The sequence below is a fragment of the Pelecanus crispus genome, chromosome 3 (assembly GCF_030463565.1).
Source record: "Pelecanus crispus isolate bPelCri1 chromosome 3, bPelCri1.pri, whole genome shotgun sequence".
Classification (NCBI taxonomy): domain Eukaryota; kingdom Metazoa; phylum Chordata; class Aves; order Pelecaniformes; family Pelecanidae; genus Pelecanus; species Pelecanus crispus.
This window is the reverse complement of record NC_134645.1, coordinates 23,943,952-24,016,040: the sequence shown is the minus strand read 5'-3', so window position 1 is coordinate 24,016,040 and position 72,089 is coordinate 23,943,952. Positions and strand designations below refer to the sequence as shown.

At 39.6% G+C, this 72,089-nt stretch overlaps 1 protein-coding gene across 1 annotated transcript; it reads left to right on the top strand.

Moving 5' to 3' along the window:
* The first annotated feature begins 31,389 nt into the window (after window positions 1-31,389).
* On the top strand, window positions 31,390-69,280 carry ADSS2 (adenylosuccinate synthase 2). Its single transcript, XM_075707273.1, has 13 exons — window positions 31,390-31,557; window positions 46,916-47,018; window positions 49,559-49,627; window positions 50,386-50,436; window positions 52,747-52,813; window positions 55,963-56,070; window positions 56,355-56,436; window positions 58,031-58,157; window positions 60,974-61,128; window positions 61,555-61,679; window positions 62,749-62,846; window positions 67,634-67,783; window positions 68,534-69,280. The coding sequence occupies exons 1-13, from the start codon at window positions 31,390-31,392 to the stop codon at window positions 68,584-68,586; spliced, it is 1,356 nt and encodes a 451-aa protein (XP_075563388.1). The 3' UTR covers window positions 68,587-69,280.
* The last annotated feature ends 2,809 nt before the right edge of the window (window positions 69,281-72,089 follow it).

The window sequence follows — 72,089 nt, the reverse complement described above, 5'->3', positions numbered from 1 at the left end:
CAAAGTAGTCTGCAAGAAGAAAAGCAGAAAGAATACACATTTGTGTAATTGAAATTTACAAAAGACTATGGCTGTATTTATTTCAAATTATTTTTTCTTACAGTTTTTATCTTTCTCATATGATATCTACATGTACTTCATTCAGATACATCCCCAAGTTAAAACCTCTTGACAAGCTATGCCTAGTGGCTGACAGGCGTATCTTTCGCCCTCTCAATTTCACTTCCACTTTAAAAAAAAAAAAAAAAAAAAGGAATGGAATTCTTTTGCTTAAGAATGGGGATAGAAGATGGGTCTTTGTGTAGATATAAGGAGCACATTTTGAAGAAGGAAGGGAAAATCCTTTATTTACTTTTAAGGACTGTATACATTTCCATTTACTGACTCTAGCAGTGTTACCATATATGATCTCATATGAGGAAGGGGGATACCAGCATCTTTAATAAAACAATGACTGAACAAACTAGTTCACCAAATGATCAACTAATCTAAAATACTAACCATACTACACAACGTTTTGTGAATTATGAAATGCCTGGTGGCACTTATATAAATTTCAGACACAGGAAAGTTTCTGAGAAAATAGGAAGTTACTCAGCACTAGCTAGAGTTTTTGAAGATATACTCCCCATAGGCACACTGCCACTATGGATGCATGTGCTGTTAGCACTTGAAGCCATATGGTTTGAGCAGCGTTCATGAAACCTGCTCATGCTTCATCTCTTTGCACATAGGGACATAAAGGAGACCACACCATGCATTCTGTAGGCCCCTCAACCTCATAATTCTAGATCTAAACAGCTCTATGAGGACCTCTTCCAGAGACAGAAGATGAATAGGCATATGGCATACATATCTCAAAACTTTCATTAACGGTAAGCAGCCCTTTAATTTTTCTTTTTCAGTATACATAAAAACCCCCATACTAATGGTGAAAACAAGCAGCATCCCCTTCACATCCAGAGCTAATACGGAGTTAGCGTATGTTAAGAAAAAGACTGCTCTAAGAAATGCTGTCATTCATAGATGCTTTTCCAATGGCATTGTAGGTGGAACTCCAGGTGGCTGCTTGTGGATGTCTGATGTTTTTCGGTTCTGATTAGTATACCTTAGTCTCTGGAAGCACTTTCACTTAATCCTGTAGAGGGGCTATTCAGCTGAATAGTCTTTTTAAGGATTTTTCTGTGCTTTTCATTCCTCTGGATACAGAAAGAATGAAAGAGGAGTTTGTCTAAATAATTTGGTCCCGTTCAGATTAAGATCCATCTGCTGTCCAACTCAGCCCTGAAACTACAGGGAGTTTAGAAAGAGCACAGATTTTAATTTCCTAATGCTAATGAAATTCAGATATGACTGATATTTTGAATGAGTTCCAGACCGCTCCACATGGAAGAAGACCAACCATTAGTGCCTTGATTGTCTTTTTTTTTTTTTTTTTACCTGGTTGAGGTGACCATCTTTATGCAGAGGTGAATGAGCAAACCAAATCACCATGAACTCAAATGTCCAGTTTACCAAAGCCGTGAGCACCAAGTGTAACTCCTACTGGAGAACAAGCTGTTCTGACAGAGGGAAGCTCTTAATCCAACTTTGAATGAACATCAGAGCTGTGAAGTTGAACAAGCCTTCTTCGACTCAAGTATTGAAGGCTGCACTTCTGTCAGTCAACCTCCTGAGACAATACTGCTCCGATATTTACTCTGAAGGCAACAGTTTCATTCTGCACGAGAATCAGATGTTGGCTACGTCTTTCCTTGAATACTCCAAAACTCTGTTGAGGGTATCTATCAGATCATCTTTTCTTGGAGAGACACCTCCGGTGAAGCCAATGACTGAGCAAGCAAAATAGAAAACGTAGCAGAAAATAATAGTGACAATCCTTTATTATTTTGATTCATGGTTGAATACAGCCTCATTTACCTTCTATCTTCTTGTCCCTAACCACATGGCTCAGACACTACTTCTCAAATCCGCTAATGGTGCATTTACTTGTGTTGACTGTGTTTCTAGCACAGATGTAGATGCATTTTGGGTACAGTATTGAGAATTTCTTTGGGAAGAATTCTTAGTTTCTTGCACACTCAGCATGTGTGTATGTATGCATCACATTGCCACTTACAGAGGCATTCCTAATGCAGATATTCTAAGCACTGAAAGCAGAAAATGTTAGTATGCTTGGTAAGCAACTAACTTAGAGAATCAGATAAAAAATAACATATTATGTAATTCTATATCCTTATGCTTCTACGCTTCACTTGCCCATGCTCAGTGTATTCCATAGAATTGTTAATTCTACTAAGCCATTCATTGATGGGTCCCTTACAGAGATCAAAAATCTGTGTAGTCCTCCCAGTTATAAGTACATAGCGTACTGTCACTTTATTAGGATATACATTGATATGAACACAGCTCTAGTAGCTCCAATACATCACCTCTGGAGTAAGTTTGAAACTTAAGAGGTTTTCTCGACGAACATTCCCAGGAAACAGAAAGTGTGGATAATGCAAGTTAATCAAGACAGAGAAATTATTTTTGGTACTTTTCAATTAACAGTAGCTGCACAGCTTTCCAATATTACTTCCCTAACTTCAGTTGGCATAATACGAGTCATTCATTAAATACATAGCATAATAATGGATCTGACGGGGTGCAAAAGGCCGGCATCTCTGAAGAAGATGACCTGCTCAAATATCAAGGCCCAAACAGTTCTGTTTCACTACATCAGGATACAGCAGGGCTGACAGAAACTTAAAAATCAAAAAATTCAGCTCACTATAAAGCAGACCTATAAAGGAGGAGTATAAGCTTTCTAGTTTTGGCCTCTGGAGAAAACATAATGCAGGACAGAACCTATTTCTATTCTTACAAACTGTTTTGAGTTTCCTGAGAAGCTGCTGCTGAGTTTCAGAGGAGACTGAAGAAGCCTAAGAGCCTCTCACTGGCTGTTTACCAAATACTGAGCAAAACTGTGAGTCTGTCCAAGGTTCCAAAAGCAAAAGAAGCTGGTAGCTCAGTCAAGATTGGTTTTGTTTCTTTTTCTCTCATTTCACTGGAAAATATGTCTCCTGAGAAACTGAGTTTGAAATTTCAGTTTTCATACCTTGCCTAGTGATAATCATCCTGTCCAGTCTGACTAGAATTTGAATTAGTCTGTGGGCTCAGTGCTCTCAAGAGGGATGCTAAAGAGACGCTTGCATATGATTATTGGATACAAATTGTTTCACCCCAAACTTACTTCAGTGTTTTTCTCTCAACAGATGTATTAACTTCCAGGCTTATCTCAGTAAATGAAATATTTGGAAAGGCAAAAATGATGCAAATTCTGTTCTTGTAGATGTGAACACAAGTGCCACTGGCTTCAATAAAAGGTGCTTCCACGAAACAACCGAGCATATGTGAGATGATTCAGATTAATCAATAGACTCTCTTCCTTTTTTGGAAGAAAAAAGACTGTTAATTTAGAAAGCAATTTTATTTTCTCTTAATTAGTTGTTCTGCACTTCAGTTGTCTACAAAAGCAGCAGTTAATAAGATATAAAAAAGTAATACCAGAACTCACACCATTAAGAAACGATTTCCTGAAATTACCAGAATGCATATGTTCCCATTTTGGGGGGCGGGGTGAATTATTTAAGCTCTGCTGTGAAAAATGCGATAGAGAAAGCCCATCTCTGGTTATAGCAACTTTTCATATGGAGTGTTGCTATGTTGCCATCTAGTGATAAAACAGAAACTTACAATAGATAACAACAGAGCAAACCAAACCTACATAAACACTACCACCTACCCCATTAAAAGTCATACTCGTTTCTTGCAGTATAACACACAGCATTAATTACATGCTGAGAGTAAACTAAAAAAGAAGGTGAAGTCACAAAATGATAGTGAACTTCTTATAATTGGCGTTAAGAGAGCGTGTAAAATGGGTAAGGGTCAGATGGCAAACGCTGCAGGAAAAGTCTGCAGTTGAGAACCCCTTGTAAAATGTAAACGCAGAGTCATTCTCACTACCCCATGACAAAATTTAGCTCTGATGTACTTGGATTAGCTTCACTGAAGGCCTACAGAGGATAAAATTTTACAGATCACGAAACTTGTGACAAATACCTTTCCTGCACGTAACTCCTGGTATGTTCACATCACTATTACTTACTGGTTTGTTCTATTTTCTCATGAACTCACAATCAAATGAAAATTGAATTTTTGTCACTGCTGACCTGTTTTCATGGCACACTGCTAAATACGGTGAATACTACATACTCTTGGAAAGGAAAAGAAGTAATTGCCCTCAAATACAGTAAGCAGTGATAAAAGTAGAGCAACTGACAGCAACTCTCAAGTCCTTAGATTAGTTCTAATATTTATGGGTCCAAAGTACTAGAAGTAACAGTGCAGAAGAGTTTCATCAGGGGCTCCAGCGCAGAAAAAATAGGAATTGAAGGGGATGGCACTGCCTCAGGAAGCTCTTCAAATGTCAGGTTTGTCTGAATTCATGAATTGCCTTTTTGCGACTGTCCAGACTCACTCACCAAAGTCTTACCACAAACCCTTTATTTATTTCTAAGAAAACTGACAATAGTTACTTGTGAAAAGAAAGAAATGCATTCATCCTTTGGAATCCTGTTAAGATGTTCCTAAGAAAAAAGCTCCTATGAACGCCACCTGATGGTGGATGCTGTAGCACAAGGAGGTTCTGGGATCCCTTTTGCTTTTCCCTCACCTCCAACTGCTTCCTTGCTATTCTATTTCCTATCCAGAATGTGCAAACACCCAGCCAAAGCATGACTGGAATATAAGCAAGCATTAGAAGAAGCATTAATATACTCTGGGTATTATTTTATCAAATATGTTTAGAACCGTACTACTACGGCCATTGCCCTACTAGTGCTCATCAAGGGTAGAGTTAACTTGATTCACAGAAAATGCTGAATTCTTCAGCAGCAGGTGAAAGAAAATGTCTAAGATGTGGTACTTTGCACTAGTACCCAAACTTTATCCTAAACAAGCCAGCAGAGATGCTGGAAACAGTTTAACTGAACCTGAATGATACTCTGCCTGAGCTACCTTACTTCTTTTTTGAAATTGTACCTGAAATATCAGCACATAAAGTAAAAATTCGCAACCCCCACTTAGAAGTCTAAAGAAGGGTGAAGAAGAGTATCTACCTGTCCAAGAGTTTTTTCTAAATGAAGATGAGGTGTTTGATACAATACCTCACACACGTTCGGAACTTCCAGGAATGGCATGCCTGAATGGAGGGATATGTTTAACTTCGAGCTGATACCTACAACTTGACAATTAAGACTCAAAGACCATTTATTACAGTAAAAAATGTTAAGTGGTTTTTGAGTCCAGTCTTACTTTCTACTCCACGAGCTTCTATACCTAGGAAGTGCAACAATTACATGCAGTGAGTTTTTTAGGACTGAGAAAAAGGCCTCCGTAAGTTTACGTATTACAGTGAATGAAACAAAGGGCAGCTAAACCTGCCTAGTAGATGACAATTTGTCTTCAAAGAAAAGAAAAAATGGCAAAATTATTACTGAAGCACAATTTTAAATAGCATTCCATTTAAAAAATATAAATAAAATACCATACTTTAATTTTGGATGCTCCTGAGAATAGTACTTTTCTTTTTTCAAATAGGTATGAACAACAGGTTCCTGTCCCAAATTCCAAACCAGCCTTCTGAGTATCTGAGAACTCTAAGTAAAACAAAGGTTAATATTAATTATAGTTTTGTCCAACTAGTATAAGGCTGTTTATGACAACATTTCTCTTTTGAAATTATGAAGTTGGAATAAGCTTTGATGTTATAAAATAAATTTTCAATGACATACCATTAAATTAATATTTACTCAATCTATTTGTTTCAGAAGACACAACACTCATAACCAAGTTCAGTTTTCTCTGCATTCTTTCTGTAGCAGCAGACAGAAAACAAAACCACTTTCCTAACGTCTAGTTATCTAATAACAAAAATGCCTTCACAATGCAATTAATATTGCTCCCTTTTTCTTCTATTTCACATTTTGATCTCGAAGATAGTAATGTCAATTATTAAATAAATGTTAAAAATTTAAAAGATGGCAACTTTATAACCCAAAAAAAAAAAAAGAAACAAACCTAAAATAAATTGTGGTGCCATGCATGCATACCTTGTGTCAAGTACTGTACCAATGACTAATGCCATTCGTTTAGATCAGAAACCCACTCCTAACAAAATTTATTGTACATATTAATCCCTACAACTGACCCATGTGGGATAATCTCTTAAGTGAATCTCCGTTCAGCTTATACAATAGGTTGTCACATTTTAGATCTAAATTAAACCAGCAAATTAACATCCTTCTTTATCACATATCATGACTTCCACAATGCTTTTGCTGAAACTTTTTTCCAACAGTTTGCTATGCAGGTGGCATGAGGAAATCTCAAAAGAGAATTCTGTTTAACTGTCTGTCACATGTTACTGCCACTTAAAATTTCTGAATATAATTTTCATAAAGACTAAAATTTGATGGAATCACTAAAACTTTCTAATTATTCTATCTCTATGAAATAGACAATAGGTTTCACCTCACTCATTATACCTGTTACTACTGCAGTATTGACAAGAAGAAAATCTTGCACATTTGTTTTTCCTAACACAGTAAAAGGAATTAAGTAAAGATGTATGCAGGCAGTATATTTCAATAAGACATTTCCACTTTCAGCTGGTAAATTTTCACAAGACATGCATTTCAGCTTTTTTCTTAAGTGGCATCATTTCAATGTACTTGTGATGGAATAATTGCAGTGTGGTTCAGTTAGGAAGCATCTGTACTTTCAGGATCATATATGTGGTGGTGCATTCCCCACCACCACCACCTTTTCTCCCTTCAACTGCTGTATGACCTCAGGAATTCCTGCCAGACCACGATCATTGTGTAGTGAGTTGGTCACTCAGGCGCCCCTTAATTGTACCAGAAACTCCTACATTGTTGAAGTGGGGAATGAGAACAACCAGTTACCTGGCAGCCTTGCAACAGAGCAGTATCACGGTTACTGGAATTCCAGTAATTACTGACCTGGATCGTGGCTCGGATGGATGACTAAAGCCAATCCTCTCACGATCCTATAACCAGCAGTCCTAAGTGAGGCCCTTTGAGCTCTCCTGGACTGCAGCAGGCTGCACCAGCATCTCCCTCTTGAGTGGGACGCCTCTCAGAGCTAGCAAACTCTTGGTTTGCTAAAATAGGAAGCCCATTGCCGAAGACCAACAGTGGAGCCTGGGCTGAAACCCTTTACTCCCTGAGGCTGAACCCTCGCCTGCTGAGAAATGCCAAGGCATTCAACGTGAATATTTCACTGAACTCAAGGGGAATTTTTAACAGTATGGTATACCATATATATATATATTCATGTCTGTGTGTATGTATGTGTAAATCAATTTCAGTAGTCTGTAGATGTATGATTTAATTATAAAGTGAGTCTTATACTGCTGCATTATCCTTATTCACATAAACTGTTGACCAAGTCTGAGACCAAGACTGGACCTAGCCACACCTAGACTCCTCTCTGAGAAGGAGTTTAGAAAGCAAGGGGGTCTATTCTGAACCTCGTGACTCAATGGGAGGGTCCTCCTTACCCCCTGTATATACAATCTCTCTGTGAATCATTCCAGTGCAGTGTAACTTAATTTCCCTTTTATGCACTTCCATGTAGTAACAGAGTGAACATTGCCATCTTCGGATCTGTAACTATGTCGCTTTTTGATCAATTTTGTCTAATCACTTTGTTAATCACTGATGATTGACTGCTATTAAAATATCACAGTCAAATCCTCCGATTTGTCACAAGTAAATTCTAAACTGCTACTAAATCAAACTTTGTAAAGTCACTCATTCACGATAAATTAACATGATCAGGATTCACAAACCTCCATTCGTGACAATATATCCACAAAATTAACTTCTAACAAGTAAAAAAGAGACACAAGTTGATAGTTTTTTAACAAACACTAATATTCTATCACTGCGATAGCATTTCTTCTTGTGACAACACATCAGATAATGTAATAATACTAACTTAGAGAATGCATATGCTGCAAGCTAGTCTTGTACTCTGTTTCTTTTTGATGTGAGCAGGCAACAACAACTGAGGGAAGCAGCACCTCCTTTTCTCAGAAATAAAGGGGGAAAGAGTATGAACTTACGCAGAATAATTTTTTGTCCTCTGATACCATCATACTTCCCTCAGAAGCCCTTCCTCAGTCTCTCTCCATTCTTGTGGGCTATGCAGCTATATACAGCCTGTTCTGCTGCAGCAAAGGAAGAGGGGTTACTCACTGTTAAAACAAAACTGAACTTGTTTCTCAGCAAGGAAATGTTACAAAGCTGTTATTTAAATGTACATCATGTATGCTTCCATGACTGGCACATCGCTGACATACTGCTCTTTTAGTCGGGAAGGTGGCAAATACCTGGTATTTCCATCTCACGGTACATGCAAGAGGAATAATCATTCAGCGAGGCAGACCCACCACCTTTACTGCAAAGTATAGTGGTACAAGTATGCGCACAGAGGCAGTTATCATAAAACAGCTGACATGCTGCAAGTTTACATCCTACAGTTTGCATCCTGTGGTTTCCTATTCATCTACTCAAATCAAAATGCCAAGTCTTGCAATCCATCCTTAGAATTGGGCAAGCTGAGTAATCATACAGCTGCTTGCTCAGAAGTGGCTGAGTAGGAGAACTTGCACAGGGAGAACATAAGCTTGCTTCCACAGCTGTGAAGTTCAATCATTTTTAGCAGACTGCAAACTACTTATGAATTCAGTTTGTTAGCAAGGACACTTTTTTAATTATTTAAAGTTCTCATATTTCCCCACATGATCACAGTCTCTCTCACAGTCAAAGAGGTGGTGAGGTAGGAAATAATTTATGCTATCATCTCTTTATATTAAATTTGGCAGATATTACAAAATAAGGAATTTTATAAACAAGATGATACTAGTTTACTGCACCAATGGAATGTTTAATGAGATTCATTGTATGCCACACACATTTTAAAAATCCCAAACAAGTACACAATTCAAAGAAATGAACAATAGGTTGGTCTGCCAAAGTCTGCCATTAATCAGCCTGAATTTGTGTCAAAATTGTATTCCATAAAAATGAGAAAAAAAAATTGGAGGAGAGAGAGATTAAGGTATAAGGGCAAAGAACACATTCAAACTTAAATTTACGTGGCTTTCACTTATGGACAGTGGATCTGTTCTACAAAACCAATACATTACATATTACTTTAAATTATCATTAAAAAGCTTGCTATGGAATAAAACTATTTTACATGATTAAATCAATCTGCTTGTATGAGATGTGTATACAGTGTCTAAAATAATGTTTTTAACATACTGGCTTTGGTTGTTCCACTGCATAAGTATTTTAATATTTAAAGAGGGATCCATATTTGCTGATGTTTCTCATTTGAGAACATACCCTAAGCATCTTTCATACGCTTTTTTATAATGTAGCTTCTCTCTTACCAAAAATATGTACTATTTAAATAAAGCACGTCTTCTGAAAAGTTCACCTTATTTACAGTTATCAGATGAAAAAGATCAGTTTGTAAATAAGTATACCTGCTGTATCAGAGGGCACAACGGAGACGTTGTATTGTGCCCCCTATGAAGAGAAGACTCCCCTCTCCAAAAAGGAAAACATGTCCCTCTCTGTAATGACATGACAGGGAGCAAAGTGCTGCTTGTGTTAGAATGAGGGCCTCCAAGTCTTCTGCACTCTTGCTGCAGCTGGCATGGGTAGGGTCCAAGGGCGAAGGAAAGGCAGGGAAACTGCTGCATCTTGGGTGTCAGAAAGACAACAGAATTAGGATTGCATGAAATCAAACCCCATTAAACATCCTGGATGAAATGTTAATTCTGATTAAGTCAACGCTAAAACGTCCACTGCCTTCAAAAGAGGTCAAGAATTCATCCATCAGTTTAAGCGAAAAAAAAAAGAACAAGGATCAAAGTTTATAATATGGAAATATGTTTTAATCACCATTCAAGTAAAATGTTAAAAATCTACCGATTATCTTCAAATTTGCTGAAAAAATTCCATAGGACTACAAAACTAAATTTGCAGTTTTCAGGCAAAGACACAAATAATCCTAACCAGTGGGACTGATATAGAAGAAAAAAGTCTGATCTACTGTTATTCTAGGATGAGAGAGTCTGCTGCTATTGAGGCTCTCTTTGGCTTCTTGTCAATCGCATTTTGTTTCAGTTTGGTAAACTGAACTCGGTGCATTCCTTCCAGCAAAACAAAATAAAAAAAGCAATTAAGCGCCCCTTTCTGCAGTAGTATCTGGGAAATGTAGGAAGACATTCTCAGGCAATATTAACACTAATCAAAACAGAAAACATGCAAGAAAGTTTACCCTGGGGTTGACAGAAAAAAAAAAAAATCCAAGCAAGTGGCTTACTAGCTTACTATACAAATAAACAGATAAAACAGTTACATGCTTTGAGGGCAAGCACACGATGCTTTGCATTACACAAGAGTTACCCGGGGGGTTCAAAAACGGTGAAAAAGAAAGCTACTGCTATTTATTTCTACTATGTTTAGAGAAACAGGACTTTGTATACATATTTCATAAGCAAAAGCATGCCATTAAAAATATTCCTGACTAGCATTATAGATGTTTTTCCTCCTAAGCAAAGCAAGCCAAAGACTGGCAAACTCCATGGATGACAGGAGAAGACAAGGTACTGCTTTTGCCTAAAAACTACTGGGTTTATTCAGGAAATCCACAGAACTTTTTCAGCAGTGTCACGTCCATCAGACTTTTTCTTTCCTTGTTCCTAGCGCTACCGAGTATAAGGCGATCCTAACTCCAGTGGGGCTTCCTAAGCTGACAAGCACCACGGTTCCCGTCAACCCACGTCTCGCCACTCACCGGCGGCAGGGGAAGGGTTTCCCTCGCCGCCGAGAGACCCGGCCCGGCACCGCGGCGAGCTTTTGCCGCGGGTCACACGAGACCTGCGGAGAGCGCCGGACCCCCGGGCTCGCCCCCCGCCGCCACAGGTGCGGGGCGGCGCTGCCTCCACCCGCCCCGGGCCGGGCCCGGCCGCCGCGGCGGGCCCCTGGCGCGGGCCGGGCGCTCACCATGTCGTAGACGTTGAGGATCACCAGCTGGTTCGCCATCGCCGGCGATGCTGTTGCTGCGGGGCGGGGGGGGGCGGGCACCATGGAGCCTCCGCCGCCGAGGGACGGGGCCTCGCCCCCGGGAGACGCGCTCAGCGTGTCGGTGCCGGTGCCGGCAGGAGACGGGGAGGAGGCGCGGCGCGGCGGTCAGGGCGCGGACGGGCAGAGGCGCAGGCAGCGGCGCACGCCCTGGCTGGCGCCGGGGCCGCGGGACGGCCTGGCAGCCCCTCCCGTGGGCGCAAGATGGAGCCGCTCGAGCCCGCCCTCATTTTCGGTGCGGAGCGGGGCCGGCGAGGAGGCGGCTCCCGCGTGTCAAACATGGCACCCGCGCACGTTGGGGCTGTCAGTTTGCAGTGGCGGGAAGGCCTGTGGTGGGGCCGCGTGGGGAGCAGCCCCCAGCGCCGCCATTTTAGGTCTGTGTTCCGTGAAGAGTGGGAATTTGAGCGAGCTTTACAGAATCGTATAGAATTGTTTAGGTTGGAAAAGACCTTTAAGATCATCCAGTCCAATCATTAACATTACCAAGTCCACACTAAACCAATTAAACAAATTAAGGGTAGACTAAACCATGTCCCCAAGTGCCACGTCTACCCGTTTTTTGAACTCTTCCAGGGATGGTGACTCCACCACCTCTCTAGGCAGCCTGTTCCAATGCTTGACCACCCTTTCCGTGAAGAAATTTTTCCTAATATCCAATCTAAACCTCCCCTGGCGCAGCTTGAGCCCATTTCCTCTCATCCTATCGCTAACTACTTGGGAGAAGAGATAAGAAGAGAACTTCATTCACCACTATTCTCTGGGCTCGGCCACCCACCCAGTTTTTTGCCCAGCAAAGAGTACACCGGCCTAAGCCATGAACTGCCAGCTTCCCAAGGAGAATGCTATGGGAGACGGTATCAAAGGCTTTGCTGAAGTCCAGGTAGGTGACATCTACAGCCTTTCCTTCATCCACCAGGAGGGTCACCAGGTCATAGAAGGAGATCAGGTTGGTCAAGCAGGACCTGCCTTTCATGAACCCATGCTGGCTGGGCCTGATCCCCCGGTTGACCTGCGCATGCCTGTTGAGTTCATAGAATCATAGAATCATAGAATCATCTAGGTTGGAAAAGACCTTTAAGATCATCCAGTCCAACCATTAACCTACACTACCAAGCCCACTCTAGACTAATCAAGGGTAGACCAGACTAAACCATATCCCGAAGTGCCACATCTACCCGTTTTTTAAACGCCTCCAGGGATGGTGACTCCACCACCTCTCTGGGCAGCCTGTTCCAATGCCTGACCACCCTTTCCGTAAAGAAATTCTTCCTAATCTCCAGTCTAAACCTCCCCTGGCGCAGCTTAAGCCCATTTCCTCTTGTCCTATCGCTAGCTACTTGGGAGAAGAGACCAACACCCACCTCACTACAACCTCCTTTCAGGTAGTTGTAGAGAGCGATAAGGTCTCCCCTCAGCCTCCTCTTTTCCAGGCTAAACAACCCCAGTTCCCTCAGCCGCTCCTCATAAGACTTGTTCTCCAGACCCTTCACCAGCTTCGTTGCCCGCCTCTGAACACGCTCCAGCACCTCAATGTCTTTCTTGTACTGAGGGGCCCAAAACTGGACACAGTATTCCAGGTGCGGCCTCACCAGCGCCGAGTACAGGGGGACAATCACCTCCCTGCTCCTGCTGGCCACAGCATTCCTGATACAAGCCAGGATGCTGTTGGCCTTCTTGGCCACCTGGGCACACTGCTGGCTCAAGTTCAGCCGGCTATCTACTAACACCCCCAGATCCTTTTCGGCCAGGCAGCTTTCCAGCCACTCCTCCCCAAGCCTGTAGCGTTGCATGGGGTTGTTGTGACCGAAGTGCAGGACCCGGCACTTGGCCTTGTTGAACCTCATACAGTTGGCCACGGCCCATCGATCCAGCCTGTCCAGGTCCCTCTGCAGGGCCATCCTACCCTCGAGCAGATTTTTTTTTTTTTTTTTTTTTTTTTTTTTTTTTTTTTTTTTTTTTCTGGTTAAAAGCATTTGTTTATTGGTTACAATATCAAGTCATGGCAACATCTTTCACTGAGCCACTGTACAAATACAAAGAAAAAGATCCATCATGGAAAAAAAAAAAGCTATAAACAGAGTTCATAGCAAGTGATTTTTTTTTTTTTTCACAGGGAAGTCTTTTTACAACAGCACTGTTAAAGAACAAATGGCACAAGTCCCTGGTTTTTTTAATAGCTTAAATAAAAGCTTTAAGACTGTTTCTGAATACATACACAATCCAAAGGCAGTGCAGAATCACTTCATAATTGGTAACATTACCGAAGTTTTCCAAAGTAGTCAGCAACAAGTTAAAAAAAAAAAACAAAAAAACCAAAACCCTAGCTGATGAGAGATGCTGGAAACTAAAGGCAAATTAAAATCAAGCATGTTTAGAAGCATTTTGTTTTGGACTCCTTTGGATGTAATATGTACTACAAGTGTTCAGATGCTTTTATTTTTTTTTTTAAAAAAAAATATTGATTTCATATTGAGTTCACTCAATATGAACCGCTCCATAATCTTCCTCAGTACCAAGGTCAGGCTGACAGGCCTGTGGTTCCCCGGGTCCTCCTTCCGGCCCTTCTTGTAGATGGGCATCACATTGGCAAGCCTCCATTCATCAGGGACCTCCCCTGTTAACCAGGACTGATGATAGATGATGGAGAGTGGCTTAGCGAGCTCCTCTGCCAGCTCCCTCAGTACTCTCGGGTGGATCCCATCTGGCCCCATAGACTTGTGAGCATCCAGGTGGCATAGCAGGTCATTAACTGCTTCCTCCTGGATTATGGGGGCTTCATTCTGCTCCCTGTCCCTGTCTTCCAGCTCAGGGGGCTGCGTACCCTGGGGATGACTGGTCTGGCTATTAAACACAGAGGCAAGGAAGGCATTAAGTACCTCAGCCTTTTCCTCATCCTTGGTGACAATGTTCCCCCCCACATCCAGCAAAGGATGGAGATTCTCCTTGGCTCTCTTTTTATTGTTGATGTACTTATAAAAACTTCTTTTATCTTTTACAACCGTGGCCAGATTGAGTTCTAGCTGGGCTTTTGCTTTTCTAATTTCTTCCCTGCATGACCTAACAAGATCCCTGTACTCTTCCTGAGTTGCCTGCCCCATCTTCCAAAGGTGGTAGACTCTCCTTTTTTCCCTGAGTCCCAGCAAAAGCTCCCTGTTCAGCCAGGCCAGTTGTCTTCCCCACCAGTTGGTCGTACGGCACATGGTGACAGCCTGCTCCTGCGCCCTTAAGACTTCCTTCTTGAAGAAGGCCCAGCCTTCCTGGGCCCCTTTGCCCTTCAGGACTGTCTCCCATGGGACTTTCCCAACCAGCGTCCTGAAGAGGCCAAAGTCTGCCCTCCGGAAGTCCATGGTAACAGTTTTGCTGCCCCTCCTCTTTACATCGCTAAGAATCAAGAACTCTATCATATCGTGGTCTCTAAACCCAAGACGGCCTCCGACCACGACATCTCCCACCAGTCCTTCTGTGTTTGTTAACAGCAGGTCAAGCGAGGCACCTCCCCTGGTAATCTCACTTACCAGCTGCATCAGGAAGTTATCCTCCACACACTCTAGGAACTTCCGATACTGTTGCCTCTCTGTTGCGTTGTATTTCCAACAGATGTCCGTCAAGTTGAAGTCCCTCACGAGAACAAGGGCTAGCGATTGCGAGACTTCTGCCAGCCGCTTGTAGAACACTTCATCTACCTCTACATCCTGGTTGGGTGGTCTGTAGCAGACTCCCAACGTGGCGTTGGAACCTTGTGACCTGCAGATAACCCGCATGTGTGTGCTGGGGGACACGTGGCCAATTGTAGGGCTGCAAACACCTTCGGTAGTGTCCTGGTTTCAGCTGGAATAGAGTTAATTTTCTTCCTAGTAGCAGGCATAGTGCTGTGTTTTGGATTTAGTAGGAGAAGAATGTTGATAACACACTGATGTTTTAGTTGTTGCTAAGTACTGCTTATGCTAGTGAAGGACTTTTCAGCTTCCCATGCTCTGCCAGGTGCACAAGAAACTGGGAGGGGGCACAGCCGGAATAGTTGATCCAAACTGACCAAAGGGCTATTCCATACCATGTGACGTCATGTTCAGTATATAACTGGGGGGAGCTGGCTGGGGAGTTGGCCAGGGAAGAGTGATCGCTGCTCAGGAACTGTCTGTGTGTCGGTCGGCGGGTGGTGAGCCATTGCATTATGCATCACTTGCTTTCTATATTATTGTTATTGTTATTATTATGGTGTTATTATTAGTACTACTATTGCACTTTATTTTGTTTCAATTATTAAGCTCTTCTTATCTCAACCCAGGAGTGTTTCTCACTCTTACTCCTCCAATTGTCTCCCCCATCCCACCGGGGCAGGGGGAGTGAGAGAGCGGCTGCGTGGTGCTTAGTTGCTGGCTGGGGCTAAACCACGACAGATAGTAATGTCATCATATAATCTGGTGGTAAGGTAACATATATAACCTTGTCAGGCAATAGCAAAACAAAATTCCAGTTGGTAAAAGCGTCAACCAGAGAAAAGATGCTTTCTCTCCTCCAGCAGATTCAATTTTATAAAGACAACTACTGTCCCTTTATAGAACTTTAAAAAAGGCGCAGATCACAGGAGACTGTGGATGTGCCCTTTTGACGAAGGTGCTGCAGGAAGGAGGATGTACCACCCCAGGAGTATTGTGGCTTCTTTCCACTGTTGTTTCTGGCTGGCTGCAGATGTTTACATGTTAGATGTTTAGCCTCCCTTTCTCAGCTAAAACTCCTCTTGGCTGCTGAGCTCTGCACCCTGGGCTCCATTCTGCGTGCAGAACAGCTCCATCCCTCCAGCACTACAGCACAGCACTACTACAGACAGTTGAAAAAGCATTGGTTTATTTCCTACTTTGGGGAGTGATCTTCGGTGAAAGCAAACTAGTATTGTTGCAACAACTTAGCAGAGGTTTGGCTACTGGTTTTCAGAATATGAAATTCAAACACCTGAGAGACTGGTGTATGAAGCTGTGGTTCATCTTAGGTGTGCGAGGGCTGTTGGCAGTAATGCCTGACTGCCAGTGAAACAGTAGACCTGCAGACAGATGTCTGTAACTCTTTTTGGTCATGTTCTTCATCTGCTCCTTTGGGTGGCAGCTAGGAAAGAAGCTGGTACTTATTAAACCAAAAAGTTTTGTGGGAAAAAGTTGCTTCCATGTCAGGGAATACTGAGGAAAATATGATCATATCTTAAAAACTGCAGGGGTCAAAAACCTTATCTGAAAAGGCAGGGACTCCATTTCCAACTAACAGTGTGCATTAACTGGAAGAGAGGAATACAGAGTGCTGGAATGACTTGTAGTGAATCACTTCGTCTTCATTCTCTCCTGTTCATTGTCTGTCTACAAGAGGCACTGTGAAGAAAAAGGAGAGGAAAACATAACTGCTAGCCTGTAGTGACAGGGGAGAGAGAGAAAATTCATATGGTATGAATAAAGCTGAAGAGTAAATCGCCAAAGTGTCATTTATTTGACTTAAAAATTGAATTTTGGCATTTAAGTATTAGACTTACTACACAGACTAGTAACACAATACTACAGCTCTGATTTCCTCAGTGATGCAATTTATCTTTTCATGCAGTTATCTGCAAAAGACAGGAAAGTCCTCCTTTGGAGCAAAAAGACTGTGATCAGCTAGGTGTCAGAAGCAGCATTAAGCATGTGTGAGTGCTGCAGAAAGTTATGCCTTCTGTGGTATGTTTTGCAGCAGTTCACATTTATCAAAATAGTTTGGGGATTGAGAAAGTATGGTATGGGGCTACTCCAGGATACTCACGAAGATCAGTTTGGCAGTTTGGTAAAGGGGCAGTGATAGCAGTGGGCACTGTGACCACAAAAGAAGTAATGTGTGAATCCTGGGACTTCTGCCTTGTAAAACTGAAAGCCAAGCTGCTTGGGCCCTTCATAGGAACACAGCAAATGTCCTCCGAGAAGAACGCAAACCAAAATCATTGTCTACCAATCTGTACTACATTTACTTTATGCCATGACATTTTCCTATCCTTGTATGGGAGAAATACGCTTGACGAGCAGTCTGGTTTCCTGTCTTTATAGAAAATGCCATTGTCTGTTTAGTTTTCAAAGGTGTAGAAATAGTCAAGATTAGAGGAGCACCAATTTTCAGCCCTCTGAGAGAACCGAGAGAAGCCTAAGGCAGCTTAGATGCACAGAGAGATGCAGAGCACCCTGCACAGACGTTGCTACACACCTCCTGTGCGTCTCGTGCATTTGGTGTACGCGCAGCTGAGGTGGATGAGGCACGTACAAATGCTCCAGAAGGAACTGGAGGGCTCTCCCCTGTGCTTCAGCCCATTCTCTCTTAAGGGAAGACCGACTTAATGTTCAGACCGTTTTTACTGGAGATGAAATTTCAAAGCCGATTTCTGATTTCTTCTGATTTCTGTCTTGGTACCAACTGTACTGAAATAGATGGGATATGAATCATGCAAAATGAATCAGTAAGAAATTATTAAAATGCTCGTGTATTCTTTGTGCCAGATTTCTACAGCTTTCGTAGTCTTCATGAAAATTTTCATAAACTTGTGAATATCAAATAAAGTGATTATGAGAAGTTCAAGCATTTATTTCCCCATGGAGCTTTATGAAACTCATTTTAGGACAAACGGAACAATTGCCATTAACAGTATAAGCTTTACAAGGTATCCTTAACTTGCCAATAAGAAAATTCTGTCTAGAAGTGCAAAAGTGTCTTCATCTGGACTGAAAAAAATAGATTGAAATATGACACCACTATTATAACAAGTGTTGTAACCCTTATATATTTATATACTGAAGGAGAGAATAAGCTTGAGAGGATATATAACCCAAATATGTACTTTAAAGATAGAGGTAACATTTGTTAAACAAGAAGTAAAACATACAGTATCAAAAAAATGTCTTTGGGAACATGTAATATTTCCTTTATGGACTGTGCTGCTCATTATGGTATCATCGTGTCCTGGTTTCGGCTGGGATAGAGTTAATTTTCTTCCTAGTAGTGGGCATAGTGCTGTGCTTTGGATTTAGTATGAGAAGAATGCTGATAACACACTGATGTTTTAGTCGTTGCTAAGTACTGCTTACACTAGTGAAGGACTTTTCAGCTTCCCATGCTCTGCCAGGTGCACAAGAAAATGGGAGGGGGCACAGCCAGGACAGCTGATCTAAACTGACCAAAGGGCTGTTCCATACCATGTGATGTCATGCTCAGTATATAAACTGGGGGGGGGTTGGCTGGGGGCAGCGATCGCTGCTCGGGAACTCTCTGGGTATCGGTCAGTGGGTGGTGAGCAATTGCATTGTGCATCACTTGCTTTGTATATTATTATTACTATTATTATGATATTTTTATGATTACTACTACTATTATACTTTATTTCAATTATTAAACTGTTCTTATCTCAACGCAGGAGTTTTCTCACTCTTACTCCTCCAATTCTCTCCCCCATCTGTTGCGTTAAGAGGTTAAAGTAATTTGGCCGATGCCCAAGTTGTTGTTCTAAGTCCGGTCGCGTTCAGTGTACTGAACTATCACGATTACGGATGCACAAATAACGCGAGGCACCTTCTGTCTAGTCGTGTTCCATGAACTACCACGGCCACACTTAAAGCATGTGGTCACGTACAATGAGAACTATCACAGCTAGATTCATGAACAGTGTAGTTTATTAAAGAACAGATGCACAGGTTCTTTTGGATTACCGGTGATGAATTCACTGTCTGCAAAGCACGTGCAAATACCAAAAGTATGAGTAACACAGCCTGGCTACAGATGCATTAAAAGACATAAAGCGACTCTATATAGAGGATTCTAAGTTTCCTGGGGAGGCACTTGGTATAACCAAGTGTTCAAATCTTACCCAAAGGTGTCCCGATGGCGGGGAAGAGAGGCGCAGCCTGTCGACTGATCCCAGAAGTCAGAGTGGTACATGATGGTATCTTCCCTAACATTCTCCCTCTCTTAAGTTACTTTATAGTATTTTTTACCTTTCAGGTGGAGCTTGAGTGACTCTAGTCATACACATACCTTTGTTAGGATTGGTGTAACGTTTTCTCGCTTCGTTTTTAAAGGTATAGACTAGGAAAATTCAAAGCGCAAGCTCAGTGAAGGGTGGTCGCACCATAGAGGCAGGTAGCTTTTGGGATGGAGGTGTGTTTTGGTATTATAATGATATTACAATGAGCAAAGTTTACCAAAAGGACAGCATTTTGTCAAAATCAGGACAGACTGTTGGCCCAAGGTAACAAATATGCAGCTTATCAGTTCCGTGGTACCTTTGAGTTCCCATATCATCACAGAGCTTGGCCGTGGCATCTCCACACCGCTCCACCCTCCGGGCAGTTCCTCTTAGAGCCAGCGCACCAAGTTCCCCTGGTGTTGCTGACATTTAAGGTTGCAGGCCTAGGGAACTTTCTGTGGAATGGATTCCTTGCGTGCTGGCTGCACTCCACCCTGGAAGCTTCTCCAATGCTGTACCTTTCCTAAAAATGCAAATATAAGTTTAATTTCTAAGTCACCTCCAGCAATCATTCCACATAATCCACCCTGTGACTATAGTCACTCAAGCTTCACGATATTTGGAATGCATTGGGTGCATCACATATGTTCTTGTGGTGAGGACTGTCAAGTACACACACATCCCGTGGGGATACTAGATGAGACAAAGGTTTCATCATAATCCAAATTTAACATATAAAGCAATGGTTAAAATAAGACACGATACAGTAAGTATTAGTAAAACAACTACAGGGTGAAGCATCCCATTTAGAATGCCTGTTGCGGTCAGTGATCATCTGAATAAAGTGTCCCACCGGTGGTGTTCTCCATCCTTCTTCACTATTTCCAAGACATGGTATATCTCTTCTACATCTTGATGGACGGTAACCAGAGTTTTTTGTCCATTGTTCTGAATTTTCTTCTGCGGTTGATTCAGGTCATCATGTTGCAACAGTTTCCTCACCAATGTCAGATTCATTCCAATAGAAGTAGGTAACAAATCTTGGTACAATGTAGAGTTAGATTGTAGCAATTGATAAGATGTGACAAGAGCTGAATAATTGAAGTCACATCCCACAGTTTTAGTAGTTACAAATATTTGAGCGATTGCTTATGCCTACAGTAATGTTATCTACAAATATAAAATCACAAAGGGGTCTTGTACAAACACATCCTTTTCCAATATGTACAGGTACAGTTTCAGGGTCTTCATTGGGTTGTATTTCAAAATGACAAACATTTCGTTCAGTGTCAAGACAAATGTCTTGGGCTTTGACGGTGTTGCTCTCACAAATAAATCCTTGTTGTTCCCGTACAATGCATGCATAAACATCAACAGTTTGCCATTTGTTTCTGTTTTGTTGGGCGCATGCTCTATGCTCTAACGGATAGAGTGTAGTACCATTGTGATTCCATCCTAAAGCGAGGATTTGGTATATGGGGTATACCGAAGCATCGCGTATCGTTAAGACAAAAGCTGTGGCTTTGCCGCCAGTAGGGTTGTAGGTGAACTTAACTGGATTCCACCAGGATTGGCATTTTCTCTCAAATTCAGTTGTGTTATCCCAAATGACTTTTTGAATTTCAGCAGGCAGGGTGCCTACTTCACCTTCCCGTATAATTGCAGCTACTATAGATTGCATCCACAGTGGAGTCTGGACACAACTAAGAGCTAGAGAAACACTATTTCAGGTGGCACCGAGTGCATCTGCAACCAACTGGTGGTTTTTCTCATTTACCTCTCCCCACTGAGGCAATATATCCAGTAAGAGCCATTGGTTAGTTCCCAGAGCTGAAAGAGAAGATTGGAAGGGGTGTTTCAATGCATCTAAGTCACTGGTTACTGTGGCTAATGTATTAGCAAGTACTTGAGCATCTGTGCTGTTTAAGATTCCCCGTCCTGTTCCTAAGACACTGGTCGCATCTCTCTTTGATCATTTTGGAGAGATGAGAGTCCGTTTATATAACCATGCTGACCATCCTGCATCAGATGGACTCAGGAATGGTGAGCAGGTAGGTTTAATTGCAGAGATATTAGTCTGCATTGCTAATTCCACCCGTTTGAGGGAGTATGACGGATGAAACAGCACTTAATTGCTGACCTGTATTTGTAATTATGTAAGGGCCTGTGTTGAAGATGAAGGGAGTTAGACTAACGGGAGGCCGAGTCGGTCCATTTTCAGACATTTGTGGGGGCAGAGGTTCCTTATCCTTTGCAACTGGCACAGATGTTGCTGTATCAATCATAAATTCAAGTAGTAATTTGGTGCCTCTGTAACCCCAAAGACAGTACACCATTATAGGTTTGGTAAAGGTAAGATTGTACCAGCAATCTGAATTTGGTTCGGTTATTATGTAATGCTCAGTATTACAATTTTCTGGTCTGGAAGAGTCAGTATAAACGGTTTTCATTTCAGTCAGCCTATGGTAAGTAGGCCCACTAGTTATTTGGCAGCTAATTTGGATTGTCTGTCCTGGAATGGCTTGAAGTTTAGCCATCCAAAGAGAGTCATTCCAGCTCCATTCATCTCTGGAATATACCTCATTTCATGTATAACTAGAGTGGATAAATGTAAGTTTCCTTTGCTTTGTAGTGTTCCAATGCTTGCAGGATATTGTGGCAATGCATGGTCCCAAGGGTCATCATGAGATGCCATGGTGGGAATGAGTATGTTCCCAACTCCATATTGTAGTGTGTCAAACGGACTGGGTGGGGTTAGGTCAGGCGGTGTAGTTGGATCAGGTTCAGTCGTGTCTATTTTGAACGGGAATGACAGCCCTGTACAGTGTTGTTTGGACAGCCCTGGCCCTGTACAGTGTTGTTGCCACATACAAGCCACAACAGTGGGTCTCACCAGAGTAAAGTTATACCAACAGTCCCACTTGTCAGTGACACAAGACTTTGTTGCTATTGGATTTCTGGAAATGTCAGATATTATCATGGATGTGACTTTTTCATGGGTTGATCCGTTGATCATTCTACGCCCTACTTGGATTTCTTCTGCTGCTTTTCCCTTCAGGAGCGGAAGCCACCCGTTATCCCAGCTCCACTCGTGCCTTGAGAACACCTCGGCTCCATGCATAACTACAGTAGCTAGGTTTAAGTTTTCTTTGATGGTACGTGTTCCCATAATTCCATTGCATTTAATATGGGCTTGGGACCACAGCCATCCTGGGTCTTTTTGGCCACACATCAAAGGGAGTTGTATTCGAATCACAGTGAAGCACCGCATCGTATACTCACACATTAACAAAATCAACAATCATAACATACAATAGATTCAGCAGCAGGTTGCAGACATCTACTTCAGTCGGAGTCGTCGTCTTTCAGGATTTCTGTGAATGCAAAAGAGGAAACAAACATGCTCGGTCGTACTTAACGGGCAGGGTTAAAAAGAGGGTGAGATCCACCGGCTGCTAATCCGGTGTACTTTTCCTGAGCAATCTTTGGCTTCCCATGCGTAGGGATTTTGGGGGGTAGTTAGTACCATTGGTACTGTTCCAATCTGAGGCATTTTCAGCAGTACAGGTTGTCTGGTGTAAAACTCTGTAGGATATTCTCCTGGTTTAGTATGAACTCTTGGGGTGACGGGATTAGCAGATGCACAGAAGGCTTTCATTTTGGGGCAGCCATCTCCACTCCATAGGTTATTTAATTGGTAGATGGCGTCATGCAATCGCAAATGCCACCCAGATTCATGAGTGTTTGCGAAACGCTTAACCAATCTGTTGATGCGTTCAATAATGCGGTTAGCTTGAGGATAGTAGGGAGTGTGGGATACCCACCGAATTCCTTCCTCTTTGGCCCAGTCTTGTACCACTGCAGCTGTGAAGTGTGAGCTGTTATCACTTTGAATTTCCACAGGTAAGAGAATTGTGCTGAACCATCTTTTAAGGCCTTTTACTGTGTTTTCCCCAGTAGCTGATGTAAAGTCAGCAGCCACGGTGAGACCAGATGTAACTTCTGCTCCCACCAGGACGTACTTTTTCCCACCTGATGGTCGCAATGGGCCAATATAATCAATCTGCCAAGAGTGCCACAATGTTTTCCTGTCCCGAATGTGCAGTGGACGGTCTTTGTTAAGCTGTAAATGACGTTGCGAACAGGCAGTCACTACTTGTTCACACAGCTTAACTCATACAGGCCATCCTCGGGCTACACCTTCCTGATATAAATTGGCCTGTCCGGTGTGGCTACGCTTAACATGTAACCATTCAAGTAAAAGTTCCCGTTCTTGGTTAGTATTTGTGACATCAATTTGTCGCAGCCACGTAAGGCTGTCTACCTGTTGGTTGAACAGAGCAGTGACAGAGTTTGATTGATCACGTCCTTTTACCCAACCAATGTGTAGCATCTGCTGTTCTCCTATCTCTAACAGTTGCTTCCAACTATCAGTTTGCCAGACTGGAACCCTGTTCGCTTGCCAATCACTGACTGCCCAGTGGCCTATCCATTCAGTGGCTCCTTTAAAAACAGCATATCAGTCAGTGTAGATATAGCTAGCACCGTGTTGTGCAGCTAATAGAACTGCTCTAAGTTCCCCTACCTGTGCACTACCTTCACCTGTTTCAATCAATTTTTCTCCGGTTGCCACTTCTAGTGCTACAGCTTTGTATTTCCACTTATTGTTCTCCCTAGGGGATGATGCATCAGTAAACCACAGTCCTGTAAGATCACTGTCTTCCTTTAGAGGAGGTGCTTCCCGAATTGGACATGCTTTGTTCAGTGGAGACTGGAACGAGAGGGTACTACCTATGTCTTTTTGCAGTTTAGATATTTTACTATTACCCTTGGTAATTGGCATAATGTCATTAATGCCTTCTAGATAGGCATACCACTTATGAACCATGGGCTTCTGGGCAATACCAGCCTGGTAGGATTTAGGATTCTTTAGCTAGAAAGGGTGAGGTGGAACATAAATGGGAGAGAACTCAGTTTTCACACTGGGAAAGGGTCATAGGAAAAGGAGAGAGAACATGAACAAATAGGCAACAATTATTTTTTATGTTAATTAAATAAGTTGCAGCAATCCCATCTGGTAAGAGAAAATAGGAAATTAAGAGAGGTTTCTTACATGAAGTATGTTTGTTTTTTTTTTTTTAAATACCTGTATATTAGATCCTTTCTGAATAGAAGGCACTGCATTTATGCAGTTTACATATGTTTCTGTGCCACCTTAAATGGAGGTGTGAATGGGGACATAAACCCAATACTATTCACTTCTTTATAACAGTCTTATCTAATGAACAGGGATTCAACATGATATTGCAAACTTCCTTAATCCTTTTAAAAGATACTACAGTTCCTTCTGGTCAGTGATCACAATAAGGATTCAGCATGAGCTTCTTCAGATCCAAAACTAATTACAATTCAGATCCCAAAACACCACTTACATTCTTTACAAAATACTGAAAAAATCTTAGTCAATTCCCAATTTTTTTTGTAGTAAACATGGTGGAAATCTGTGACAATATCCACATAATCTGTGCTGTTCCAGTGTAACAGGCAGGAAATACTATTATTACAAACCCGTTTAAGAATCAAGAGTTCCGATGAACTTATTATGAAAATTAATAATGTCTGCACAATGGTTTCTTATCTCTCATGTAATGTAAGATTAAAATCCGTTAACATTGTCCCATACTTTTTTTAAGCTTTAATCATACTACACACAATGGTCGCTACAAAAACTACTGTGAGAAAGCTGAGGTTTTTTGCAGCTGTATATGACAAGCAGCTGCTTTTTGTCCTCAGAGAAGATATGGGATGCAGATAGGTCTGCAGAGCAAGCAGAGTAATGGGATGTTAAAGGGATAAGTGTAAAATAGTTAACATTTCAGTAAAATAAAAGAGGCTATCAGAAATCTCATAACTCAGTGATTCATCTTGCAAGCAAACAAACCATCTCTACACTAGTTAAACTCTGTTCATACTTGGAAGTTTTCCCTCACAACCTTTCGAGATAAAGATGGGTTATTTTGTAAATAGCATATTCAGTTCTGGAGCTCTGTTTCACAACAGACAATGGATGCTGTGAGAGACAGCTACATCCAAAACATCACTGAGTACACAATGATCAGACCACAAATAATTTTCTCACATTTTATTTTCACAGCTTACCTGAGTCTTTACTTTTGGTTTTACTCTGTAAGTCCCAGCAAATGGACAGTTCAGTGTTGGTTTTGGTGAACTAAAATTATTTGAAAAATAAACGCCACACGTAACACAAATGTTTAACACTAGTTAACATGAGATATTGTGCATCTAAGAATCTATTTAGATTAAATCTTGAAAATTTAGAATTTCAGGGTCCTCTTCGTAAGTTTGTGTAAGAGAAAACCCCCACATTTCTACTAAACAAAGAACACAATCTAGCAGTTCAACACTCCAGTGACAATCTACATCTCTAAGAGTGAATGATTACAGTTTTAGGGCATTATTTACAAGCACACTGGACCAAATTAAAAATAAATAAAAAAAAAGAAAGAAGAACGTGATAGAAACTTGAGCCCAAAAGCATGTAAAATATTAAGCTTTTGGCTCAAGTTTTTCTCACATGTATGTGAGACAACCTAGCTACTGTACAGTATCAGTGACACTTTGGGGAACTACAACATGACTGCCTCTCAACAGCTATATAAACAAGCCCCTTAATGACAGACAGCTGTCAGGGCACATTTCCCACCCCCTCAGCTCTCTAAGAATGCGGTATGGGTCATTCTCGAGGCCTGCACATCCTGATCGCCTGCCTTTATGGTCACAATTCACCCCATTCACCAGTTTAATCTCATCCTATCTTGTCCCAAAACATCAGATAGGATTAGTAGCAAAAGAAATGAAGGATTTATCAGGACTCGGGTATTAGGGGTTACAGGTTAACGCAGGCAAAAATCTGTATTCTAACCTATATTTAACAACTAAATACAATCTTGGTTGATGCAGTAGCTCCCACCCACAGCCCTTGTGGCACTTTCAAGAGATGGTGAACTCAGGGTGCTGATTTCAAACAGATAAAGCTGATGTAAACTGGGGCTACTGTGCTCCCCTCCCTCGAGCTGACACTTTTGCAGTGACACAGATAAGAGAACTATTCTAACTGAAAACCAGACCTAGGAAAAAGAAAAGCTTTCAGCCAATTCAGGATCTTTCTTAGTCAATATTGTGCGATGTCTGGCATCCTGTTTTAACAAATAAAAACAACAAAAAGGATTCATACATTCATTTTTTTTTTCGTTTGCTTCATTCTCCCTGACCCAGAGAGACATACTCTGAAAAATTTATAAATCTATAAAGTACTGCAAAAAATTAATCACCCAATATCTATCACAAATGCATTCTATTAAACTTTTAATGGCTGATGCTGTCAAAGGCTGAGACAGAGACAGAACACAGTATCTTTGTATGCACCTCATATTTTGTAACACTCAGGAACAGGGAACTTAACTTACACCTGCCTTGGAGGGTAAGCTGCTGCTCAAGTCACAAGAAGCAATGAAATTCTGCAGGGAACACTGCAATAAAAGCTAACTTGTATCATATATGTCCATTTTCATGTTTAACATATTGTAGGTTAATATTTAAATTACAGTATCATACATACAGAAAACTCAGTTTTGTTTCTGCTCTATGAAGACAGCAATTCATCTGCTGTTCTTTTAGAGAAAAATGGAATATGCTAATCTGAAGAACACTTAAAATTTTTTTATTCTTTTTTTTAGTATTATTATATAAAATAGTTGTCTTTGCAGATCATAATTTATGAATCTCATTTCTAAGCAAACGGTTTAGCTTTACAACTTTTCAAAGACGGTATTTTATTTTCCTGTGTATCTCCAGTCTTGTCAGCTGCTACCTTATTTACACTTGCATATAAAAAAATGCACTTCTGTAAACTGCCAGTGAAATTTCAAAAGTATCCTGTATTATCTTAGCTATTCTCCCACTGAATTCAATATCTTGCTACTGTGGTTACGTTTATGATTTTTTTAAGTTCTTGCCTTTTGTCTTCTGCAGCACATACATCAGGAAATTCCCACTCAATAAATGAAGTTCCTTCATATTCTAGATATATCTAACCAAAGAGTTGGAAAACACTTGCTAGTGTGTGCAAATGTATCAATTGTGACAACATATACAATTATTACATTATAATGTTCTTAATCTCATTTTTATCACGATAAAAAGATTAATGAATGTAACAAAAATAATTAAGGGAAATTTTAACTGGAAAAACTAATTTAAAACCAGTAATAACAAGCAACAAGCACGGATCAATCACATAAGCACACTGTTCAAATAAAATTATGTATGTTCTAACTGTATAATGATTTCTCTTCCTCCTAAGCTAAGCTGACAGCATTCTGGAGAGTCTGAAGGGCTACAGATGCCAATTGTGTCTGGCACAGTGATTCTTAGACTTTTTTTGACTATGGCACTGTCAACACCCAATATTTTTTGTGAGCCACTGTACATCTTAACATCAAATTAAAACAGGAAAATGCTCTAAAGATGCTGCAAATAATCAGGAAGTAAAATTAACTTACCTTTTACTGAATGTTTTAATGAGATTAATGTGACAAATGTCAACATTTTATTGTTTAACAGTTCTGTAGGACACCTGCAGATTAGCTAACTATGGCCCACAGATGACTTTATTACAACCACTGTTCTTGTGTAGGTAAGATCTCAGTGTAAAATATTTAAGTATGACATCATTGTCACAGGCAGAACCTATTTTAACAGAAAACTCATACCATGTACCATGTGCCCTGACATTTTCATTGCCAAAGGCTATTTCTGCAATCTATACTTTTCCTGAAACTCAGAAATTGCTTACAGTAGGAAAAGCGGTATCAGAAAAATATTAACATTGTTCAGTAATCCTTCAAGACAATTAAGAAGTATTAATAAGGAGAAAGAAATAGCACTCTATGACCCATCAGCCATGCTGAACATTAGGTAATAGTCCAGTTAGTCTTCTTGCTTGTTACAGCATTTTCCCTTCATTCATGCTCACCCTTGATTTTCTGAACTACTGAAGTTCTTAGCTAAATTCTCCTCTAAACTACTTTGTGTGTCCTTTTTTTTTAATACATAATCAGAATATCAGAATAATTGAAAACATACAGATGTAACAATTCCACATATCTCTTCAACACATCTGAATGAAATGCAGATCTCACACTGCTTCTGTTCAGTGTTTATCTGAATTAAAAATTCCTGCCTGAGGCTCTTGCAATTTATTGGGAGGCAGGAAATGCAGTCATATGAAAAGCCTGAATGTACCCAAATTAGAGTGAAATTTGTGATAAATGTAACTGCCTCAGTTCTTCATATCCAGTCAATAACATTGAACAATTCAGAAGACAATACAACCTAAACTTCATATGCGTACACTTCTAGCATGGGTTCAGTTTTACAAAATCAACCCATATACCAGCTTGCTAATGCCAGAAAAGCCAGTCACATTCCTTCATTCCTTGAACATAAACTCTTGCCACTCTGTGCAACCCCTAAATGCCTACCTGACCTCTCACAGAGCAGATTCAGCTTGCTCAAATAGCAAAAAAAGTTAATATAGTCCATACATGTTAGAGGAAAAAAACAGTACTGTAACACTGCATGCTCTTGCTGGTTTTCTTGCTTATAGTAAATGAACCAAAATAAGTGCAATTGGGAGTTTCTGCACAGTTTTATTCTAAACTCTTACTCCTACTACAGCGAATGTGTGTTTTTGGCAATGGGCATTAGACACCAGTTGTGTTTGTACTTTGGTCAAGAGTTACCACGTTTTAGAACTATACTATAAATAAAGTTACTGGATCATGTCAATAAAGAGTATTTAATATCTTTTATAGTATTAGAATGAAAGCCTCCATTTAGTTTGCAAAGAAAAAGGGATGGAGGAATGATGGACCCGCAATACCATATATTAGATAAAAATTCTAAACCTTGCAGTACCAATCAGTATTGGTTAACTTGATCTTCATTAAATACTTACAGGTTTTCGGGAAGTGAGGCGTTCCTAGTTTTCTTCACTGGTTCTATACCTACCAAGAAAACACACCAAAAAAACCAAATCTCAAGACTCTTCTACACCAAATAAAGAGCAGAACAATGGATCTGTGTGTCTGAGACTTCTTTGGAAAATGGCATTACAGTAATACAACATCGCGAGGACACTACCACAACAGGCTCAAATTTGAGATTTGAGGGAATATCAGTGCTGGCAACAGTGAAGTGTTAATATGATTCAGCTATACTGGAAAATCATATCCTGAAACATTAATCTAGACCATTGTTTGGGGAGTCACGAGATGATCTACAGCCTCAGAAGTGAGTGCGCTAAAACAAAGTTTGCCATTGTGTCGGCAAGACTGGAGACATTGACTTCAACAGCTCCTTGTGGCTTTTAGTGACTTGCCACAAGCTCTGTGCAGTCATACAGAAGTCACGGCTATGGTTTTTTTAGCACAAGCAGACAAAAATGTTAATACTATGGACTATACGGAATGTTTAAGGAACTACTTGCTCTTTGAAGTGTATACACACGATTGCCTCGTATCATTTGCAATTGCTCAACATCTTTGTACTCAACTAACTACTTTGTCATTGCTTCTCTTCGCACTGATGTTCAGGATTTAGATATTTTCAGTTTTTTTTTTTTAAAATGTCCTCTCTCAACTTTGTATTTAATTTTCTGTTATACATCTCCCCAGCTTTACAAGACACAATTAAACTTTTCTCCAGTGGCTTTTCTAGATCCTCAAATGCTTGGTTAAACCTGAAGGAGTAAAGATGCAACTAAAAATCAAACTCTACAACCCGCCAGACAGCTGCAGATTGTGACTGCTCAGTGACTCAGGTTTTTGCATAGCTGTCTTAGCAATAATTACATCATTCGGGTTTATGTCTTTTTAACAGCTACTTTACAAAAAAAAAAAAAAAAAATCTTCTCCCCGGGGTGTTGATTCTGTGAAGCAGGAAAGAATGAAAACAGCCACTGAGGCATCAGTTCCGCTTCTAAACCCTCAAGCATGCATGATGAAGGCATTTCTCTGCTACGGGTTTTTTCCATTATTTTTTCTCCTTATGAATAAGCTTGGGGACACGTTCTGGTGCCTCTGGAGAAAATGGCCTCTTACATTTAGCCCCTGGTTCTACAAACACTAATTTACTTTCTTATTATTAAGTCAGCAAAACTAACCACATAGGCAAAGCAAACACACGTTTGCAGGTGTGACATCTGTGACAGGAGCCACAGGTATGCCTTGCCCACAGCAGATGTAACCTGAGGGGAAACGGGGAGCCACGCCAGCACCGAGCCCCCCAGGCTGGCAGGGACCAGAGGCACCCGCCCTGGCTCAGGAGCTGTGCAGGGACACCTGTAGCACGTCGGGCCGCGGGCTGCTGCGCCCCAGAGAACCAGCGCTGGGGCACGGACAGAGGATCTGCGGCCACCAAACCCACGGCCGCAGCCTCAGGACGTTTTGAGCCGAGGCCGGACCCGACGCACACAGGCTTCCCCGCCACGGCTCCCCTTAGCGCCCTTGGCCCCCTCCTTCTACCTCCACCAGGCGCAACCGCCATCCGGGCAGGGCCGGCCCGGCAGTGCCCGCTGGAGCCCCGCGGCCGCCCCCCACCCGGTACCCGGCATCCGGTACCCGGCCCCCAACCGCCGCGGCCGCGCGCCGCCGCGGGGGCGCATGGGGCAACGAAGGAGGAAGCGTCCTGCCACAGGTGCGGCCCCCACGGGACTACGCGCCCCAGCATGCACCGCGCCCGCCTCCGCGCGGCGCCCTGCGCGGGGGAGGCCGCGCAGCCCGCTGGGTAATGTAGTCCGGGCTGCGAGCGCGGGGCAACGGCGCAAGGGCGGGGGGGGTGGGTGGGGGGGGGAAGCCGCCGGGAGCGGCGACGGCGCCTCCGGTTTTCCGCGGGGGAGCAGGGCGGGGCTCCGCCTGCGGGCAGGGGGTCTGCCTGGCGGGGAGCGGCGGGGGAGCTGGCGGGGCCGGTAGGCGGCGGCACCTGGACGCGGCAGCGGCGGCGGCAGCAGCAGCACCGCCCGCCCGCCGGGCTGGGAGGAGGAGGCGGGGGGAGCGGAGCCGCCGCGCGCTGCCGCATGTGCCTGGAGCGGAGCCGGAGCGGGCAGCGCGAGCCATGGCGGAGCATGGCGCCCTGGCGCCCGCCATCCCCAACGGCGAGTGCGTCGCCCGCCGCCCCGGCAACAAGGTGACCGTCGTGCTGGGGGCCCAGTGGGGCGACGAGGGCAAAGGCAAGGTGGTGGACCTGCTGGCGCAGGACGCCGACATCGTCTGCAGGTGCCAGGTGAGGAGGCAGCCGGGGGCGCGGGGGAGGCCGCGGGTGTCACCTTGAGGCGGGCGGCCCCGCCACCGGCCCCGCCGGCCGCCCCCACCGCCGCCCGGCTCCGCGCGGGCGCCTCTTCTCGCCCCGGTTCTCCCCGCCGGGCGCCCGCCTCAGCGCAGGGCCGGGCGGCGGTGCCCGGCGAGGCGGCGGGGCTCCCGCCGCGCGGGGCGGGCTGCGGGGCAGCGGCGCCTTCCCCGGCGGGGCAGGGGCCCCCGGCGAGACCCCCGCGGCCGGGCTCCGCAGCCCTCCCGCTCCTCCTTTGTCCCCGTCCCGGCGCCGGGGCGGGGGGAGGAGGAAGAGGAGGAAGGCGCCCTCCTCGCCGCCGAGAGCTGGCCTCCGTCAGGAGGAATGCTCCCGGCGGGGCGTCCCCCCCGCCTCGGGCCCGCCGCCCGGGGGGCACTCTTTGTCTGGGGGGCGCCGGGAAGGGGCCGCGCTCGGCGCTTCCCGCAGCATCGCTGCCGGCAGCGGGGCGAGGAGCCCTCCCCGGCGGCGGCGGCGGCGTGGCCTAAGCCGCACCGCCTGTGAGCGGGCTCGCCTTCCCCGCCCGGGGGGGTAGTGCTGGGCCCTGGCGCGAAACCGACCGTTAGCACCAGGATGCACGTGGGGGTGTACGTGTGGCCCGCGGCAGCTTGGTGGTCTTCAGATAGAACGGGCTTGTAAAAGGCCGGCCTGGCCTTGCTTCAGGATCGTTGTTGTGCCAAGGAAATCGCGTTCCCCTCTGTGTGTTTTTCTTTTTCTTCTCTGTTGCCCTACGGAAGCTTTATTCCAGCAAAAGAGCAAAAAAAAAAAAAAAAAGTGAGTCTCCAAGCGTAGTACTCTTAAATGCCCACGTTCAAACAACGCAGGTCTGAGGAGATTTTTTTTCTTCGCATTCCTAGTGTAGTAATTCCGTAGAGCACAACAGAATGAACTAAAGCGATGTACATTTTTTTTTTGTCTTGAAGTTAAGAGATACAGTAGCTTAAAATGCCTACAGCATCTGGCAGACGTCATGTAAGTGTCGTTATCTGTATGCTTTTGTTGAATGCACAGATTAAATTTGCTCTTAAATATATTTTGGAAGAGCGTACCATTTCCCGAAGAGTACAAACACTGAAGCGTTGTATTATCGCACGTAAAACTGGTGTTTTCAAAGCCAACTCAGTTGCAAAGCTGACATATCAAAAACTTGAACTTCAGAAACTTTAATTTCGAAGTAAAGAAACATGCATGTTTTCACAATCAAATTTTTTTTTTCCCATGTATCTTGTGTTTTTTTAAAAAAAATAATAAAATCTGATGTGGTGCTGTGGCATGGTTGCCTGGCTTTGTGGGTTATAGAAAGAACAGAGTGACGCAGTTTGTCCTTTACAACTTTGTCCTTGAAACTTGAAGGGCATCTAGGTGAGCATGTATGTTTAATGCTAAGAAGTCTTGGGGAGAGAGAGGCAGACAGTGAATTTTTGTGTACACGTTTTAATGTGTTTGTTACTTCTTTCGAATCAGCTGGGTAAGGGATTAAGAAACTGGAAAAATTCTGATGCTATCCCAGGCTTGAATTTCATGGCCACTTCTGCAGTTTCTAACAGCTTGTTGCTCCTGCTGAAGGAAGGAGTTTTTCTTTCTTCTTTCTTCCCTTTCCTGTTGATGGTTGTGCTGCCTGGGTCTCCTCCCATGCACTGACTCTGGCACTTGAACACTTCTGGAAGTTGATTTAACTCACCAAAATGGCAGGAAACTATTTTTCATTGGATTTACTTTCTACTGTTTTAGTAAGTAAAACTGAATTTAATTGGCTCAGAGGACCTTGATGAAAAGAGGAGCCCAGGACAGGGTCAGCACAAAGAACAATTTCTCAGAACAAGAGGGGAAAATATGAATATTCTCTTTCAGTTGTACTGAGATATTAAATCATCTTGCTATGCATGCAAGCATATTGTTGATGGTTTTGTTACTGCTCATAAATTAGAGTATGACCCTTGTGCTTTTCATAGTGGTGCAAGTCCAGAAAGAAAGATTGTATCACACTTAGTCTTGCCCCTTGCTAATATTAGCTTTCTGTATTTGGAACTTCTGATTCTTATTTCACCGTTATACTCTTACTCATTCTAGGATGGTTCTTTCTGTTCATCATGCCACAGAGTTGCTAGAATGCCTGTGGATGAGATCAAATATTTCTAGTGTGTTCTTGTGAAAAATTTATTAGTACAACTGTTTTCTTGGAGGACTTGGGAAGTTGTAGCAGGTCTAAGATGTCTTGAAAACTTGCGTTATATTTGCAGTGAAATGCTCTAGTGTGGCTTTCGTATCACTGTCCCCGGTTCTGTGCAGATGCAGAGCATAAGAATGGTCCTGTCCCAGAAGCAAGAACTGACGTTGTTTACTTTTACAATACCTGTAAAGGCATTGCAAGAAGTTGTACTCTGAAATCTATGGCCATACCTTCTTGTCTCCTAGGTAGCAGGTGTGCTAATGACTTCAGTCACTTGTTTGACTAGCTGACTACGGTATCTGGAATGAGGTGCTTACTTAGATACTATTAGCTGAACGAGTGTGTCAGGAGATGTTGTATTATGGCTCTACTTCTTCTAAATACCACCCTCCAAAGTATTTTATCTCAAGTTTAGAGGTTGTTGAAAGGAGTCTTGTGCTCAGAGCAAGAGAATGGTATTTTCTTTCCAGGAGACAGGCTCACATTTATCAGGAGCAGTATTATGGTTTCAAAAACAACTGTTTGAAGAGACTAAACTAAAATTAAAATACATCCAGGGGTTGCCTGTGCATAGTTGCTAATGCAACTGCACTGGCAACTATGATAGTTTTGTGAGGACACTGCTGGTACAAAGGGTTCAGATGCAGTTAATATAAACATATCCACGTGACAGGCAAAGCATGTACTTGTACTTCCACTGTTACATTTGAATTGTTCTTCATTTACCTCTAGGAGGTATCTGCTAAAATGATGCTATTGATAAAACAAATGCATTGGCGAGACTTGTGCGCTTAAATCCACATCTGGTGTTCAGTAGCTTACAGAGCAACGTCTGTTCACCTGCTATCACATAAATCATAGTCCAGACAGTAAAATAGAGCAAGAATTGGTTTGAGATCCAGGAGTAGTTGCCAGAAAAAATGTACTTCTGTGGTTTTTGATTGACATAGTTTCCTCTTAGTAAGCAGCTAGCCTTGCTGCCATCAAACCAGGCAATTTTTAAAAGTATACATTCTATTTTTGTCAATTCCACAGGTAATGGAAAGTTAAAGGAAAACATTTCTTTTTCTGATTAAGGGACTTCCTACCATTGGAGAATGCAACAAAATTAGGGAATTTAATTACCAGAGTTTCATTTGTTAGTGGATATGGGAAAGGCAAATTAGTGCAAGCAAATTGTTTTAGGTAATAATTTTATCAAAATAAATATGGGACCAAAACATGCTATGTATCTCTTATATTAACACCACCCCCTCCGCCCAATCTACCAGTGTATGCAGTACAGCAAAAAAAATTTAATGTCTGCATTGCATGATTCTGTTCTGATTTACTCATTTCATCAGCAAATTTTTGATCGCTTCCTGTTCTTACTATTGGAGGTGGCTGATTTATTCAGAGTATATAATTCACACAGGTGAGTAAGATTTCGAAGTCTTCAAATTATTTTTAAGCCATGCTCCCTATACTAAAGAATCCCATTTTCCTGCTTCTTCAGTTCTGTTGTACATCTTGTTACTACTTCAAAACAGAATAGCAGCTTCTTACCAAATCCTCTCAACTGATGACAGTATGGTGTGCCTGTGACTTACCGCTACTGCTGTGCCTGCTGTGGGGTTGCACGATTCCTACTCGTGAACTGCTGATGCATGGTAGTTGCAATGCGTGGCTGCTTCGTACTCCCTTTTCCTCTTCCTCCCCCCAAACAACAGTGTGTATAGTGACGCCACCGCTGATCACTTGATATGTGGCAATTACAGTGCAACAACTAGTAAAGAAGCTTTCAGTGTGTAGATTCCTGTGGTTAAAGAAGCAGTTGCCATTGATCAGCTGATAACTGCCAACAGAAGTCCTCAGACCAATGCTGCCCAATACCTCCATATCACTAGTCTATATATAGCCACTTTTTTTTTCAAAACTGGAATTTTCTTACCTTCCATTCACCAAGCCCACTTTTTTTCTTTTTCTAAGTTTTGTTGTTTGGAAAGGTGTTTTAGTCTAGGGCCTTTGCAGGCCATGCAGAATTAGGCATAGCAGAATCAGTAGCCATAGCTATTGGTGCTTTTTTAGCTGCTCAGGCATTCGATATGTGATGTCTACCTAGAGCGCTTTTTTTTTTTTTTTTTTTTTTTACCGTGCTGGGTGCACTTTTGGACCTTGTAGTGGTTGGCCGCATGCCAGTAATGTGCTCTGGTGAGGAAAGAGGTCAGTAAAAGGAGTTCCGTGGCCTGCCCCATCAGTGAGTCATATGCTTTACAGATCTGATTTAGAGCATCACTGACAGGTGATCTCCTGTCATTGTAAACAGTCACACAATGTCTAAATTACTTCAAACAAAGAACAGTTGAAATCTGATTTTCCAGTTCATAAAGTTTGTACCATTGACAAAGGAGATATTAATAGCACTAAAGAGCAAATTACACCTTGATCTACTCGTTTCTTACTGTTCTTTCAATCTTTTACTAATAAAGCTTACTGTGTGTGTTTGGTTAGTTAAGATGCAGTACTCTATAGCAGCTTATTAAAATTTCAAATACATTTTTTATTTCTACTGTACTACCTCACACATTTGGAAGATGTTCTCTGTAAATATTCCCAAAGTCACTTTTTGCTTTTCATATCCTTTCTTAAATATTCTTGTGAAATGTGGCAAACATTGGTGGGGTCTTGTGCACTGAAGCAACGTAGCGCTCGACCAGTCTGTGCTTTCAGCATTTCTCTTGTTCTTTATCTGCCTGCCTTGCCCGATCTCTTTTATCTCTTAGGGATAGATTGGTCTTTATTCTGGACTTGGCTAATGAATCCTGTTCCCTACCTAACATATGTAGGCATTGCAACAGTGTAAGGTTTTTCAGATCAGGTGAAACTAAGCCAAAAACAGCTCTAAAGAGTCTTCCTGAATACTGTCTTTCAATAGCAGTTCCTCAGAGCAAGTTCTGTCAGTATGGAGAAATGTACGGAGTTTTTGAGATTAATAGACTTAAGTAAAGTTAATGTTTTCTTTTATTTGTTAGGAGAAAACAGGTGAATGTATAAAACATAATGTGCTTGTTCTGTCATATTCTGCCTCAAACCACACTCTTGATACTGTTCTGATGCAACAATTCTTGTACTACACATTCAAAAATTTCTGAAGTCTAGCCAAAGTTTTAGAAACTTCTATTAAGTGTGTAAGATGATGGCCCCTTGAACTAGGTTTAGATCTTACAAACATGAATGGATTGTCAAGGAAGAAAACTGCTAGGTGCTGGATGTTGTTTCTACTGAAATCCAGGAGTAGGTTATACAGTAGAGTTTGTCAGCTGCTAATTCATTGGGGGTGGAGGGGGGAGGAAGCAAGAAATTAATCACAAAATGCTGGGATGCGAGAGAATGAATTAGTTAGCAAACTTCGATTTTTTAAAAATTATTTTTCTTAAAGGGGGCTGGTTTGCCATCTGAAGTTCAAAATAAATTTTTGGCAATATGTGTTGAGAAGCAAATAGCTTAGTAATTGCGTAGCTATGTCTAGTTAGGGTGCATCATAGGGGTTCAGATATGTCTCTTTGCTAGACTGATCAACTTTTTAAAGGTGTGTTCAGCATTCCCAGAATCTAATTGTGGCAAGAAGGAGCCTTTCTTATGTTTCTTGTAAGTAATGGTAGTATCTAGCTTTCCTGATGTATTTTTGACTTTTCATCTAAGAGTTAAATGGAAATGTTTACAACCATATGATGCCAAAGCAACATTGACTTGCTTCTTGCCCAACTTGGCAGTCACTTGTATAGCTAGCTCAGAAACAACAGTGGTTGCCCTGAGCTAAAAATGAATGCTGGAATGTGGTAGCAATAAAAGTAAACTGTAGAAAAAATTATGCACACACACATCTGATGGGGAGAGTTGAAAGGAGTGTATGGCCTCTTCCTTAACGTAGCATAAGATAATATCGCTTTAAACTAGACAACTAATTTCTATTCTAGAGGAGATAACTTGAAAGACTTCTTTGTTCTACCCTGAGGCATCATATTTTTGAGATAGACAACTTGGCATGATCACGTCATAAGAAAAGGCAGTGATTGTCATCATAGACTTTTTGGGTAGATAGTCTCTTAAATGCATATGTCAGTATTTCAGAGCTGCTTTAAATACTTTTGTATTTAGTATCAGTGTAGAGAGCCATTCACAATATGCTTTTAATAGTAATTTCAGTCTCCTTTTCTAATAAATCTTTTTTTCCCTATGCACCTCCACTGTTAAGTAAAGTTGCAGTAACGTAGACCAGTCTTAGCAGTTCTGAGAGTACTGCTGTAGGTGAAGCATCAGGGTTTGAACTTTTCTCTTGTCTTGATGTATTCAAAACAGATTGAACTGTTCTGGTGGTTATACTGACGTCTAGTCTGCCCTTGACTAATGAAGATATGCTCTGAAAGTAAAATGCATATTTTCAACTTATGTAGATCTAAAATGGGGAAGGATATCCTCCATCTTAGTTTCACATGCATTACATTTTTTACATGTTCCTGCAGTGATTTTTACTTGCATGTTCTACTTATGTAGTACACATGCCTCATACTTAAGCCTATGCTTCCTTGGCTAGCACACATTTACTCTTGATTTTTGTGCTCTACACAAAGGTTTTAAAAAGCCGAGAATGTCTTCTCATCTTTTAAAAAAAAGAGGAGTAGTGTTTTTGCTTTCGGTTTATGAACCAGCAACTCTGCTTTCCTTTTTGATTTTGCTGATTATCCAAGTTGGTACATTAATGTTTCCTATTAAACTATTTGCATTTTTTTCAAAAAAGGGAGGGAAGACCCCAACGTTTGAAGCTACAGTTAATTTAAGATTAAGAGTGAGGATCTTTCAGTGAATGATGGATATATTAAGTGTGTACATTTTTGAGTATGGCTTTGTATCATTTTCAGAGTCTTTTTGAAAAATGAGATTCCATGCTTCCTGAATTGTTGGCTTCACTTAGCTTTAGATGAAGTTAGCAGGCATTGCATATAAAACATACTGGAGCTTGTAACTCCCAGTTTGATGTTTTTTCTTCTTAATTTAAAATTTTTATGTCCTCAGTAAATATTAATATTGTGGAAGTATGTTTATGGAAAGCCAAATAAGTTGTTATTGAATAAATGACTTCTTAGGAAACAAAATTTATCATTGTACCTTCATATTTAGTAAAACCTAAAACAAAACCCCAGGCAGTGGTTATTTCAACTTCAGTGTTCTCTTAGCTGAGTTTTGGTAGTGGCTGGTTAAGCACTGTAAACCTGAAGTCTTACCTGATAAACTTTCTTGCACTATTTTAATTCAGCAAGAAAAGAATCTTTTTGTCTAAAAAGAGCATCAATTTAATCCTGACAATAAAGGTCATGATGCAGAAAGGTTGGTGAAGTAGTCGTCAATTAGAGTTTCGAAGACAAGCATAAGTCATTACTATTTTGTCAAATTAACTTTATTAAATTATCAAGACTCTGCAGTAACTCCAAAAAGATTGGTTCTTATTTGTCCAGTGAGTCAGCTCAATACGTGAATGTTCCTTGGGGGCTTTTGACTAGTATAGCAATGCCATTCCAGAAGAAAAATTGCTGTTAATATTATTATGAATGCTCCTTCTCCATGCTTTATACATGATTTGGAAGCTGTTCTGCACAGACAGAATGTAACAAGCTAAAGAGCTCTTGGGCTACAGGCAGGTTCAAAGTGAGAAGACTTGTCTTGCTTCAAGGTTGTTCATACATTCTTTTGAGTGTACCAGCTTGGCTCCAGAATACACTTTTCTAAGAGTTACGCTTCTGAAAGTTGTTTCGGTCTTCGGAGCTATAAGGAAAAAAATTCATAAAACTGTAGTCAGGTACTTGCATTAATATTGTTGCTAGTTCTGTTCAGTTCTTTATCCAAAATACTTTAGTTGGCAGTTATTTAAAAGCTATAGAATGCAAGCAAAAATAAGCCATTTCGCATAGAGATGATTTACCTTAAAATTACTGTAGATGTCCTATTAGCAATACTGTTCAGTCAATATGGTTAAAATGTAGTCCTCTTTGATACTATTGATTAGTCTTCAGTATGTTTTCCAGTGACACTGTCTGGACCGTGGTACGGTATTGTGGTAACTGGTGTGTTTGTGTGGTGTGCATGAGTGTGCTGTTTGTGCTAAGTATTGCCTTCCAGTGCTTTCATAGTGTTCTTTGGCTAGCAGGAGTCACTTGTTTGATTTATTGAAATTTCAAGGTTGTTTCCAGTAAAATGGCAACTAGGGGGTAATGATTTTTTTTCCGTCCAAATTACTATTTTCAGGCACTCAAAACTATGGCCAAAAGGGTGTTTCCTAAGAATGTTTATCAAACGGCACCCAGATGTGCAATACTTGCAGCTGCCTTTACTATCTTATGCCCCCTCTGTGCACGTGTAACTGATTCTGTTCACATTTGCCAGGATAGGTATGTTTTAGAATAGTATCTTGTTTTGTGTGTAGTACTGACCACCTTATCTAAATTGAATGTGTGGATGCAGATTCTTGGGTGTGGTGCTTACACTGAGAAGGATTTTTAGGCTACTTAATCTTCTTTAGCAAGCTGAAGAAAAAGCCTTTTTTTTTCTGTTTGCTTTAAAAAAAATATCTCTGAGCAGTTTACCACTGTAAAAGGAATATTTCAAAAGTGGTATTTCATAGGGAATGTTTTTTGGAATGAGGCTCCTAGAAAGCAGGTAAATGTGGGGTTTTGTTACCAGGATTGCTGTCATTCTAACAGTACTTGTGTGGTACTTCGTCTATTAGTGTGCACCTTTCTGTCAGAGTCCTGTATACTTAGCTCTGCTACATGTTGAATAGCTTGGATATTTCCAGATTACCAGCTAGTGGTCAGGGATCATACGCTTTTTCAAAGAAGTGATTAAGCATACCGTACCAGTAAAATTGGAATAATGCCTTTTTAAAAAGCTTATGCATTTAGTTATCTTACAACAACAGGCTTTGCTTAAAATATGATAGATTGGGTAATGATCTTGTGCCTGATGTTACTTTCACTATTCCACTTAATGACTTAAAATACTCTAAAATGATAGTAAATTTAATAGTGTCAGGATCATGAAAGGAGAAAAAAGGCTACTGTGTCTTAATAGGATTTTAAATTGTTCATCCATCAGAGCATCAAACTAAAAAGTCCCTAAACTAAATCCATATACTGAAATGCATAGGCTTGTTGTTCGTGATGACTTTCACATTAAGTCTCCAAATAAATGGAAAGAAATTTTTTCATTCCAATCCAACTGGCACCCTTTTGAGCTGGATGTGTGCAGAAGTTTTTAAAAAACAAAACCCCAAAAAACAAAACCCACAACAAAACAATAACCGAACAAACCCCCAAAAGCAAAGCAACAGCTCATTAAGTAAAGAGACTAGGAAACTTTAATGGCTGAGGTGTTTTTTTCTTTTGTTTTCATTTGTTTCTTTTTGCCTCAAGGCTGTGATTAAACCAGCTATTTCTAAGATGCCCAACGTCATAATTCCATGCCTTGTTTGAACTGATATTGTTGGGGAAAAGAATAGGCGTTTGGTTCTCCCTTTGCTTTGAGCAGGCTCATGTTTTCCCCTGTTACCAGCACAAATGTTCAGTGTCACCTGGTGGCAGTTTCTCCTTCAGCATTGCTGGCAGCAGTGTAGGCAGCAATTGGTAATCTGAAAACTGGAGACTGGGTCCGACCATGAAACCAGCCACCCAAACTTCGGTGTGTTGTTTCAAAGTCTTGAGCAGCAACTGTGTTGAAAGATAGGAGGAGGAAAAAAAAGCGCAAGGAAAGGACAAACTAACTGGATGCCTTTAACTTTTTTTTTAATCTACCTCAAAATACAGTGCTAAGAAGATTGATGACTTCTGAAAATCCAATTCTGAAAACCTCAGAGTATGCTAAAACTGCACTGCTGTGCCTTGATAGAGATGCGCAAATAAATGGTGCTCTATCTAAGCAAAGTATGCTTGGGACTTCAGGAGCAGTAAGCCTGTGTTAGCCTCTTGATAGGAGTATAGCGTGTTGTTACTGGTTCTTGCTGCTCTTTGGTTTGGGTAGCTGCTTTGTTGCTAGATGGAGAATCTGGTTTATGTTCTGTTCTTTAGCAAGGCATGTGCCTATTTTTCCTACATACTCGGTTTTCTGTGATGAAATGAGCCCAAGTCCAGAGGCTGTTTTCTAATGTAGAGAAAACCGAAAGAGAAATGGTTTGGCTTTTTTTTTTTAAATAGTGCTCTCTCTTCTAAATGAGCTTTATTAGCACTTAAGGGAGAAGATTGTTTATATTCTTACCTAAATAGCCTAGTAATAACCTAATTTCAGAGATATTTCAGTGTTAAATAAGCAAAAGTTAAGCATTATGCATATTAAATTTATGAAGTGTTTAGTCTCTTGTGTAATATTAACAAGAACTGATTTTTTTTCTAATAATTTCCACCAATATACTTCCAGTTCACAGTATTTCAATACTAGGTGATGCAGCCCTTTGGGCAATAAACACCTGTTTTTCTGTTGTGTTTGTTGTCTACTTTGTGTCCTTGGTATGTTTCAGGGATGATGCTGTAGTAAAAAAAATTCAGGTAACTAGCAGATACCTTTTGGCATGACTTCCAGAATGAAAAGACTTAAAATCAAAAAAGTTGAGATATTCTGGATTGTGTCTGTTGAAATGAGAAGCTCACGGTGTGTCAGGATTCTGCTGTATGTATTCAAACTTGAAGGATGTGCGCAGGGGTATACTTAAGTATGCAAAAAACCAATTTATCTCCTCTGTGGTAACTGTATGTTTAAGAAAATGAATATACACAGTTGCTGGTAGGATAAAAATAAGGATTAATTTTCAGTGATTAATGTTTAGGGTATTATGAATTTTGTATTATTTTTAAAATTATTTTTTTCCTTAATAGCTGTTTAAACTGACAGAGACATGAGGTTTGGGGAGGAGAGAGGAAAAAGGTTCTTAAATTACTTTTAAAAGAGACAGTCTTATTTAGGTTCAAAATTTTGATTCTGCTGTTCTGGCAGATGATCTGAGGGTTTACAATACCGTATCTGATATTGTAACATCCTGTGAGATGCAGCAGTGAAAAAAAAAAGTTTCATAAAAATGTTTTCAGGAAGGACTTAAAGAAAAGCACTTGAAGTGGGGTGTTGGTTGCTTTGTTTTGTTTTGGTTTTTTCCTCCTTAATAATATGTTAGATGAGTGGGGTTAGATGACTCTCATATTGGAGCATGGAAGCCATGCAAGCAGAGGGAGAAAACACAAAACTTGATGAAGAAGGTTCAGGGGGTTTGTGTTTAGCAGGTACTTGGACCTTGAAAGCTCTCTTCAGGTCCCACCTATGCTGCCTATCCTGAACTGTTTTGTTTTGTCTTCTGCAAGTTTAACTTACCTAAAAATTGCTGAAAGGACCGTTCTTTTTTTCTTAAAAGGGCTTTCTTGCTTGTCTTTTGCATTGGTATTTGTGTCTTTGCTGTCTTTCAGAAAGCCTCTTTTGCATAATTCTGGAATAAAATACTGCATTGCAATACTGAGCAAGTAAAGTCTTGAGTCTGTTAGATATTCCTGGCTATGTCATGCTATTTTGTCTTATTGATTACCTTTCTTCTTAATTTTATATATTTTTTTGAAATCTGCACAATATTATTTCTCTTACTCTGGCAAAGCCAGCTCTGCCTTGGCTGCCTGAGCTCCTCCACAGCTTGCATTCTGACTTCTGGAGGGGCTGCCTCTGCTACTGTTCTGCAGAATGGGAAGACAGCATCCCAGTGAAGAAGTTCTTTGTTCAGAGTGCCACTGGTGCCTTCTTGTACCTCTCATGTGTAAGAAATCATCTTCCCCCCCCCCCCCCCAATCCTTTTGTACAATCCATCTATTTGTACTGAATCCAGAGTTTCATTGCCCTAATGAATGAGTATGTTGGCTATGGTATACTTCTCGGCTCAGCTGAAGGAAATCTTGCCATTGTGCAGGGAAAAAGGGAAAAGGAGCCACTGCTATATGCATGTAGTGTTTTCCAGACTGAGCAAGAACATCTTTTGGTCTTGCCATGCACTTGGCCTCTTTGTCTGTGGTGGCCCGAGGTAGGTGTTTCAGTTTTCACACGGCTGGGAGAGAACGCCTGTAGTTTGGTTACCTAGAAGGTTGCCAAGGTATGGCTGATTACTTTATTTGGTTAACTAGGGAGTATTGCCAGCCTCAAGAAATGACTTGTATGTCTTAATTTCCCTCTGGCAAAAGCTTTATACAATGTATTGAAGATCATTTGAGCATGAACTTTGTTTAACTAATAGTGAAAATAAATTCCACAGTTAGTTCTCCGTTAATAACGTTTAAATGTTGAATCAAAGGAGTGTTAGCTTGAATGACCTAACCGGTCCCACTTGGTTTAGTGTGATGAGGGAGGAGGACCAAGAAATCCAGATGGAAAGCACTGAAGCCAGGAGTGACTTCATCAGTTTATACCTTGAATTATGCCCAGAGGCGATAGTTGCCTCCATTACAAAGATGTTGGCATTATCATAAATTTCTGGAGGAGGAAAAAAAAACCCAAACCAAACCCAAACCCCATAACCTAACAACAGCCCACCCCTCCACCCCACCACCACTGGACCTCTGAGTTCAGGTTTCTGTAATTAGAATAGTTTACCAAACCCATGTTGTGCAATGTCTGAGCACACAACATGTGTACACTTTACTGCTAGTTCACTGTAAGTGTACAGTGTGAACTATTCTTTTAATATATTACAATTCCTAACTGTGTAACTATACACTTGCACTTCTGCAGTTAGGGTAGAGCTTACCGGTAAACCAACAGCAGAATTTTGAAAACCGAAAATGCTGCTGTTCTAATGCTCTTCTAAAATATGGTTTGAAATTAGAAATATTTTTCAAAATTACACATTTTGACAGAATGACATCCAAAGCAGGATGGGGACTGACTTAATGTTCTACCAGATGGCTGCTATCAACAGCACTTTTGGGATTGAATCTTTTCATGTCATAGGCATCATAATACTATAAACAACTAAATCCTGAGATTCAAATTTGAGTCTAACCTGAAAACAAGCACTTGGAAACCTTAAGGTATTAGTATGGCCGAAGAGTGTGTTCAGATGGCGATTCATCACACATAATACCAAGTTTTCTACTTTAGTCCATAGCAAAATCCCTTAAAGTATTAACTGCTCACAGTAAGCATGCAAAAGTATATATAACTAGCTTGCTTCTAGATGAAGTATGAGCTGTGCTGTATGTGTAGTTTGAGGTTTAAAAGGTAAAATGCCATTTTTATTCTGTCAGCCATGGGGTATTTTTCAATGAGCATGGAACCAATGCACCTTGGCATCACTCAGCAGTGAAAGGGACAAATCTTGATACCACCAAACCCAGCAGCTATGTTCTCATGATTAACAGAGTCTGAGTCTGTGTGCTGTACACCTTACTCAAGCAGATGTGACTGCCGAACTTTGTTACCATGTCTGAATGGCACCAGTAGCTTAGCAAACTTTAAGAGACTAAGAATTTATTGTTAATCATGATCTAATCTCTATAATGACCAATTTTTCTTTCTCTTTATTTGACATTCATGATGCTAGAAAACCTTTTCTTAAATTCAGAAATTTCTTAATTTCAGCAATTCTTAATTTCCTTTTTTGGGTGAAGGTTTGTAAGTCTTCCCTCTGTTTCCAAGGGCGGTGGAACAGCTGTAAGTCCTCAAATAAATAATGCTGAAATTACAAGAATTTTCATTGCTAACCTCACTGAGATGAGGCTTTTACCTGTGGCATGTGTGTTTATATACTGCACAAGTGTTTGATATCTAAGAATATTCTTTATTTGTAATGTTAGATATATGGCTTTATGTATTGCGTTCATGCTTTGTAAATGTTGCAGAAGTACTGAGTAGTTGTTGAGTCCATTCCTTAGAAAAGATCTTCTGTGATACATTATTCTGAAATATTTCAGATTTATAATTCCATAGATTAATATTTCATATAGTTCCTTTTTTCTTCTTTTCATATAATGCCTTTCTTCAGTTTGTCTTGTGCTGAAAGAAGACTTAGATTAAAAGTCTTGCCTTTAGGGCTTTCCTTCTGTGAAGCAGTTTGTTTATTGCTGGTGCAAGCTGCCTGTAAAGGATGTTCCTGTAGTTATGACCAACAACCATTTTGTATGTAACCTTGTCTTGCACAAATGACTTAGTCACAAGAGAGCGTAAGCTTATTTTTGAAAGTACAACAACCAAGAATGGGGATATTTGGTAACCGTTTTGTAATCTTTTTAGTTTCATAAGCCTATCTTAACCCTCTTTAAGACTTGGTCACAGGCTTCCTTTTGTATTTTAGACATATTTCACAGTTCAACAAATCTCTTAATACTCTCTTTGTAGTAATGAAAAAAGCTAGAAGTGTTAAGTGTTAGTTTGATGCAAATGGTTTCTGGTAACTTACGGAGCTACAATCATCTTAGTTGCCTCTAGATTCACTCCTTAACAGCACGCTTCAGATACAAATGACTTGTACTATTAGAGATCTCTCTTGTCACTGAGGAGCTGTAGAATGAACAAGTTAACCTTGCTGGTTACTATTCATAGAAAAACACTCAAAAGACTGAATCCAAAATTCAGAACAACAAGCCTGCACATTGCCAAACAGCTAGACTTATCTTTCCCGATAACTATATGGTTTTATATACTCAGTTTAACTGGTGATTTTTTTTTTTCTTTAAGGTTGCACTTCCACTTACTCTCCATTACTGTAATAGGAACCTAGTAAAACTGATGATTTTAGACTTTTAGAAATGTTTGCATGTTCTAGAATATTTATGCTTCTGTCCAGTAATTTTTAGAAACATTTTAATCTTATTCCAAGCTTTTGTACCTTTGATGAACCAAAATACTGTCCTAAGTCTATATGACAGATAATACTGATGTTGAAATTGTTGAGTTTGACAAAAGAAGTTTGGCTGATTTCCTGGGAGAAGGAGATCTCTGAAAGATCTTTTGTCAATAACAGAAATGAAAGCTGCAGAATTGGAGCTGGAACCACTTTATTCCATCTCTATACCGTGTGTTCATCTGTCTTTAGTATCAAAAACTGTTAATGCTTTTTTTTTTTCTCCCCCCACTGCCCAGGGAGGCAATAATGCAGGGCATACAGTTGTTGTGGATTCTGTGGAGTATGACTTTCATCTTCTGCCAAGTGGGATCATCAATCCAAAAGTCACTGCATTCATTGGTAAGTGGGACATCTCTAAAAAATAGACAATACTGTAGTTGCAGACTTCTGACATATTAAAATAACAAAATATGTCTGAGGACATACAGGATGAGGATTTTTCTTCCTCAAATTCTCATAGGCCTGAACTGCTCTACTATCTTCTTAATATTGTCTTAACTCGATTATGAAGTTTGGATTACGGAGGTTTCTTTTATTGTCTTGGATAGTTCGTCTCTGTTCTTATCTGTCCTATCAATGCAGACAGCTAGCTGCCCTGCATACCTTCATTCTCCCATTCCCTTTTATTTTTTCTACCAATTATTTCTTTTATTCTCAGAATTCTTCCTCTCTGTTTTAATCTTCAACCCTGTTAATTAACTACCAGTACCTTTTGAAACGTAGATCTTTCCTCCCTTTTCCATTGGATTGTGAAATGAATTCTGACTCCAAAAGACTTCTGAACTATATAGTTCTTACCAAGAAGTCCTCTCAGGAGAGTACATTAGAAGGTTTAGGGCAGTGGCAGTACTACGTGATGTCAGGATCTACGATCTGTTTGTTTCCCAAAAGGCAGTCAGATTGTCCTGTGTGTTGTCCCTACAAGCCTACTTATAACCCCTCCCTCTCTTGGCATCCTGTTTCCAATCCTACGTGGTGGGTTTCTTTTTTTTTTTTTTTTTCCTTTGGATTGCTTGTATGACCAACCTACTTAGTAATGCTGTGTAGCCCTTAAAATTTCCTTCTGAAAATGAAGGTAAATATAAAACATGTCTACACAGCATTATAACCGTGCATGTGCTTGTGTGCTGCTATCACAAATCAGGTGAGTCTCTGAGTCACTAAAAGTTGTGACCTATCAACGCTTCCATCCTGCTTTTTTGATACCCGGAGCTGCTGTCCCTTACACAGTGTACTTCTCCAAATTAGGACCCTATTGCCATGCTCTTCCTATCACTTCTTCCCGCATATCTCATTGCTTTCAGCCTGTAGTCTTGCCTCTCAGCTTGGTACATGTGCCAAGAATAAGTGGTCGTTGACAGGTTTGCTAAACAGCATAGCAACTAAAGAGCCTCTGTCGCTAGTTACTTGATTCATAAACAGTACTTGCTGAATTCTTGGGTCCAGCTTATAGTGACTGTATACTTGCAGTCAGCAATAACTCTTTACTTGGCAGGAATTGGTGGTTAATTGCTTCTTTTCTGCTGTTATATTGTGACTCGGTAGTGGGATAGTTTTGGATCAACTTGCCCTGCCTAATACTTTACAGAAATTGAGCCAATGGGTATGGAAATAGATTCCCTCTGATGAAGGGGAGATTGGGATGTTAACTGCTTCTAGTTTTGAGGGCCGTGGCAAGTGATACTACTTTTATCCTTTTTTGATATGTTACTGTATTATGTTTCTTTAAAAGGTTATTGCTTGAAAACAGTAAAAAAAGGATGCCCCTTTGCCGTGTTTTGTTTGGTGGACTCAGGGTTGAGTAGGAAAGACCCCATTCTTTAAAAATATAGTAGGCAGGAGAGAGCTTTTTACAGATCCTCTTGTCTGTATCTGCTATCTCTTGGTATTGTCTGCTCTGAAGTTTGTTGTCCTAGCTTCTTCCAGGTCTGCCTTGTGTTTAAAATCTCTTGGGGAAAAAAAATATCTGTATAGGATTCCACTGAAAGGGCTTATAGGTTCAAGAAAAAAAAAAAAGCACAAGGGCAAAATGATGGGAGTATTATACTAGATTATTACTATTGATTAGGACTGTGCCATGAAGGTTATAGCGAAGAAGTCTTAAATACTTTGTATTTTGGTGTTTAGAATGCTTGTATCTACATGAAATTAGGTGATATGCAAATAGTTTCAAATGGCAGGTCCCTTCATTCTTTAGCTAGGTAATGTTATACTGATAGCTTTGGATCTACTGATCTACTGAGTTTGATATGACCTGAAGATGGTTCAGTCTTGCTATATGGAAATGCTCCTTCTTAGCCACTCAGTGATGCTGATTAATTGTATGAGCTAGTAGTCTTTTTGTGAGCGCTGTGACAGCTGTAGGAAAGTGAGCTTGCTTTTGATAGATCTTTTTCCTCTGTTGTTTTTGCTAGTCTGTTAACAACCCCAACTCTATATACAGAATACTCTGTGTCTATTTACAGGAGAAGAGTGCCTGAGGGGATGCTAGTGTTTATAATGATGATAGAAATGTGCTAAGTTTTTAAAAAACAATAGGGTTATTAAAATGAAGTACAAAGAAGGGAGTTAATTTTAGTTATGAGGAAGAGGAAGTTGCATTCTGGACTGTCCCACGGTGCTCTTACTGTTTGTCCTCATCTAAATTGCAAGTTTGTTGAGTTTACTAAAAAGATTCAATGCATGTAGTTAGAAACGCATACTTTAGGTGTAAATCAGTCTTTTACAGACTAATTCCTAAGAATAAAAATGGCAACATCTTGAAAGTTTAAAAATGTAAATAAAGTACTCTGCATACAAAAGATGATGTGTCGTTGAATAGGTTGGAATATCTTTTCCCATGCTCAATTAATTAAATTTTGTGTAATGGTTTTCTTCAGGAAATGGCGTTGTAATTCATTTGCCAGGACTCTTTGAAGAAGCTGAAAAAAACTTAAAGAAAGGAAAAGGTGAGAAAATTTTAAGATACAACTCTGAAAATAGTTTGTGGGACCCTCCTCAGAAGATCTAGATGGATGAACCTCTGTAGAGGTTACATACAATGTGTTTTTCCAGAACTCCGTTCAGCTGCTAGTTTCTGACAGGAGTCTTGCTAGAAGTCCCAGGGCCCTCGTGGGAAGACAGACAAAACGAGTTTCTGCACAGTTTCAGAAGTTAACATGTTCTAAATATGAATTATCTGCAGACGTTTTTCTTTGCTTAAAGCAGTGAATTTAAGAAGTGAAACAAACTGTTAAAGTGCGTTACCCATTCATAGTTGTTTTACCTCTTACAACATTAGCGTACAGCTTGGTGATATGTGTTAATGTGAACAAATGCTGTGGTAATCCCTTCTTGATTCAGAACTCAGTTTTTGGATACTTTCTGTTATGTCTATGGCCGTGCTTGGCAGCAGTCTACATAAGTGAGGTAAATCAATTTTCTAGATTATTCAAAACCAAAAAGCTACTAATTGATTGTTGAAATTGAGGAACTAGTAGAATAGCTAGAATTCTTCCTCAGAAGAAGCCTGACTTTCTCAGCTTTGTAGGCTTATGCCAAGTTTTAATTATTAATTATTGAAACCTACTTTTTTTTTTCTCTGGCATGTGATTGCTTTAAATAAATTGACTGAAGACTAAACATGAGAAGTATTTATCCTTTATACATTAGAAGACAAAAATGCTATACAAAACATAATTTGAACTATTTCATTTTGTCTCTTAAGGGTTGGAAGGCTGGGAAAAAAGACTAATAATTTCTGACAGGGCTCACATTGGTAAGTTGCTGTTTGTAGTTTGTTTTTTTTGTTGTTTTTTTTTTTGTTAATCTTTGTTTTCTCTGAACTTCCCATAACAGTAAAAGTGTGACAATTTTTAGCCATCTCTTTATATAAGTATGTACTTTCTTTGGCTTATGTCTCCATATGCTGCTTTGGTTTATTGAAGATCCTAGAAAAAAATCATTCACCACTCAGGACCCTCCCAGTTTTATATTTTAGTGACTCTTTAATCCTATTCCATAAGCATAACCTAGTCAGGAAAGCAGTTCACTTTCCAAGCCAGAGATTAGAGGTGCCAAGCAGTCAAAAAGCAGTTTAGAAGTTAATTGACTGAAGGATTAATTTCCCCCTTTGATGTAAAAGCAGTGTTGCTTACAGCAACTTTTCTGCTGGGAGACCACGTGATGGGGCTGGGCATGACTTCCAAACTAAGGGGCTCCCTACCAAGTAAATTGCCATGTACTTCAGCAAGGAGACTTTATAGGAAGGACTCTGTAGGGATGGAGAGAATGGCTGCCCTCCTCACAGGGACCTCATCCGTCAAGCATTGATTCCAGCCTACATTCCAGACAACTCTGCAGTTCAGAGCCTGGAGTAGAATAGTGTTTAGCGTCCAAACCACCAACACAGAGCTTCAGAGGCTCTTCCTCTGTCACTCCTAGGACGTCTTTATTACATAAATTAATCCTTTAAATTAGATCTTTAGATATTATAACATAATAGTTTCGTAACTGCATGTATTAAGAAATAGGCTTATTGCTGCTCTGGTAGTCATCTTCTGAAGATGCAAACTTTTTAGGTCTTTGTCAGATAAAAGCTTATAAAACAGGAAAAAAGGTTTTGCTTTTGGTTTTGCTTTTTAGTTTTGTGGGGGGGTTTTTTTGTTTTGTTTTGTTTTTTTCCTTTTTTAAAACCGATCTGGAATAGCTTAGTGAGTGAACATGTGATTTCAGAATAAATATGCTTTTACTTTGGAGTAACTACTGAGTTTGAAATAGTTGAGTAACTGTTCCTAAGTTACTAAAATTCTTTCTGAGAGCAGAATCACTGTAGGTGAATTGCTTGGAAATGACTAGGTTATTACAAAAATTGTCCCACAATGATTATATTGCAGTGGCAATACTGTGAAGTTTTCATAGCTAAACAGGTCCTGAGTAAAAAGGGCCAGTTATTGACTGTCACTGGTGATCATTCAACCTCTTACCATAAATTAACTTTGAGAATGCTTCTGTTTAGCAAGTTTTGATGACAGTCTGGAGATCTAGTGCCGTGATAAATAAGCCTTCTCTAAAATGGGTATTGGCAATCTGTGAATCATTAGTCTGTAACAAAAGATCAACCAAAAATAGGTTCAAGCTGCTGGGGATAATCTAATCCTTTAAATTATGGGTATGTGTGGAAGTAAACATGAAAATAAATTGGTAAGGCAAACAAGGAAAGCCACTGTTGTTCCAGAGAGACTAGAATACTTATTAAATGAGTCTGTTTCTTGCAAGTTTTCAGTCTTTCCTGTGTGATGTGTAGATTAGTTGTTTAACTTTTGGGAGATAGTACTTAAGAAAAATAAGCTGGCTTCTGCTAACCTGCAAACTGTTGCACTGCTGTTTGTATCTGACATGAGTCTTGTCAGGATGGGGTTTTTTTGTTTTACTTCTATGGTAGATAAAGAATTAGTGCAAGGAATACTTTGCATAATCCTTGTCATTAATAGTATGTAATGCTTTAAAAAAATAATCAGGGCTTGTGAAGATGACTTTGGTTTACATAACAGACATTGGTGGGAGCTTTTGGATTTCCAAATGTATTTTAATTGATGTTGCCTAAAACGTAAAAATAAAATGGTCTAAGAAATCTTTAGAATGAATGAGAATGTTTACTTAAGGTTCGCACTCTAAATTTCAGCCGTATGATGTTTTTTTACTATAACCTGTTTTCCAGGATTTTTCAGCTGCATGTTTGCTTTATGTGTTGTCCATACATTCTTTTGGGCCACTACAAACCTGAAATAGCTTAGTTATTCTGTAGGAGGTGTATACACAGTCTGCAAGTATTCTACAAAATAAACACTTTAAAAAAAAAAAAAAAAGAGTCTCTGAAAAACCTCAGAACTCTTCCCTGTGAAAAAATGTAACTTGTAAAAGAGGAGGAAAAACTCTTGTTATTTTATTTGCCTCTCTTCAGTGTGTATTTTTTTTTTTCTGTTTTCCACATTGATAAACAGGGCTAGAGTTGGTTTGAAGAAATTGTTACTGATACGGTAATTTGTTTCCCACAAATTTTCTACTTAAGTTATTTTTATTTTCTTAGTATTTGATTTCCACCAAGCTGCTGATGGCATCCAAGAACAACAGAGGCAAGAACAAGCGGGAAAGAAGTAGGTGGTTTTATTTTGTCAAACACAGGATGACTTAGTACAAACATATGACTTAATACATTGGATTTCTGTTACTGTTTGTCATCGAGTTTAAAAAGTATTAATTATCCTTGTAACTCTTCAATGTGGAATATGCAGGGATCATTTCTTACACTTTCGTCCTCCAGTGGCTAGCAAAAGATTATATTCTGAATGAAAGGGTTGTATCTTGATATTTTGCCTTAAGAAAAAGGTCCTTGTTCCTAATGTGCTTTTTAAAAAGGGTTCCTGCTTCCTAATGTTTTAATTGTTTACTGGAAGTATTTGTTTCTGTAAAAATATATTTCTGTTTATGAAGATTGAAGGACCCCTTTGTCATCTCCAAGTAACTGAAAGATTGGATATGACTAATTTGGTATCTCATGATGCTTCATTGTCAGAAGTGCATGTAAATGTTCACATTGTCTACTACATGCTGCTACTGACTTTCTGAAGCTTTTGAAACTTTTAGAAACTAGCTGCTATGTTTCTAACTTGTCATTTCCAAGTAGCTCACTAGTTCTTGGGGATGGGGAAAAAGCTGGCAGAATTAACTGTGACGTGTCTACAGCTGTAAGGTAATGCATCACTGTAGGTTTCTGAGATACCAGTAAACTTAATCTCTCTTCTTGGAAGTTTGTCTGTGTGGATGAAAAGTAATTCAGTCTTTCTTACTGAGACCTGTAAAAGGTATCATCCATGACAATAACTTTTAAGACAGTGTCTGATTTGGGCATATCTTGCTTCACACAGGTTGCTATTGAGTGATAACTTGTCTATTATTTTTACACGGGGTCATTTTTGCACTTGACTGTGCTGTACCAAGCTGTCTCGTTGCCTGTTATTTTAGGAATTAAAAAGTGAACAGGAAGAACATACATATGTGTGTGTATATATATATGGAAGAATATGCATATTTTTTTTTATGAGCCAGTATGAGTATATTGGCTAGTCTTGAATGTTTGTGGAGCGCAAGCTAAAATTGCTATATGACTCTTTGCAATTAAAAACACTGTCAGTCACTCAGCTACTTATGAGAAGGAACCACTTTATTAGTTAGTGTTAAAGATTGTAAGGAAAAGTCCAATGAAAAAATAACCACTTTTCTCCAATTAATTTGTTTTAAAGAAACCCAGGGAAAAAAGTTGCATTCAAAGATGAAAACCTTAAGTCACTCTTAAAAGGGCTGTATTTCTTCTTTCTGTGGGGTTCTTGAAATTCTGCAACAATCATACAGTTTTCAAGCTTGTTAAAACTGCTGATGGATTGAAAGTACTAAGCTATTCCCGTCTAAAGTTTAAGGCTATCTAAGTGACTGTAGTGGGGGAAGTACTACTACAGGCTGGCTAAGAACAGGCTATCATAAACTGATTATCAAAAGACTGTCTCCTATTTGTTGGGGTGGGGAATTGAAATAGCCTGCTAGCATGTCTAACTGTAGATTTGACTGCATAGCATATTTGGCATTAAAATTCTTTTGTGTCCAACACTTCAAAGTTGATCATTATAAACAGTAAGTTTATTTTTTAGTTTAACTGAATGCTTTTATCTGTTCAAATGTAGCTTAAAACCAGTCACAAGTAAGGTTCATGTAGCTTCCCTTGCAGAAAGGTTGTAGAAAAGGTAATCTAATCTAGTATATTACGCTTATACAATTGTTTTAACTTCTATAAATACAGTCTTCTGACAGCTTAACTCTTTTATGAATTGGCATCTCTTAATAAAACAAAATAAATGGAAACAGACTCCTCCTTAAAAAATACTCTGTGTGGAGGGTATGAATTGGGGCGGAGGCTAGAGTCAGTTATTTAAGCCACATTGTCCTGGTCTGGTTAAATGATAACTGTGTGTTGCAAAGTTGATTAGAATGTCTTTCTTGGACTGGAGGCAAACGTATCACTCCCTGAGATTACTCACTATTGAGTCTAATTGGAAAAATTTGTTTTTTTCCAAGATTATTGTTTTGAATCTACTCCATACTACTGATGACCTAACTAAAATTAATTATGTATGGATTATGAGCTGTATTTCCATTCACTCACATATCTAAACTTTATGCTAAAGGGTATCAATTGATATGACCTGTACCTTCTACTTGAAATGGAGCCCCTCTTAAACTGAGTTAAGGCAGTTTGAAGAAATCTGGGCCACTCTGCATATGCAAAATTTATAATTGAAGAAGATAAGGCTTTCTGCATCTGCTCGGGGTTGGGGGGGGGGAACCCCAACTGAAACAGTTGAAACTAGGTGCAAAACTAAGCTTAGCAATGTACAGCATACTTCTGAAGATGCTGCACACCTGTTCTCTTCTCCTTAAAAAGTTACTTAAATCTTTCGAGAGCGATGGGGAAGATGTCTGATAATCTGCCTATGATGAATGCAGTTTGGCTCCATTTTGATAGCTATTTAGCAAGACTGGCAGAAGATACTTTCTGAACTAGCTGTACTTCCGACAGTAAAGCTGGTGCAAGCAAGTTGTATCTTAGGATCTCACTGACTTAAGCTGAAAAAGACTTTTCAGGCAGACTGGGTAGGTAAGGGTAAGAATTCACGTTTTCAGAATCAGCTACAGTGGAAAATGTACTCAGGAACCCTTTCTAATGTTCAGCATTTTGAGTATCATTCTCACCCTTAGATGCTCGACGGTGTTTTTCTGGCTCCAACTGAGGCATTTAGAATTAAATGAAGTACTTCTTACACACAAACTTGAAATCCATACTGGTTTGTGCTGTTGCTTTATGGAGGACTTTCTTTAGGTCTTCAGGACGGATTTTAGGAAGGTGTTTAGTTTCGGTTCATGGTACTGAAGGATGTTGTCTTGGCATTCAGTTCCTTAGGTATAAAAGTTGGGAATTGTGTACAAATAAATACGCAAGAGTTCACTAAAGTACGAGAAGTTATTGGTTTAAAACCAGAAATATTTAGAAGATTGATATATTTGTGTCTATAAACAGTGATATTCTGAAACTAAGTTGCATACTAGAAGTATCTCATGTTCTAAATGCTTAAAACAAGGTTCTAAATGTTTGCAATTAACAGCATTTCACTTTTATGCCAAGGATGTATTAGCTTTAAAGAAAAAACACTTTGGTTTTATATCGAGAATAACTCCTGTTGTTATCTTTTGAAAGTTTGGGAACTACAAAAAAAGGAATTGGTCCAGTATATTCTTCAAAAGCAGCTCGAAGTGGACTCAGAATGTGTGATCTTGTTTCCGATTTTGATGAATTTTCTGAGAGGTAATTTCTGTATTTTAATGCATAGTTTTCAGTTCCTGGGTAGTACCCTGTGTAAGCAGTTACATCTGGTTGCTGTTACTTGTTTTAATTAAAAATTATTTTAAAATAGGAAAATAATTTTATTTATAATTTTATTAAATTATCTATTTATAATTATTAAAATATTGTTTTAAATTGTTTAATCACCAAATAATTGCAGATATGTAACCAGTAAAACCTAAGGTTGGTGGGGGCGTGAGGAGGAAAATAAACAAAAACCTTAGTGAAGCATTTTTGCCTTCCAGGTTCAAAGTGTTAGCCAATCAGTACAAAGCGATATATCCCACCTTAGAGATAGATATTGAAGGGGAATTGAAAAAGCTCAAGGTAAGCCTGCTTTGGTCTGTTAAATGATGTAATCGCTGTGTGCAGTTACTGATATGTAAATCTCTTGGTGACTGATGCTCGTGCTTGTGTGAGGAGTTAAAATGTAATACATGTCATGGAAAATTGGTATGTGTCAATTTTTAAGAGTCTGCTAGTATCCTTAAAGACACTTTTGACCCTGCTTTATGCAGGATGTCAAAACTTGGTTTTGAGAGAAATATTGTAAACTTAATTTAAGAAAAAGGCTTGTATAGGGAGAATTATTTTTGACTTCCACTTGCTCAAACATACTGGCTAGGAGAAAAAAACCCCAGATTGTAGTTGGGGATGTAAAGCAGAATATTAATTCCTTGGGTCAGAAACTTAAGAACTGAAGTGAATTATTCTAAGTAGTAAGCCTTAAGGGAAAAAAAAATACTAACAACATAGAAAAATATAAGTTGATAGCAGCAGAACTAATGAAGCCTGATTCCCAGCATACTAGTCTTGTTAATTACGAATTCTGATTTGATGTTTTCCCTGCAGTTGCAACAGTTGTGAGATTTCTCACTAGTATTAATTCTCTTATGCCTAATAGTGCGATTTTTGCGGTGCACCCAAGTTCTTACTTGAAAAAATTGTCAGGTGTCTTACCCCGTCTTCTTGTTCATGCATTTTATAGAAACTTAACTGTATGAGATGGAGTTTTTTTTACCCCTTAGAAAACTTGAACCAAATTTGACATTGTTTAAAACCATTGAGGTATGTGTGGAACAGGGGAGGGCATGCACAGTTACATGTTTAATTCTTTCGGAAAACCAGGCCAAAGAAATCATCCTTCTCGTATCTTTAGTTGCCACTAAACTCAGTTTACCAGCTCTAGAAGTATGGAGTATATTGGAGTTCTTAGCACTTCTGTTTGTCTGTCTTTAAATAATATCTGTTACACGTGTTGAGTTGTAGTATTCTAGTCAATATGTAGATCTAAAAATCAGTTACGGCTGAGTGTTTTATAATGCTTTATAGTTTACTTAATACACATTAGGATTACAGAATATCTGAAATTCATTGTTAGGGTGGAAACATAATATGTATTTGTAGCTTGAGGAAAATTACTTGCACTTACTGTTTGTTTTATGTGAATGCACTTGATTAAATTCTGAAAGACAAAGTGTTATATTTCATGTGAAGGGAATCATTAGAATGAGAACTTCCATATGTTCTCATGGGGACAAAGGCTGTGCACCAAGTATTAATCTGAACATTACTGGCTGCTTACATCCAGCTATTTAGTGGCATTCAGGCACTTGACCCTTAATTCCAATGAATAACTTTTTACTTTTACTTACAAGCATACCTGCATATATATCACAAATTGAAGCTGCTTTACAATTGTATGCATTTGTTGGCTTCAGATGGCCAGAAGTGGAACCCCCCACATACTGGTTTTGTTTATGTTTTTGTTTACATTTGTTTATGTTTTTGTTTTTCTTTGTTTGTGTTTCCTTTTCAAAAGGAGTAAGAGCATTGTTATGAGGGAGCAATAGCACTTGCACTCTGGCTGGCTTTATCATAATGAAATCATACTATACTTTTTTTCTTTTGTATTATTCAGGGCTGCATGGAAAAAATAAAACCAATGGTAAGGGATGGTGTTTATTTCATGTATGAGGCTTTACATGGACCACCAAAGAAGATCTTAGTAGAAGGTGCAAATGCAGCACTGCTGGACATAGATTTTGGTAGGTATAACCTTTTTGAGACACATGTTGCTATATATTTATGTTGTGAAAGAGGAGCACTAAATATAAACTCTTCCCTGTTGAGCTGTTCTTATGCAGATGTGTTTGGTATTTTGGAAGAACAGTACTCTCTATGACTAGCAAACAATTAGAGGGGGGAAAAAAGAGTTTTAAATTAAATTCTTTCAAAAAGCTTTAGACTCTCCCAAGGTTAATTGTTTGAATGACAGTAAAGATCAGGTGACTTTTCTTAAATAGAGTGTGGCTATTACTTCAGTGTCTGTAAATTTCATAAGGAATAACTCACAGTTGTATACATTTATGGAAACAATTGAGAAGAAAAATGGAGAGCTTTGAGAGGCAAAGTATATATGCAAAATGCTTTGAAGAATCAGCTTGCTTTTTTTTTTTTTAAAACCCTTTATGTAACACTTAGTTTTCCACTGTTTCACGATGTAAGGAAAGATGTTGGGAATGTGGATTGCTAACGAGGCAAGAGTGAAAAGATTATCCCAATCAATTTGAAATTATAAGTGGTGCATTTTTTCTTAAAACACTAATTTTGCTAATAAAATCAGAAGCTTCTTGATAGAAGCAGCTTTTTTTTTTTTTAAAATGAGATTATGATGTTTGTTATCGTTATATTGTAAGGACAGATAACTTACTATACATCCATATAGGCATAATATGCGTTTTGTCACATTTTTCTTCAGTCTCACTAGCCTTGTAACAGCATCATTTTTATTGTTGGAAAGATGCTTAAGCCTGAAATTGAAACCTGTAAGGACTACTGTCAAACAAATATAAAATTGGCACACACTCTGCTTTCAACTGATGGGAGTTCTGATATTGGGCATTTTCAAACATACTGAGTTTGAAAGCCTCTTCTTTTAAGAGGAAGATATGTCTAGTCACTGTAAGTGTAAACACCAAGTTTTCCCATGATAATCTGAATATTGGAAGAACTTTCTTTTTTTGACACATCAAAAAAGAAGAGGAAAGAAGTCTTCAAATATGCTTGTCACAGGGAAATGCTTGATGCGAGACTGAGATATTTGCAGAAAACTCTAGGGGGGTTTGTTTTTTGCAAGTAGTGAGGATTTTAGTTTTCATGTAAGTATAGGAAATGCTAAGAGTCTGAAACTCATCAGGTATGTCTACGATACATACAGAGTTGTTTGGGTCACTTAAATTTTTCTCCTGCCTGTGCTGTGAGACCCACACACAGAATATCTGATCTCCTTAGGTAGATACCATCAGTGGAATAGAGACTGGGGTTAAGAATAGACAAGTCCTAGTCAAAAGATTTCACAATGCCAAATCTGATTGTTGAGCATTCTGAATGAGGCTATTTTCTGTGCCTTGGTGCACAGAAGTCTTAATACTGAAGTGAGTTTTATGAATGTGTGTCTGTTGGCAATGAGGATGGTATCCCCAGCCTTGCAGTCCTTCCGCTTTTCTGGAGCGTGTAATGAAGCTTGCATGTGCGTGTGCCTGGGGATGGGGGTGTAGGTGTGGGGGGGTGTGGTCTTCTGTGTTTTTAAACAGTGAGTGAGGCTAAACCAATGTCCATATACCAGGTTGGGAGCTGAAAATGAGTAAGAATTGTCTCATTGACTCTGTTTGTGACATCCACTAGCTATATTTACCTGTTAGTAAAGAAAAGCTCAACTACTGTGTCCTAAGAAAGATGAAGACTGATTAGTGCTTCCAAACTGCTGTTACATATGACCTGTAAGCCTGTGTCTTTCTCTTGAGAGATTTAAGCAAAAGAAGCTAGTGATACCTGAAGCTAATCTGCAAAACCTCACTGAACACTCTCTGAAGGATTTTGACTTTTTACAGTTGTCTGTATTGCTTTCAGTTCCTTTTGTCTTGGCTGTTCCTGTCTTACCCATCTCCGACTCTTATACAAAAGAAAAAAAAAGTCTGAAGCGTGAGGTAGAAGTCTCTCGCTTACATGTAGTTACTGTGTGGCTGAAGCATTTGTTCATAATTCAGATCAGCTAAGGACTGGCATGCTCTGTTTCATCTTCTGTTACTTCAAAAAAAAAAAAAAAAAAGGTGTAAACCTGAGGATTTTGAGATGTTGAGCTCTCTTATCTTTGCTGTCCAGGCTGCTTTTTAAATGAGGGCTGAATAGGTAACTAGAGACAAACTCTCACCGCTAATGAACTAGACTGTATTCCAGGATTCTTTTTTGTTTCTTTCCTTTTCTTTAATTTTCTTTAATTGTGGAAATAACTTTTTCATTTGATTATGTAAGCAAAATTGTTCTTTCCAGAATTCTGCATTTCTTTGCAATTTCTTATCCTTATAATGTGCTGACAAGTTTGTAGAGGTTGTATTTTTTCTCCCAAAAGGAAAAATGGTAAATGTATTTTCTAACCTTTTAATACCATTTTCTTAAGAGTTTCCCTTCAAATTTTCACATTGTTCTGTTAGTGAGTATATTTTATATAAGACAGCAAGGCATGGTTTTCTGGTGTCTTGCTGCAATTTTTGACTTGTATGATCATTCAGAATTGTTATGTAGTCAACTTTTGCCTCTGTACCAGTTGAAGTGGTAAGTCTTTTACCTTTTTCATTAAAGAAGAATCAGACAATGTACATACGAAGCTAAGAGGTCATTAAATATGTTCTTGACTGAAAAATCCATTTATTGTGTGTTTTGCTTTGGTTTTTAGTGTGGTAAAACCAGGGTAAGTGCAGTGCAAGTACTATGCCTCACCAGGTTAGATTTTTTAAAAAATATTTTAAAAGGAGAGTTTCAATAAGTTTTTAAAACCCTTTTTTTTTTTTTTTTTTTTTAATAGGCACATACCCTTTTGTGACTTCATCAAACTGCACAGTTGGAGGTGTGTGTACAGGTCTGGGCATGCCACCGCAGAATGTTGGGGAAGTGTATGGAGTTGTGAAAGCATATACAACCAGAGTTGGAATCGGTGCCTTTCCTACAGAACAAAATAATGTGAGTGTTATCAGCACTAGATGTGACCTGTAACTGGGTGAAATAACTTGGTGTGTCTGTCTTATGTTAAATCAGTGTTACTGGTTAAATGCAAGTAGATGACGGTGTGTTTGGATGTCTCCAGTCTTCTGGTTCTAGACTGAGCTTACAGGACTGCCAAATCCGATTGTCAGTTTCTCAGACCTTCCTACGGAATAGAAGGCTAGAGCATAAACAAATTTTGAGAGATTTGCTAAAATAGTGTTCTGTTGAATTAGAAATAGCATTTTGTATTTTTCATACCAATGGACAACTGTGAAAAAATGGGGGAAGAACTTTTAATGTAATTTACAATATTGTAAAATATTGCTAAGTATACACCTGCATCGTGTATTGCAAATAAAAAAAAAAAAAGGAGGCTCATGTAATAGTGTTACTGTTTGACAGGAAATTGGAGAATTGCTGCAAATGAGAGGTAAAGAGTTTGGTGTTACCACTGGTAGAAAGAGAAGATGTGGCTGGCTGGACCTTGTGTTACTTCGATATGCCTACATGATTAATGGATTTACTGCGTGAGTTACTTTGACAGCTTTGCTGGCAACTTGACATAAAACCATAAAATGCTACAGATTCCTGTAAATTGTACATATACTAGTTAGTAACATTCAGACTGTTAGTATTGATTTGTTGTTTTGATATTTTGATAAATTAACTGTCCCTTGTTTTTCCTAGCATTAAATGTTTTCATGTTTAACATTTTCAGACTCATAAATTTTTCTTTCCTTTACCTGTAGCACATTGTTATTTCTCATTTAAAATGATCCAAGAAGCACTTACGTGTCTTAGTACTTGATGCTTCAAGCTACCCCAACCCCTGCCATCCTATCAAACCAAATCAAATGCATTACAAGGGCCTTAAAACCTGATGTAGTTTGTGGGGTTTTGTTTTGTTAGTTTGTTTTCAAAATAAGGTAGACGAGAACCCATCAGTATCTTCAGCAGTATATGTAAATATAGAAAATTTGGATACGACACTGGGATTTTAATTACAATGGAAAAATAGGTGTCTGAAACAAAACTGGTATAAAATTTCTTGTAGATCAAACTGTGTAAATACATGCTTTACTTAAATTTTCCTGTTTTTCTTGTTCTTTGTGTTTTTTATTTAAAATAGGATGCAGCCAGGTATTTACAGAGCCAGTGTTTGTTTTGCTGCCTTCGCTGTAGGACAGGAACATTTGGCAGAGGACAGGAACAGACAGCAACAGGCATCATGCTATGAAACCATCTCAAACGAATGGTCATAAAGTATCTTGGCAGCACCCTGGCCAATTAAAATTCTAACACTTAAAGCTATAGATCAGACACTTTAATTGGAGAAAACCTGTTCTTTGAATTTTGCCATTTTCTTATAGTACTAGATCTAAGGAGGCAACAAAAAAGGCTGTTGAAGTGGGGTTTTCTTTTTTTGTTTGTTTTTTGTTTTTTTAAAGTCACACCAGATAAATAGATTAGTGCCATATGAGCTATTTTTCTAAGGAAAGACAATTGCAACATGCAGGAATCAATTTTTCTTTTGGTATTTTTAGAATGTGATGAGAGTTGTTGAACTTGTTTAACCAGAGTAATGTTTCTTTATAGATTGGCGCTTACCAAATTGGATATCTTGGATGTATTTCCAGAAATCAAAGTTGGTGTTGCATACAAACTAGATGGTGAAATCATACCTCATTTTCCTGGTAAGACTGCTTGTTTAACAGTGTTAGATTTTGGTGAAATGTAACCTGATACTTAAATGCTTTTGACTTTTACTTGTGTTTATGACAGGAATGTGTTACTTCAGCATCAAGCCATTAATGTCTTCCCAAATGCACCAGAGACATCCTGTACCACACCTGTACCTACACCCTAAGACACCTGTACCAAATACTGTCATTTGTCTACTAGAAAGATGCAAAGTCCTGTAAAAAGCTTCTTAAACATAAATGTTGTTACTGCTTTATCCCTTTCCTTTAATAGAGCCTGCATTACCTTCAGGCTAAATTGGAAGCTCATTTCACACTCTAAACCCAGTGTCTTATTCCCACTACTGTATTCATCTCCTCTTCTAGCAGGACAAGTCTTCATTTAAGCTTGCATTGAACTACGTGAGAGAACTGATCTGTTTGAAAAGCCAGGTTTTTCTCTCCCGGTGTTATTTTTCTAACAGTTTGGTTCCCTTTAATGGTTCACAGAGCAGCCAAAAAACTTGTCCCACCTACGCAATGGAAAAGAGGGAAAAGGGGTGGGGCAGGAAATGAGCAATTAGTTTAGGTGAAAGCAAGACTATTTTCTAATGCAGGACCAACATAATCAGCTTAGCATGATAGAAACTATAGCTCCTGAGGAGGACAGTGGTCATTTTAGTGATTATTTTTACCTGAAAAATGTATTTGCATGTTAAAATATTCAAATATCACAAAATATTGCTTTCATGGATAATGCATCTTTTTCAGTTTGCTATAGTAGAGATACTCCAGGAAAAGGAAAAACATTAACCAGTACTAAAGATTGCACATTAGAAAATCAAAAAGCCCACATAGATGCCCATTTCCATTCTAATTGCTACCTCCAGGTTTGAGGTGGGTCACAGGTTACAATTTTTCTTATGGTTTCATCAGCAGAGAACTTGTTGTGGGTGAGGAGATCAACTGTAATAATCAGATACAACTCACAGCAGGATTTATGTAGTACGAAGATGTAATTATTTATAAAGGAATAAGAGATGATCTGCCAGTAGTCCTTGAAAATAACACATACCTGTTAGGGAAATTCATAAGGAATTACCAAAAAAATCTTCTGTTTCTCCATGCGCTTGGAGTTCTCTAATTGATTTGCCCTCTGGTATCTTCAAACAAAAGTGCCAGTTACAGTCTGAATGCATACTGAATGACATAGCATGCACTTTTTATTCAGGAAATTTAGAACTCATCTTGCACTAAACCAGGGAATGCTTTTCTCTTTTTAAGACTCAGATAGTCCCTGATTGATACCCTTATCAAAATATTAAGGAAATTTATGTGTACTTTAGATGGTCTTTGAACATAATGGAGATTGCAGGATTGAATTGAGAACTACTTAGTAAATGCTTCATCTGTAGCCCTGTCATCTAACCTGGGGGCTATTTGGGCTGTCTTGTGCTCAAGCCAGGAGGACCTTCTCTGGCAGTCTGTCATTAAAGATGACATAAAAAGGTGGCCATGGTTTTCAGTACTAAGACTTCAGTGATTACTTTTTTTTCCCCCATTCATTGTGTCTGTCAGGTGGGACCGGAATCTTGTTACAACTCCTGAGGGCAGACTTTCCTCCCTGTATATGCCCAGGTAACAGGTAGCTGACCTTTGGTCATAGCAGCACAATGTGGCTCACCTGCCTAATTGTGTTTTTCCTACTGTATGAACAGGGATTCTGGTAGAAATTTAGTAGAAGCTGTTGTCTTTGCTGTTGACATACTGTCTTCCTTAAGTGTCAGGAAGGAGTTTGAGCTGAACTTCTGGTAAGCTGGAGGATGCTGTCTCTCACAGTGCCTCTGTGTTCCACACCTCTATCTTTGCTATACTCCTCAACATTTGGCAGCATTTTCAGCACATATGCTGCAGGTTACTTATTACCCCTGCCCCGGCATAAAAAACGAAAGGTAACTTTCTTCCCACTTTGTGTTTTGCAGACCATTAGATTATTTCTGATACCTACATCTCTGCGTGTTGTGCAGTTGTATAATTTTTTTTTGTTGTTTTTTTAACTTGCCACTTTGACATTTTGAATTTAATTTAGAAAAGATCTAGTCTGGGAATCTCTTGCTGGCAGGGTACTTTTTCTCTCTCCCCTCCCTACCCTCCCACTCTCTTGGAGATGTTAGTGATTTACCCTTCTTGTGAAATGACTGTCTCTAATTTAGGAGCACACACAGTGCCCACCATCTCAGGAAAAACATGCCATATTTCATATATTGTTCCTTTTTCCAGCTGGATCAGAGAATCATACAAGTCTCAGGTTTTTTAGCTTAGATTTCTGTGGGCATTTCATAATCTCCTGTTAAGAAAGAACCGCAAATGTCTTGTAAATTTACAGCTGACTTCAGTTGGTATCATTGAGGCTGTAGTCTTTTGCTGTGGAGCTGGCCAGTATGTCCATTTTTGTTCAGTCATAGGAGTTTATGAAAGAAAGATAGAACTCCCTGCTAGCTCTGAGCTGATCAGTTTAAAAGGAATATGAAAGCCATGGTCTAGTCCTGCTAGTGCCTCCTGTCCAAGTTCAGGCATCAGTTGATCTCAGCACAGACACACCCTCTAGCTTGGTAGGCTTTGAAAACACACATCCTTAGGAAACTGGGAGATTATTCTGGAGAAGCTTTACTTCATGCTTGCTTTTTTTTGTTGTGCTCTTTCCCTGGGCATCTACTCTAGAATAAAGAGCTAGGACACTGTGCTAGATGCACCTTTGGTCTGACATATATGACTGCTTTTATGTTCAGTTTCTGGAAATTGCTGGAGGATCTTTCTCTTACAGTGGTGCCAAGATCCCAATTTTCAGCTACTCTTTTTGAGTTGGAAGTAACATCACATCATTCCCTCTCCAAATTATAGTACCAGACTACCAGATATCACTATATCTGCTCTCTCTGTTATCTAATTCAGCTATTAATAAGGAATATTACAGAAAGCCTAAAAGATAAATCCCTTAAGGGGAGAGCTGAGAGAAATCTAGATGGTGACTACATCTGTTACTACACTGAGCTCAGTTTATGGCTTATCTTTACCACACATCATCTTTTATCACACCTGCTGGAGCAAAATGAAACATCTTGAAACATCGAGATACCTTCTTTTTCTTCCTCTCTTTTGGGGAAGTAAGAAATTGAACTAATACAGAGTATTGGAAGATTGTAGACGAGATTAGACCATTCAATTCTAAGTGCTTTCAGCTTTCTCCCACTAGTGTCATCAGAGAGGCTTCAAAGTAAAAATGCCTGTGGACCTCCAAGATCAGGTGTTCAGTCACTTACTTTCTTCAGAAAGAGGGAGGCTAGCATCTTATTCCAGAGCGTCTGCAATGCCCGGAGATTAGTTTGTGGTTTTGCACTTGCAGTATAGCTGTCCTATTTTACAGATCACCTGGAAGCAGACACCACCTCAGTTGTTACTGCTGGTGACACTAAGGAAAGTGCTTATCCTTGGTCTCTGCAGCCCAACATCCTTAATGTGCCTGTCTGTCCTGATTACAAGTATTGATTCAGTATCATTTGCCTTAACCTGTGAACACCTCAGGCCACAAATTGTGCACTTCTTCACTGTTGTAGGTTTTGAAGTCAGTAGAGCATAGTCCTCTTTTCACCCTTACTCAAAATGTCTAGTTCATAAAGGCTGTCCTTACAACATTGCTACTATTGAACTCATACCTGCACCAGGACAAATTATTCAATATGCTGAGCCTGAGTTTGTTGGCTACACCCACGCTGGAGGGGATTAGCTATAGTTTTGTATTCACATGTCTACCCTGCCTCTTGCACCTAAAACCGTTTCCCAGATTGACTAGCTGTCTTTGCAGGAGTGACTTGATCTGAGACACGGAGCCTACATAACATTAATTACAGTACCTATGGCAGAACCCTGTCTTTTTCAGGAAGGCAAGAATGCCTGACACCTCCTTTTTTTTTTTTTATCAATGTATTTTGACCATTTTCAGGCTTAAAGGCTTTTGTTTCGCTGCCCAGTGTCATTCCAAGACTAATGTTCATGTAGTTACTGGAATGATTCAATTCCAGAATGACGTGCTTAGTATCTTTTCCAGTACTTGAAGTCATCACAGGATTCAGAGTTAATGGACAACATTGTAGCAAGTTACTAAATGAAGGACAAAATGGAATATACTCATTGCTTCTGTTCTGAGAAGTAATTGGAACAGTTACTGTTCATACATTATGTGGGGCTCCACACTCGTTGACAAATTCGTTGCAGAGTTTTGGGGCAACGGGTCTGTGGTCATCAGAAGTCTATTCTCTATAAACTATATCTCTGACTATGTTTAATAAAAATGTACACTCCTACATCATTTAAAAATACATTTTAACTGCCTGATACTTAAAAGCTGGTGCCTAATTTTGCTTTCACATCACCAAATTCCCTCATGAAGGGGGAGTTGGATCTTGGTATTTATTCAGAGAAAAAAAAAAAAATCAACATTTTTGGGAATTACTTTTCCTGAAAAGTTGTTCTGAACTGAAAAGATTGTGCTTTAAGCAAAATATATGCATGTGACCGAGTACTGGAATTCCTAAAGTCTAAGTCCTGATAGTTATGGGATTATTTTTTTTTTCTCTGCTTATATTAACAAAAAAGGACCCTTCAGCACCTTCAGTGCTGTTATTATCTTATGAGTAAACCTCTTTGTATAAGAAAAGAATAAAAAGCTTTGCAGTTATGTGTTTAGTGGTAGAGAACATATAATCTTTGTTGACATAATACTTTTGTTCCTGTTTGCTTCTCAGCCAATCAGGAAGTCTTAAATAAAGTAGAGGTTCAGTATGAGACACTCCCAGGATGGGATACGGACATATCAAATGCAAGGACATTTGATGAGCTGCCTGTAAATGCACAAAATTATGTTCGCTTTATAGAAATGGAGTTGGGTGTTCCTGGTAAGTAAAACAGATTTTTTTGTTGTTTTGGTTTTTTTTCTGCTCCATGAAACCTATCTTGTACTTTGCCTTAGTGAACGTTCAAAATATTGAAAACTAGTTTGTAGCTGTGCTTATTCTGATGTACCTGGTGATACTTGTAATTATTGTTTTACTTCTTTTTTTCTATCTATTTAGCTGTTGAATTGAAAATTTTCAAGTTTTAATAGGCATTCTTTCTTTGCCTTATAGTTCTTGTTCAACTGAGATTTTTATAACTTAAGTGTTTTTCAGATTGGTTATAATAGGGGTTTAATTCTGCTGCCATTATAAAGTCAGTGGGGCTACTGGTATATTAATGTGATTAAATATATGTGACAATAAGAAGTCCTAAACTAACAAATTTCTCTTATGCTCCCTAATAAAGATGATCCTGTGGTTCCATCCAAAGCTGGGAACTAGGAGATGATGCAAATCTTTACTTTTCTGGTAGTTTCTATGTACCTTTTTTCCTATGATCTGGAAAACTGATTTATTTATTATGGCAGCTTCAAGACTGTTCCTGCTTTTCGAAATTACCAATGCATTCTTACATTGAGAACAATAGACATAGTTATCATTTCTTAACGTACTAATAGTATATTGTGTGGTTTTCTTCAGACTATGGTACGTAAGATCTTAAGTGCTTAAGAAGATAAGTTTGTATCTTAAGATACAATCCAATCTTGCTTTATATTACTTGTAATAAAAGTTTGCTTTTCTCTCCTGCAGTTAAATGGATTGGAGTAGGGAAATCCAGGGAATCAATGATCCAGCTGTTTTAAAGATTTCAGATGCATGGAAGAAAGCACACTCCTCAAAAGACTGCTCATTCTTAAATGCATTAGTAGCCCGCAAAGCAAAGATGTTGGAAAGATAGATTTTTGCATGGAAAGAAATGCTAGAGTTGATACCCCCAAATCAATCGCTACTCCTGAAAGAGACTTTAACATGAACCTGTATCAGTTCTTGTTCAACTGCAGTTTCAAGGACACTTGTCATTGTTGTTCAAAGTGCCATCAGATTTTTTTTTTCTTTACCTAATATTTACTTCATAATGTAATTCCTGTTGAAAATCTAAGGTAGCATTACTTTCATGACTGTTTGTTATCCTCTCTCTGCTTTTGGCGGTGTTACTTCCCTGAAATTTTAGACAGTAAAAATAATGCAGTTTTGCACAGATAGTTTTACATCCTCATTATTTGTATTCCTAAAGCTGTTGTATTCTTAATGGCTGCTCTTGTGAGTGATTAAAGAGGGGGATTCTGATTTTATAATGCTATAAATGCTGTCTAAATTATTGTGATCTGTTTTTTAAAAAAAGACGTGATGCCAAGCTGTTAAGAATGTCCAGGTTTTTTTAGCTGCGTAACACAGAAAACTTACTCTTTGTAACTCACAGAGGACACTCAAGTGTTTACCAGGAAGTGTGCCCAGAAAGTTAGAAAATTGATATTGTAAAAAGTTCATTTGCGATTATTAAAGAACCGTTCTGATTTTGAGTTAGATGTTTTATAATGTTACTCTCCCCCCACCCCCCCACCCCCCCCCCCGGTATTTTAAAAACCCTGCACTTCTCTACTTCCAAGATGCATATCTCAAACTGTTTCCCTAATTAAATGGGGTTATATTTATATTTGGTGAGATGTCTAACATTTTGATGCCCTTTTAAATTCCTTTCTACACAGCCAATAGAAGATCTTTCTCTGGAGAACTGGCAAAGCACAGACACTTTTGTAATTATAAATTGAAGATGCTTTAGAAATAACATTTAAAGTATTCAATGTATTTGCTTTAGATGTAGCGAAAATAATAAGTATTCACCTCATGACATCTGATATATTTTGGCTTATTAGTGTTGGGAAATGTTCTAGAATTATTTTCATTTATAACCATTCTTACATATTCCAAAGAATCTGATTTCTTTTGGCAACAACCCAATAATTACATATTCCCTTTCCAGATTTTTTGAGAATGACTTTGTTTTTACACACTATACTGTGGTATTCATGTGCTTCCTTTTCACTTCAAGTAAAACTTACTTTGTTTCCTAAAAAGAAGTTTGTATCAGGGTGGGGCAGTAGTTTCAGATTTAGTTTAGTAGATTTCAGCTATGCAGGTGAATATAAGAAACTTAATGCAAAATAAAAGATACGAGGCCTTTGAGATTATGTCTCAGATAACCAGATGTTGCCTGACATGGAATAGATTTGTTAGATTGCTGCTGCTGTTGAGGTGTTCAGCACAATGTTTATGTTCTCAATTGACATAAAATTGCTTATCAGAAGGGGAGGAATCGGAGGATTGAAGGATAAAATTGCTGATCTTTAAGGAGCATTTTCTATTGAATTGTTTGCATGTGACAGCAGTTAGCAGGGTGTGTATTTTACTTGTGTAATATGTGGAAAGAGGATACCACAGAATGCTGGAAACTTGGCAAATACATTGAGAGACCTTTGTATCAGCATTGCACATAAACGTCATTCTCCTCAGCATTAAAAAACAACTTAGTTTTTTCTGGAGGGGATGAGGGTCTAGTTCTACTGTCAGCCTCACAGTCCAGGAGAGAACCATACCATCCCTCCCTACCTAAGGGACACCTTGAATTAAAAATCTCTTCCTAATTTCCTGATGAAGGAGGGATGTAACTGTGAAATATAAATTCCAATGTTCATTTAGAAGGAAAAAAACAATATTACTATTTTCTAGGCGAATGAGGGAATTGACCTTGCAATGTGAGCAAGAGGCAATAATTACTAAGCATTCTTCTCTTCCTGTAGCTGTAGGAGGCACCAAGGGGATTTGTGCAGTGAAACTACCAGCCAAAGACTGGGGGCCTAGCTGCTTCAAGGAGTGAGTAAATAAATAAATGAGGGCATGCTTTCCTTCTACAGTGAGTGAATAAATGAGGGCTTACTGTGTAGTTGTGTTTCACTTCTGCCAAGGAGAGACCTTCAAGTTCAAGGCCTGTTTCAATTCTTCCACTATAGTAAATCCACTGTACAAACTACCCTTGTTTTTCAGTTGAGGAATTCATATTCCCAGATGCAGCAGGATTTCTAAGCAATATAGTTACAGCCTAAAATGATACAACATATTTGTGCAGTTAAAGAAACAGAATTGTCTCAGATGCAAGAGTGATTTATGTTCTTTTGCTTTCTTTTAAGGTCAGCTGAGATTTTTTTCTTTGATTCTCCCACTCAAGTGCAGGCCTGGAAAGTTGAAAACATCCTCCTACCAGTACTTGTCCAGATAATGCATGGTCCAGGATCTGTTGGTGTATATTTACTCTCATGACCTGGAATGAGGAATTTTTCTCTTCAAACTTCAGGTGGTTAAACTTGGCATCTGTTAAGCTTATTATCTTGTCCCTGAATGCCAGTTTCGCATAGGCTTTGCTAGAGTGAATTCTTGGACTGGTGCACAAATACTTTCCTGGTATCACAGAATGGTTATAGAATGGTCATATTCTACCAAATTCTCCCCTCTCCCAGTGCTACTCATTTGTACCTATGGGGAAATAGGCTGGGATGCGTTATCACCAACCTGAATGCTGTGGAAACAAATTGTTTCACGCTCTTGAAACCATGCTATGGTTGGCTGTGGAAGCAAGGAGGAAGAAGAGAACAGTCTATTATGCTGCCACCAGCAGTGTGTTTAGAAGGGGCGAAGTTACAGGTCTTTGAAGGCACTTGTACATTTTTCTCTAGCCAAAATTCACTGTTTGCTTCCCCCCGCCCCTGCTTCATTAGTCAAGAGCCTTTTGGCCTGAAAGGAATTGCCATGCTCATTGGCAAAAGGCTTTTGGTTGTCTGTCGCAAGCTAGTAGTAAGCTGTAATAAAAGGAAAAACATTTCTACTTCAATGACAAGTATGTATTTCTCAGGCCCTTCCTGTATACTCCCTTCCTCTGTGAAGTCTCTTCTGTTGCTAGCATGTAAGGGGAGAGGATGGCAGCATAGGATAGTAGTTGAAACTGATTCTCCTCCAAGTGTCCCCTCCTGCTAATGGGATGTTTTCAGGAGGCACGGATACCTGTTAGACCTGACAAGGCCGATGACAGACAAGGTATTTTGATCTCATGCCATTCTTGCTGCCACTAAAATATTTACAAGGTTGATTCTCCTAGGCTTGTGCTGTACTGCATCATTTAATAGCCCTTTCATCCCTACGGTTTAGTGAGCCTCCTTTACTAACTAATAGGAGGGGAAGTGAGGGGTACTTCTGCTGCATAACCTTTCCATTTGTGTTCCACGTGTAATTGGGTTTTGGCATGTAGCTAATGGAC

Excerpts from the sequence above, each read along its gene's own strand:
- ADSS2 (XM_075707273.1), top strand. The coding sequence starts at position 31,390 with ATGGCGGAGCATGGCGCCCTGGCGCCCGCCATCCCCAACGGCGAGTGC. Across the intron at positions 58,158-60,973 it reads ACTGCTGGACATAGATTTTG|GCACATACCCTTTTGTGACT; the intron begins GTAGGTATAACC and ends TTTTTTTAATAG. Across the intron at positions 62,847-67,633 it reads AATCATACCTCATTTTCCTG|CCAATCAGGAAGTCTTAAAT; the intron begins GTAAGACTGCTT and ends TTTGCTTCTCAG.